At 36.7% G+C, this 72,089-nt stretch overlaps 2 protein-coding genes across 2 annotated transcripts; one reads left to right on the top strand and one right to left on the bottom strand.

Moving 5' to 3' along the window:
* Positions 1–20,201: 20,201 nt before the first annotated feature.
* On the top strand, positions 20,202–21,371 carry LOC110713286. The gene has a single exon (XM_021891745.1). It carries the CDS (start codon positions 20,202–20,204, stop codon positions 21,369–21,371), a length of 1,170 nt encoding a protein of 389 aa, XP_021747437.1.
* A 12,127-nt stretch (positions 21,372–33,498) lies between these two features.
* Positions 33,499–35,070, bottom strand: LOC110713285. Its single transcript, XM_021891744.1, has 3 exons — positions 34,899–35,070; positions 34,066–34,682; positions 33,499–33,840 (listed from the first exon to the last, which is right to left on the bottom strand). Exons 1-3 carry the CDS (start codon positions 35,068–35,070, stop codon positions 33,499–33,501), a joined length of 1,131 nt encoding a protein of 376 aa, XP_021747436.1.
* Positions 35,071–72,089: the final 37,019 nt, after the last annotated feature.

Genomic DNA, 72,089 nt, shown 5'->3' with positions numbered 1-72,089 from the left:
CTTGATGAATCGCCGATAATAATTTGCTAACCCAAGGAATGAGCGTAGCTCCGATACATTCTTGTGCTCCTCCCATTTGATGATGGAGCGCACCTTGTCATCTCCATCATAATCTTTCTAGCCCGGATGTGGTGCCCCAAGAAGGACACCTCCTCTTGAGCAAACGAACACTTCTCCTTTTTGACATACAACTCGTTCTCTCGTAACACCTGAAACACCTATCTCAAATGCTCCAAATGACTTGTTAGGTCGTCGCTATACACGACGATATCATCGAGATAGACGACGAAAAACTTGTCAAGAAATGGTTGGAAAATCTTGTTCATTAAAGTACAAAAAGCAGCCGGGGCGTTGGTGAGGCCGAAAAGCATCACCAAGATATCAAACGACCCATAGCGAGTGACGCACGTCGTTTTAGGCTCGTCGCCTTCGGCGATGCGCACTTGCAAATACCCCGACCTGAGATCGAGTTTAGAGAAGTAGCTGGCTTTGCCCAAACGATCGAAGAGATCGACGACTAACAGGATAGGATACTTGTTCTTCACTGTGATCTTGTTCAACGCCCGATAGTTGATGCACATTCGCAAGCTCCCATCATTCTTGCGTTGAAATAGCATAGGTGCTCCATAGGGCGCCTTAGATGGCCTGATGAATCTTCACTCCAACAGCTCACCAAGTTGCTTCGTTAGCTCTTCTATCTGGTGGGGCCATCCGGTATGGTGCCATGGCTGGAGGCCTTGCCCCAGGCTCCATCTCAATATGGTGGTCGACTTCCCTCCTAGGAGGAAGTCTCTTAGGTAGCTCCAGAGGCATGACATCCTTGAGCTCGTCAAGTACTCCGGACACTTCAGCTGGAACCTCACCCACATGAGGCTCCTCTTCTACTAGTGTCGCCAAGAACGTCTATTGCCCCTTCTTGACCCCTTTATTCAGCTGCATGGCAGAGATCGTCTTGGCTTCCACTTTTTCTCGAGTAATCGGGATGGTCCAAGCCCCTTGGTCTTTTGCAATAGTCATCGTTCCATCCCTTTCGAATGCAAACGGTCTTACCGTGTCAAAGAATTGAAGTCCCAACATTAGGGGATAATATTCCATGTCTATCACGGTAAGATCGATGGTACCCTCTCATTCACCAAAACGAAGAGGTACCTTGCTTGCTACACCGCAGATTGGGACTGGCTTCGAATTCACCGTCTTCAAGGACCCAACCTTCTTAACAAACCTAATCCCCATCCTTGTATCTTCTTGAACAGCAATAAAATTGTTTGTTGCACCCGTATCAATAAGTGCCTTGGAGACCTGTCCATTCACCTTGGCCTCTACAAACATAAGAAATGGTTTCGTTCAGGGCAGCACACTTAACTTGGCTAGACTCTCACTTAGTGTGACCTTTGTAGCCTTCATGTAGCACAAACGCATACTCCCTATATGCGCCTCGTCCCCTGATGATTCCCCGGACGAACTAGCGATCAAAGCATTGAGCTTCTGTCGCTGTGGGCACTCCCTAGCCCAGTGCGGCCCTCCGCACAAGAAGCGGCCCTTTTTTGCTTTGCCATCCGTAGACTTATCTTTCTCCCTTCCTTTGTCTTTCTTTTCGGATGGCTTGCCCCCACTTTGGCTGCGGTCGGTGGGTTTGGCTCCCCCACCTTTCCCCTTGCCACCGCTACTTGATTTGCTGCCCTTGTCCCTCTTGGAATCTTGTTTGTACTCGAACAAAGACTCGACCACAGCAATAGCATCCGCAAGAGTTTAAACGTTATGACGTTTCAACTCTTGTTCTACCCACCTCTGTAGCCCGTCCATGAAGTAAAGAAGTTGGGTTTTCTCCGGCATCTCCGTTACTTCCTGCAAGAGCGAAGTATACTGCTGGACATACTCTTTGATGGATCCCATATACTACAGCCCTCACAGCTTCTTCATGGCAATCTCCTTTGCATTCTCCGGATATAATTGCTTCTTCAAGTTTGCCTTGAACTCGTCCTTGGTACTGAGTGAGACTAGTCCCTTCTCGATGTCAGATTCCCGCCTCCTCCACCATAAAATGGCGTCCTTAGCCAAATACATTGTAGTCGTGCTTATCTTCGTTGCATCATCCCTTAGATGCAACACATCGAAGTACCTTTCAATGCTCCACAAGAAGTTATCTAACTCCCTAACATCCCGGAAGTTATCTAACTCCCTAACATCCCACTTTCCTTGGTACTTTGGTGGTTCAGGCACCTTGATTTTAGGTCCCTATCGAACCGTGGCGCCCCCGACCAATGCCGACTTGCACAACACCACGTCGACTTGTAGGGACTCGATTTTCTCCTTCATAGAGCCTAGATCATTCATGAAGGTGTCCTTGAGTTGAGCCATCTCTGAACAAATAGCATCTACCATTTGCTTGACTAGGAGTTGTGTCCTGTCCTTCATCTCTGCCGTATCAGAGTCTAACTCTTGGACCCTTGTTTCAAGTCCCTCGACATCTCCCTTGATGTCGTCCACCCTTCCTAAGAGTTCACCAACGCTGTCAGCCAGCTGCCGAAGGCTGTCGTGGTGATCAGCGAAGGAGCACTTCAAGGAAGCCACCTTTTCCTCAAGCAATGAAGTACGACTTACCTTCTTGCATGTTTGTGGTTCCTCCACGGTTGAGCCAAATGTTTCCTTTGGTTGTGCCATCGTCCACTCCGCACCTAACCTTGTATCGTCCCCTGCTTAACCTCGCAATAGACCGCCCCTACGATCGACGTTGCTCTGATACCACTTGTCACGTGCTGACTCTTTCCTTAAGTCCTTTGCACGCGTCCTAGTAGAATTACCCCGCAACTCTAGTCAAGGATCCCCGAAGTACCCTATCTATGCTAAGTACGATGCTACAAGTTAAGTGAGAAAGCTTGGAAAATGGCTAAGTGAGCAAGCAAGTAATTGAACGAAGAGAGATTGCTTTGAAAGTGCTTTGTATTGCTTGAGAGAAGATTACAAGTGTCTGAATGAATTACAAAATGATGGGTGTAGACACCCATTTCTGTCTCCCAAAATCAAACCCGGTGATGAGCACCTTTCACGTCAAATCGTAATCGAATGAAGTGAAAGTGTGGAAAGACTAGTGTTGCAGATAGTTTTAATTTCTTTTCTTTTCTCTCTATTTTTTGAAAACCTATTTTAAGAAAACAGCCAATCCAGTTTGGTTTGTCCATGATATGGGTCCAATAGTAGTGTAGTTTGATAGGGCTTTAAAAGAGCTTTCCAACGATATATTATAAGCCCAATTTCAATGAATATTGAGAAAGTTATGGCCAAATTACTAAACTGGGCCCGGTTTGAGCCTTATATGCGGCCAAATGATTTAGGGGAAAGCCTAATATGGATTTATCATTCCTAATGCAATTAGGAATGGTTTTAGTCTTCTAGATTCTTCTAGAAGGTTTTTTTCATTCCTAATTCAATTAGCATTGATAAATTGACTTTTGTTGACTTTTTAGAGTTTTAATCAGACTAAAAGAATGTTTTTAAGGAAAATATAATTTTATCCTCCTGTACGATTAATTTCTATCAGATTTCAGAAAAGGCGTCATAAATTTATTCAGTGCCAAACGCCATGATTTTATCCTCCTGGCGCTAACCTCGTTTTTGCGTGTCAGAACTCTGTTTCGATTTTCTATCTTTTTGGCTGATTTTCTCTATAAATAGCCTTCTAAAAAATCTGTTTTGATTCATCAATTTTTCACCAACTCTCATCAAGAAATTCTTGATATAAACTTCTCTCTCTTTTCTAAACTAGCCTTTTCTCAAATAAAAAATTTCGCATTTACAAGACCTAGATACACCTAGCATTATTCGAAGTTGCCTTCGCCCTAGATTTGAAAGGTTTGATATTTCTGAGGGTTTGGTACCTAATCTCTATTTCAATTATTTAATTTAATTGTTGTTTTATATTTTCCTTGAAGTTAATAATGCGTGTATTTTGTTATTAGAAAGAGGTACGAGGCATCCAAGTAAGTGCTTTAATTGATTTATTGATATTATGATATAGAAATCATGTTTAGATTGTTATTTTGATTCTTAGTATCATGTTAGGATGTTTTATTGATTCCTAGTATCATGTTTAGGGTAACAACTATAATTTCTAATATCAAATATGACAATTGTGAATCCTGCGATGCTTCTTATTTTCTTTCCTAATATTCATGTTAGTATCATGTTAGGGCTAAAGCTTTGATTTTTATTTCTTAGTGACATGCTAGGGTTTGTTATTAATCTTGTTAGTATCATGCCTAGGATCTTGCTATTGTTATGCTTTAACATGATTATTATTTTTATAATTATTATTATTATTATTATTTATGTTGTTTGATGATATATATTATTATTATTGTTGTTATTATAATTTTATAATTATAATTAATTTATGATGATTATTATGTTGCTTGATTTTTATTGTTATTGCTAGATCACGCCTTTTATGCATGTTTAAAGGGAATTTGTTCTTGTAATCACGCTTAATAAGATAATTAATAATCTTTTTTAGGGTTAATTTGATTATAATTCAAGCGATCGCCCATAATAGTTTGGTTTGTGCATTAATATTCAACCAACATAGATAAATAGGTTTAGGGTTAATCCTATTGATTGTATGTTAGTCAGAAAGCGCACATGAATACGATCAGAATTATTCTTAGGGTAGGTTCAATCTCTTTTAGGTTAGATTTGTACCTTCATCCCCGAACTACCAGTCATGGTTCAAGACCTATTGGAGTTGACGATCTCTTGGATCGTTAAGGGGTGTAACCTTCACCCTGTGAACGGTTTACAAGTTCCTAAATCTTGTTGGCGACTCTTTTGCTCTATTTTCTTTCCCTTTGGACGCCACCGTACTTTAGTGTATGATCACAGTGGGGTTCAAGCTAGGGATAATGCTTGAAATATTCCCTACAGTTTTTGGCGACTCCACTGGGGAGGATTTCTATTATAATTCCTGAAATTTATTTCGGCAATGATTTAGAATGAGTGGATGAGACTCGAAAAGTTCTAAGTATTTCATGTGCGTAATTTTTATTAACATTATTGTCATATGCATAAAAAAGATCTCATTGGAAATACCATCCGTAATGAGTTAAAACATAGGATTTTTACACGTAGGAAATTTGAGGAATATCTTTCACAACTAGGATCGAAATAACGCTGCGCGAAACTGGAAAAATTTATTGAGCACAGAAAGCTGCTGAGGCATGTAGGAACTAGCCTCAGCGAACAAAGATTAGTGCCAGTATTTTTACTTTAGTGCCAGACGACAGCCTCTGTCGCTTGGCGCTAAAGCCAAAAAGTGGCGCTGGCCTCTGTTTGCTGGCGCCAAGTTCTTCCAATACCGAGTCAGAAATACATGTTCTAATTTTGACTAGTTTTTAGCACTGTTTGCTCGATCCTACTTCCTGATTGAGTTTTTCTTACTTTTCTGAAACCCATATATGTTCTACATATGGACATAACCCTCTGGGAATTCATGCTCCATCTACCTGATTGAACGCTCTGAGAAACAAAAGGTATATCAGAGAATGTTGAATTCACCAAACCATGGAAGCGAGTTTTTCTAAACTCGCGGTGTCCCATCCACTCGCGCCAACCCTTCACGATTAGGCTCCCACGCGGTGAATCCGGACAATTAACCATGGACCGTCTATTGACTAACCCATATCTTGAACTTTAGAGAACTAGAGCCATGGTTAGGTTGCAAACTCATTGCATCATGTTGTGCCTACTTGACTAATTGTGCATTTTTGGTTGTGCATCCTCTATGTGTTTCTTCCTAGCCGTTTGTTTGACTTGTGTTAAGACAAAATAAATTACTTAATGGCTAAAAAAGACTTTGCTTAATTAAATTAATAAATTAATTAATTTTGGTTATTAGAGTCTAATAATCTAATCAGAGTTGACTTAGTACGACTTTAGACATACCCTGTGGAGTAATAATACCGAAAGCAATTCCAGATCAACGTTCCAGCTCTGGCGCCGAGATTTGGACTGCAGCGCCACTCTGTGGAATGTAGCGCCTGGCGACAGCTCTGTCGTCTGGGGCTACACTATACTGTGCGGCGCCAGTCCTGTCGTTTTGGCGACATTTCGGTATATTTCTCGACTCATCACTTTGTGTATAATTGAAGAGTTTGCTAATCAATTCGATTATTTTTATTAATAATAATGCTTTGTTAAGTCATTAATCGAGTCTAAGAACTAAGTCCCATGGTCTTACACAAGAGTCAAAGCATGTCATCTACACTCACTAGTCTTAGCACACACTTTTTATATGTCACCATGACCATGCCTTAGGTTCATGCATGAGTCGGTTATTTCAATCATTTAAGTTGGGGGTACATTCCATTCCTAATTCTTCATATCCTTCTATCTACATCATCTTTTTTCAATTCCTCCATCCATTCCATGTTGAATAGAGTTTGAGTCAAATACCGTCGATATCCCTAACTTCCCTTTCCACAGTACTTGGTCAAGGAGAGATGCGATTAATCAAGGACAACACCTTTGTTCAAGTCTTACTTTTTGATAAACCGATTCGTCAAAAGAGGAAAGCTAAGAAGATAATGGTAACTCAAGAAGAAGTCAACGAACTCAGGAACCAATTGACTGATGTGACTGAGGCGTTGAAGGCTTTAACCCTCAAAATTAATGACCCTATGAAGCAACAACAAATGGAGCTCATGCAAGAGAGCTTGAGCAAGCTATCTAGTGACTACAAATTCCAAGGCATTAGTTCACAAGGGGCCTCTCTGGACAAAGAACTTCTTCCGCATAAGTTCAATGCCAATGACATCCCAAAATTCAAGGCAACAGATAACCCTTACTTTCATCTAAGAGCTTTTGAAACCATAATGAACATTAAAGGGATGGATAAGAAAGTCTTTCATTCTTTGTTTTCTTTATCTCTTAAGACCGTTTGTCAACAATGGTTCTTTTCCCTTGACAAAGAGAAGACCTCTTCTTGGGAGTCGATAACAAATGCTTTCATATATAGGTATAAGTGCAACATTCAAGACGAAACAGACCACAGACAACTTGAGATGTTAAAACAAAAAGAAAACGAAGGGTTCACTTCTTTCTTCAACAAATGGAGGGAAACTTCTGCTAATATGGTCAAGGTTCCTACCGAAAAAGAATCTGTGAGGATGTTTATCAAGAATTTCCAAGGGAAGTATTCAAAGCACTTAAAATACCAACACAACTTGAATACTTTCAAGGCTGTGTATAATATAGGCATTGACATTGAAGATGACCTTCTGAAAGACAATAGTGCGAGAGGAAAGAAGAACGACCATCCTTCTTCTTCCTCTCCCATTAATGAAGTACATGCTATGAGCGCCTCTAAATCACGAATCCATAGGTCAAAAAGAGTGTTCACTCCACTTGGTATGAGTTATGAAACAGCTTTCGAGAAGCTACACCAAAAAGGACTAGTCATGCCCATAGGGCCTATCAAAGATCCAGTTTCAGAAGCTAGGCCACCTAAGTGGGATCCTAATAAGCACTGTAAATATCATCAAGGAAAGGGTCACAACACTAAAGGGTCACAACACTGAGGAGTGTTAGAAACTCAAAGAAGCTATTCAAGATCTGATTGATGACAATAAAACTTCCGAAATTCAAGCCATCGCAGAAGATCAAACATCCTTCTATCCTTCACTCCTTATCACACCTGTAAGTGAGCCCATGATCGAGACAACTTATATAACCTCTCTTGATGAAGTGGCCATGATTGAAGAGGATGAAAGTATTTTTCTTAGATAATACCAGGGAAAACTCGTCAAGTCTAAAAGAGGACGTTCGAAAACTGCAAGATGTCATTGCCATGCTCTTGAATGTGGTAGAAGGACTAGCAAATCGGGTGATGGTTATCGAACAAAATTCTCACCAAGGATTTAATGAAGAACTCAATGCTCCTAAGCCACGGGAAAAATGGACCATTGAAGAATACACACCGATGGGAATGACTTACAATGAAGCTTTTGACTGTCTTCACGGTCAAGGTCTCATTCACCCCATTGGTCCCAACCAAGACCCTCCACCTGAAAAACAATATCCTAATTGGGACCCAAAATCTTATTGCTGATACCATAGAGGTAGTGGTCACACCACCGAAGCATGTCTCGCCCTCAAGGATCGTGTTCAAGAACTCATTGATTCAAATCTTCTTCATGTTCCTCTGCGTGACAAGAAGGACAAAATTAGTAATGATAACAACAGTGGCTATAAAGGAAAGAAGAACGACTATCCTTCTTCTTCTGAAAACACCTACTCTAGTAACAAGGTTGGTACTTTCGACCTTAATGAAATCTTAGCCATGGATAATCGAGGATTTAGAAAGCAACTAAGAAAGGATTTCACCCCTATTGGAATTAGCTACGATGATGCTTTCGATCGACTCCATGCAAAGGGACTCATTACTCCTATTGGACCCATTCAAGATTCCCCACTTGAGAAGAGATTGCCTAGTTGGAACCTAAATGTATGTTGCAGGTACCATCAAGGTAAGGGTCATACTACTGAGAGCTGTTGGAAGCTAAAGGAAGCAATCCAATATTTGATCGACAATAATGGGCTTCCTATACCTCCAGTCGGCAAGAACACTAAGTGATGATAAGCCAAGGGATACGACGCAAGCTTCAACGACAAGATTTCATGATCTTTTTTCTATTTTTTATTTACCCTTTCCCTAATAAGTCTAGCATAGGCACCTTTTCTTTCCTTAGATTTATTTTGTAGGATCAGTATTTCTTTTCCTTTAATAAAATGAGCATTTATTTTCTTGCATATGATCATCGCATTGCATTGCATTTAAAAAAAATCCAGGTCAAACTAAGCACAAGGTATACCAATGATTTGAGGCACCCCTTGTAGCCACATCATATCACCTTTCACCTTTCAAATTTGCAATCCTTTCTTCATAAACCACTTTAAGCCTCGTCTAACGATAGACCTTTTAGTTTTCAACCTACATCTACCTAACCTTGGGATGGGATGGTGTGTAACATATGCAACTTCAAAAGCTTGAGTGATTTTAAAAAAATAATAATAAAGCAATATTAATAATAATAAAAGTGTACAAAAGAGAAAGTGTTCCAATGTCTTTGATATGAAAATATCTTCGATAAGAACACGCCTTAGATTGCATCTCTTATCGAGTGCTCGGTACCGTGCCTGAGAAACATGAATGCCAAGTGAGTGATAGACCGCATGATCGGGATTGCCCACACTTATTCAAGCAAAAAAAAATGCAAAAGCAAAAAGAAAAGAGAGCAAAAATAAATAAAGCTAAAAAAAAGTGAGGAATTTCAAGCATGAAAATACAAATTTGCAAAAGCAAAGTTGCACACCTTGGGGGCTTATCTAGGGTCTTGAGCTTTTATTCCTTTCTTCTTCAACCTTTAGCTTAACCACGTTACAACCCTTAAAAGACCTTTTTGAGGTATACACACACTTGTGTGAGGTTCGGCTAGAGCTATGTTCGGCCTGATTCCTAACGGATATGTAGGCAACCTCACATCGAGGTGCGGCCGTAATAAAAATGCATTCATATTCACATTCACACACTGATCATATCAAGGGATCTCCAATGCTCATCCCTATTCATGTAGAGCTAGACTTGGGGCTTGATCCCTACAACATTAGCGTACAAAGCTTAAGAGTCACCACCACTTGACTCTTCTTGAAATAATATCTTCCCACACACTTAGCCCTTGCAGCCTAACTTTAGAATCACTTTCACACACCGCACAGATACATGACCAAATATACTTTCCCTTAGGAACCCTTTTTCATGAAATCTTAACATAACACTGAAGCATGCCTTGTCACGTCAAAATCGCTCATCACTCATCATTGCATCACAAAGTACGAAGTGCTTAGCCTCCGTGCCTAAGTTACCAAAATACTTTCATCATGGAGTCAACAATTGAGATATCCTAGGATGAATTAATCCTTGCACAACATTTGACTAAGCTCATTCAACATGCACCTTCAAAAACTTTGCTTCTTTCTTTTTCGCGTCTTTCTTTTTCGGGAGAAAGTCGGTACCCTCCATAAAAATGACGGAAATTTTTTTCTTTTTTGCATTTTCGAGTCGCACGATCACAATACAATGCACACACGAGTCATGAGTCACACGTGTCATTTCACTTCGAGTCGAGTCAACCTCGAGTCAATCACAGCGAGTCAAGTTTATTCCTTGAGTCATGTCAAGTCAATGAGTCAAGCGACATTAAACCTTAGGTCAACCCTAAAATAATTAAAGAGATTAGCAAAGTCCTATAGTCAAAGATAAATACAAGTGCATCCCAGCGGCAGTAAGAGCAGAATAGGGAAGACCCGACTCCAGCGCTAGACGACAACATCTAGCGTCTGGCAACAGATTTCAGCGCCTGGCGCTAGATTTCAGCATCTGGCGACATAGCCAAATCACGGCACCAGAGGCATTGCAGCGGCGACAGAACGCTCAGCCACTCAGAGCAATTATTTCAACCTCTTTAAACAATTTCGGGTTCCTTGGTACGCTAGTTAGCTCCTATAAGCAATTTGACATGATTAAGTAGTAGGCTTGATTACAATCGCCATAAGTGATCGACCTGACGAAAGATCGTCTCACTTAGCTTAAAGCGCTTAAACATTGGCTCATTGCAAGACACTGACGTACTGGTTCATAAACAGCAAAGACACCGACATATTGGTTTATAAATAGCAGAGACATCGACATAATGGTTCACAAGCAGCAAAAGCGCCGACGTACTGGCATAGAGGAAGCAAAGTTCAAGCGAGCTTTAAAGATCGACAAGCGTTGGTCTTCAAAAGTTTTCTTCGGAATATTATCAAACATTCAAGTATCAAAGCTCTTTTATTCAGAGACGCGTGGACATTTCTTTCAAGCTCTTTTGTTCAGAGACGCATGGACATATCATCAAAGCTCTTTTGTTCAGACACGCGTGGACAATCCCTTCAAGCTCTTTTGTACAGAGACGCGTGGACATATCATTTCAAGCTCTTTTGTTCAGAGACGCGTGGACATTTCTTTCAAAGCACTTTTTTTCATAGATGCGTGGTCATATCATTCAGAAGCTCTTGGTTCAGAGACGAGTGAACAATCCTAAAAAAAGAAGCTCTTTGTTCAAAGACGCGTAGACATATTAAAAAGATGCTCTTTGTTCAGAGACGCGTGGACATATTAAAAAGAAGCTCTTTGTTCAGAGACGTGTGGACATATTAAAAAGAAGCTCTTTGTTTAGAGGCGCGTGGACATATCTAAAAAAGCTATTTTTTTCAAAGACGAGTGAACATCAAAACAGCAAGATGGCATTCCATAGATTGTGGAAGGTTGTCACAACAGCAATACAGCAACAAATCAGTCACCTTCAGAGACGTGTGCTCGATGGTGCAAGATACGCGATTCTTAACTCTTTTATCTGTTTAACTTACGCTAGTTTTGCAGGTATTAGCGTTACAAGAATGATTTAGGATCGCCGAACGTTCTGAATCATTCTCCGTCCCTATCGATACTTTGACTTTTGTTTTCGAAACTTGTGTTTCTCCAAAATCAGTCAAAGTGGGGGCTTCTGTAGACACCCATTTGTGTCTCCCCAAAACCAAACCCAGTGATGATCACCTTTCACGTGAAATCGTAATCGAATGAAGTGAAAGTGTGGAAAGTCTAGTGTTGCGGATAGTTTTAATTTCTTTTCTTTTCTCTTTGTTTTTTGAAAACTTATTTTAAGAAAACAGCAAATCCAGTTTGGTTGGTCAATGATATGGGTCCAATAGTAGTGTATTTTGATAGGGTTTGAAAAGAGCTTTCCAACGATATATTATTAGCCCAATTCCGATGAATATTGAGGAAGTTATGGCCAAATTACTAAACTGGGCCCGGTTTGAGCCATATAAGCGGCCCAATGATCTAGGGGAGAGCCTAATATGGATTTATCATTCCTAATGTAATTAGGAATTGTTTTAGTCTTCTAGATTCTTCTAGAAGGTTCTTTTCAATCCTAATTCAATTAGCATTGATAAATTGACTTTTGTTGACTTTTTAGAGTTTTAATCAGACTAAAAGAATGTTTTTGAGGAAAATACAATTTTATCCTCCTGTACGGTTAATTTCTATCTGATTTCAGAAAACGCGTCAGAAGTTTAATCAGCGTCAAACGCCTGTCATTAGCGCCTGGCGCTAGCTTTAGCGTCTGGCGCTAATGTTAGCGTCTAGCGCTAACCTCATTTTTGCGCGTCAGAACTCTGTTTTGATTTTCTATCTTTTTGGATAATTTTCTCTATAAATAGCCTTCTAAAAACTCTGTTTTCATTTATCAATTTTTCACCAACTCTCATCAAGAAATTCTTGATATAAACATCTCTCTCTTTTCTAAACTAGTCTTTTCTCAAATATAAAATTCCGCATTCACAAGACCTAGTTACACCTAGCATTATTCGAAGTTGCCTTCGCCTTAGACGTGAAAGGTTTGATATTTCTGAGGGTTTGTTCCCTAATCTCTATTTTAATTATTTAATTTAATTGTTGTTTTATATTTTCCTTGAAGTTAATAACGCGTGTATTTTGTTATTAGAAAGAGGTACGAGGCATCCAAGTAAGTGATTTAATTGATTTATTGATATTATGATATAGAAATCATGTTTAGATTGTTATTTTGATTCCTAGTATCATGTTAGGATGTTTTATTGATTCCTAGTATCATGTTTAGGGTAACAACTATAATTTCTAATATCAAATATGACAATTGTGATCCCTGCGATGCTTCCTATTTTCTTTCCTAATGTTCATGTTAGTATCATGTTAGGGCTAAAGCTTTGATTTATTATTGCTTAATGACATGCTAGGGTTTGTTATTAATCTTGTTAGTATCATGCCTAGGATCTTGCTATTGTTATGCTTTAACATGATTATTATTTTTATAATTATTATTATTATTTATGTTGCTTGATGATATATATTATTATTATTATTATTATTATTATTATTCTTATTATTATTATTGTTATTATAATTTTATGATCATAATTAATTTATAATGATTATTATTTTGCTTGATTTTTATTGTTATTGCTTGATCACACCTTTTATGCATGTTTAAAGGGAATTTGTACTTGTAATCACGCTTAATAAGATAAGTAATAATCTTGCTTAGGGTGAATTTGATTATAATTCAAGCGATCACCAATAATAGTTTTGTTTGTGCATTAATATTCAACTAACATAAATAAACAGGTTTAGGGTTAATCCTATTGCTTGTATGTTAGTCAGAAAGCACACATGAATACGATCAGAATAAAGTAGAGGCCTATTGTTAGGGCAGGTTCAATCTCTTTTAGGTTGGATTTGTACCTTCATCCCCGAACTACCAGTCATGGTTCAAGACCTATTGGAGTTGACGATCTCTTGGATCGTTAAGGGGTGTAACCTTCACTTTGTGAACGGTTTACAAGTTCCTAAATCTTGTTGGCGACTCTTTTGCTCTATCTTCTTTCCCTTCGGACGCCACCGTACTTTAGTATATGATCACAGTGGGGTTCAAGCTAGGTATAATGCTTGAAATATTCCCTATAGTTTTTTGTTATAACCAAGCGTCGACCCGAACGTTCCTACAAACAAAACCAAATACGAGGGTAATCGAAAATAAAATAAAATAAAATAAAATAGTGAACTAAAATAAATAAGAAAAAGAGAGAAGCTAGAAATTATTAACTAAAAAAACGAAAATAAACTAAAAGCTATTAAAAACTACAAAAATACTCAAAATAAAGATAAAAGACGAAAATAAGCAAATAATAGAAATAAAGGATAAAATGAAATAAATTATAGGAAAATAAGCCGGAAAATGACTCAATAAACACCCTAGAATTGACATAAAAGTCACTTATCATACTCCCTCAAGCTAACCTTTTGCTCGTCCTCGAGCAAATTAACATGAAACACGAGAGAAGGAATGTGAATTATTCAAGCAAAGCTAAGACACTATTTAAAGGAGAATCAGAATGTACACTAACTCACTTTCGTAGGAATCACGGTCATTTTTAGCAACTAAAGACAAGCCCTTTAAACCTCTAGATCGCTCTAGAGGACGAGTGTGCTCTCGCGTCGTGAGGGTTTCCTAAGAGCTTAACCCACAACTCTTGACAAAAATCAAGGCAAGCCAATAAAATGAAAAGAAAAAGAAACATAAAAAGAGAAAGAAAACACAAAGTTCTTTGGACAAGCGATAAGAACAAGCACCAATGAATGTAAACCTTTCTAAATAGACAAATATACGCACGTTCCAAGATGTCAATGGTTGATTGAAACATAACATATGCTAAGCATAGAGAAATAATGAGGACTCAATCAACCCTAGCCCCAACCAATCGGGCCGCGTTCTCTCCACTAGGTTCAAATCAACCCTTAAGCTAGCTTCTCATGATTCCTCAAAGGAACCGGAAAAAGGTAAAGAAATGAAAAACTTTGAGAAGGTAATCCCGATATCTCAACTATGCATACTCTCTCCATAGGTTTGAAATCTATCTCCCTCCACCGTTCTTTGACCTAACCCCACTAAAGTCTAAGGGTCTTTTCATGGGTTGTAACGTAAGGCTAAGGGTAAAGGCGGGGTAAAAATTTGAAAATTTTGGTTATATTTCCTAAGTGAAGCAAAAGTGTGGCCTACTCTCAAAAACAAACTCAAGAAGTCACCAATCATAAAACAAAAATACCAATAATGCCCTTTCCCCCAAGCTTACTCAACGCCAACACACAATATATACAAAAATGAAGGAATGCCCCCCCCCCCAAGCTTGAACTATGCATTGTCCCCAATGCTTAAACAAGGGAAGAAAAACGAAACCAACTAAAATATTTTTGTGTTGTTTGTTTCTTTTCCAATTTTTTTTGGTTTTTGGTTTTTTATTTTATTTTATTTTTTATAGCTATTATTTGGTGTCCTTGCCTTTTTTGACTATGGACGGCTTTTTCTTGAAATTTCATTTGATTTTCTTAAATTGCATCTTTCTTTTTAAACTTTTCTTGCATATTCTTTTCAAGCTCTACTTTCAATACCGTACTTAAACCAATTCTCAAAATGTCTTGTTCATATTCAACACCCTCAAAACTCAAAACTCACATGTCAATGCTTCACTACCTAAAAGGGTTGGTAAACGTAGGCCATTGGGTTTGTAATGTGGTTAAGATAAGAAAGGGAAAATTAGGCTCAAATTGGTTAGCAAGTAGGTGGATGCAAAATAATAAACCAAATTTGTAACAAAACATAAAAAAAATAATGAAAAATGAGAAAGGTGCCCTTTTCCTCCCCTAGCGTAGCTCGGTCACGATCTTGGGAGCTAGAGGTCAAAACAAGGAGACATGCATAGCCAAGGATCCTAAATTGCCGCTCAACAACGTGATGAAGGCTAGAACAAATGGAGCTCACAAGGGATTATAACTAAACAAATACCAACTAAGGGTTTCAAATCCACTAGAGAAAGCTACTCCATCTTACCACATTCCCGTGAACTAAGGCTTCATGGACCCCTAAAAGTTCTTAAACCGGCTACCTTAGCATATAGTATCCTAGAGTCAACCAAACTCTCAAACCGTGCACACATTTACCACTAAGGAAGAAAAACATTCAAGGATTCAAGTCCCAAAACAATATAGACAAAACAAGAATTAACAAAACACATTGTGCCGAAATTACCTTGAAAGTAAACAAAATCTTTTTGGACTTTTCAAAATATAAGAAAAGACATGGAAATGCATATACTCGAGTGCACGACATATATGAATCAACATCCCACCAAACATGATAGAATACCCTCCCCCAAGCTTGAATGAGACAATATGCTTAAAAATAAACCAAAGAGTCCATGGGAGGGGAAAAGAAAGTGATCAACCCAACAAACCAACACATGTCCAACAAGTCACCAACCCTTAGAGAAAGATCTAGGAAAGATATTATCGGATATTGGTGGGTATAAATACCCGCAAATGACCCAATTTAACCTTTCAAAGCCAATTTTCTCTTGAATTGCATCTTGGTTTCCATGTGCTAGCAAAAATAGGCATCAAACTTCCTTGCTTCTTGATCCAAACCAAAGTATAAGAGTATATCAAGTCATGTACCTAGCAAGGGACACACAAACATTTCCATGAGAGAAAATATAATCTAAAAAGAAAAGAAAATGAAATCAATAAAAACCACAGGTTACTTCCCGAGAAAGGCTTGTTTAACGTCCAAGCGAGACCACTCTAGTAAATAATATTGCAACGAACACAAGAGCTTATCAAATGCACTAATACACATATCATAGGATAACAAGTAGGCAAATGAAGGAAGGAGGACGTGCAAAAAGATTATTGCACGTAAGTGAGGAGGAAGATGCCAAAAGAAAGAATAAAAATCAAAAGAAAAATCAAGAAAGTAAGAAGAATAAAAAGAAGAAAAAGGCAAAACCTCCTCTAAATCATTTTGGGTGGCACAATCACCCATTTCCTCAATAATGGGAGGATGAAAAGGAAGAGTCTCATCAAAGAAGAGAGGGTCCTCAATAGGCTTTAAGACAAAATATGGGTGGAACATAGGATAGTAGGGATGTGGTCGAATTTCTTTGAAAAAGAGACACGAGGAAGGGAAGGAGAAACAATGGACTCACAAAGCCTCACATCCCCAATATATGAGGGCATGAAAATCGATCATAGAATCCTCACATGAACACTCATGACTCACATCTCCCTAAAACAAAACCTCTCTTAGAGAAATAACCTCATCCTCCTCTCTATCACAACTGTAATCCCCCATATTTTTAAATATATTATAAATGAAATTATATATTATTTATAATATTTATTTTTATTTTTCCGGAATTTAATTTCAAAAGTTTCAATTTTTAATTTAGGTCGAAAATTATTTTGGTACAAATTTTTATACATACCTTCATTCTATAATTCATGTCCAAATAAACAAAGCCAAACTCATTTTACATACTTGATTGGCCCATTAATTTTATGAGGCCCAATCTTACAACTTACCCTACACCACTCTCTCTCCTATAAATACCCCATACATCCCCAAATTTTTCACCACACAAAAAGGTTAGTCTTATTTTCTCTCCTCTTTATTTTATTTTCTTATTTTATTCTTATTTTTCTTTTTCCTCTTATTTTCTTTTCTTTTCTTTTCTTTTCTTTTCTTTTCTTTTTCCTTTTTCTTTCTTTTCTTTTTCTTTCTTTTTCTTTCTTTCCTTCCTCCTTCACGTGAGAAAGACTTCACTGCCGCCCCAAGTGTTGTTGCCGCCTTCCGCCGCTGCCACACTGCCGCCCACCGCCGGCGACCTACCAGCCCAGTCGTGGCCCACCGTGGCTGCCCCTTTTCCTCCTCCTTTGTTCTATTCTTAGTTTTTCTTAGAATTGATTTAATTGTTTTGGGGTTTTGATTTTGTAGTATAAAGATTATATTTTTAGTATTAAAATCATGTTTTTGATAGTTTAAACCTATAATTTGAGTTTTTAATTGTGTTATATATTTTAAGATTTTATAATTTATAAACCTAGGGTTTTAATTTAATCAAATTGGGATTTTAGGGTTCTAATGAGCAATTAATTTAGGGCTTTTGTTCCTATTGTATTTATAATGATTAATTAACCATAAAAAACATGTTTTTAATGGAGTTTTAAGGACATTTAATCTAAATTATATTGCTGGAAATTTGGTTAAGTATTAATTTATTGTTGTTGCTTGTTTTCTAGGAAGTGATTATTTCTTAGGAGACTTTTAAGTGATTAAAAGTGGAACAAAGGATTGTTTACATAAGGTACGTACATATCTACTTCGTTGTAAGTAGTATCATGTTTAGGTACCAAAGAAAAGAACTTAGTTTCATGATTAGGGAACACTTGGATGGAAATTGTTTGGTTACACATTGATTTAATTCATGTGCTTATGTTTATGAGACATGTTTTGGTGAATTGATTCTGTTTGTATGAAATTATGAATGCAAACATGTTGAATTATATTGGATTAATTGTTTGTATGGAATGTCGATACAAGCATATTTTATTGGATTGGTTTATTAACCATGTTTGGATTATTAAAGGGTTGGAATTGAATGGATTAAGTGGAATGAATTTATTAATTATTCCATAAGGTTATTATTTATTTACTTATTACTCAATCATGACTTATAAGTATGTTGAGTAAAGGTGGATTAAGCCGAATGGCTAGGTGAGTTGACTATATTCAACAATTTTGGTTAATTTATAAGTTTAATGGAATTAAAGGTCAATTTGTGATGTGATCACCATTGTCCTAAATAAGATTAAAAATGAATTGATGTATGATTGTTATGCATGGTCTACTTGATTGAGTCGGCTATTAATTAAAATTGTAATCACGTAAAGTGAAACATGGATGAGCAATAAAACTCTGGAAAGCGTGCACTTCTAGAGTATTGATAATTATGGGTTGGGATACACGGTGGTAGCCCGTGGCTTTCCGAGGCTTGTTTGATCAACATGTCCTCTTCTCTTTTGGTATTTACATTTTTATTTTATAATGAAAGTTAGATGGGATCCTAGACTAACTTTGTGAGGATGGAGTCGCGCCCATTCTTGCATCGCGCTAAACTTTTATTTTAAATGGTCATTTGGGACCAAAATGATTTGGTGGATTGGACAACCTCGTCTATTGCTTACTCCAAACTAAATAAATTAAATTAAATATAAAGAGTCAAGTGTTTGGAATTGATTAGCAAAGTATGATGAGTCGATTGAATTGTTTAAGTGTGGAGTCTTGATTAATGAATTCAAGTTGTATGTTTATTTACTTTAATTAGTTGAGCATGTCAGGTTTTGTGTGTTGTAGCTTGTATGTACTCAGCTTTGCTGATTGCGTGCTTTTGTGTGTTTTCTTTGGTCATGGCCTTCGCCTTTCAATGACCCTGTGATGTTCCAATTATTACACTTGTATTATTGAGGAGCAGTATTGCACAAGTTAGCTTGATGATGTGGAGTTCGGGGATTTGACATACGCATTGTCAAGGGATTGGTGTGATTGAGAGTATTCGTTCTTTGTGTTGAACTTATTTATGTTTTACTATTTTAATTATGTTTTGAGATTTTGAGTATTGGTTTAGTTTTAATAAGGGCCTTTATGGTTCCAATTTGTAAGCTTTGACTTATTGGATTTCTAAATTATATTATTTTAATATTTAAGTTGGATTTCCGCTGCAATACTTTGATAAAGCCTTAACGTTTTAACACGTGGCGGTAATATGCCAATGGTTCTCCTCTATTTTTATTTAAAGTAAGTGGTTTGAAAAAGGGAGAATTATTGGGGTGTTACAAAGTGGTATCAGAGCTTAGGTTAGATTTAATTACCACTAAAGCCAATTTTAAAGTTTTTAGGCGCCTAACGTTTTAAATCTAATGAGTTTCGTTTTATCTACTTATTTAAAGTTTAATCTAATTTTTTTTTAATTATTTGATTCGGCATTTATAAAAAAAAAATAAATAAATAAATAAATAAAAATAAAAAATTGTTTATTTTAACTAATTTTTGAATTATTTATTCATTTACTTTGAAATAAAATTAATTTATTTATTTATTTTATTTTCTTAACTTCCTTGCTTGTTTCATTTTATCGGTGAGATTTGGGTAGCTTTAGAAAGGGCGTATAGGATAGATTATTTCTTTGTATATGCATTGTAATTAATTCTTTTGTCTTTTTATTATTGTATGAAGTGATTATGCAAGTTATTTAATTGTGTTTGTTTTATTGGTGCTACTTGAGTGATCACTTAGTATCATGTTTAAGGTTTAAAGCACGTAATATGGAACTATATGTGATGATTTGTGCTATAGGATATGTGTAAATTAACTTTACGTGAAGCATGTAATTATGTGATTATTATAATGTGTTTATTTAATTATATTATTTACTTAATGCTTGGATTTAGGAAGGGATTTAATCAAGGGAGTTATTTTGTTTAATTTTTGTGTGCGTAGGAATGATTAAAATTAAATAATCATTTCCTTTAAACGTGATTTATTAGGGGCGATTGTGTGGCCGTGTCCACCTTTCTACCTTAATATATATGTTTGATGATTATGAATGTGATTTATTGAGCAAGTGAGTTCTCTCGTGTTGATGTCGGCCTGAGAGTGTGTTACATTTCTAGGCAGAGAAGGAGGATGGCTAACAACGATGCTTTAGCTGATGCTATTGGGCTTCTAGCTGAGAACTTGAACCAAAACCGCAATGATAATCCCAATCCTGCGGGTGAGATGTTTAAGAAGATTGCCCAAGTCAAACCACCATACTTTGAGGGAGGTGGAGACCCAACTTTTCTAGAGAACTGGATTAGGGAGTTTAATAAGATTTTTGCTGCTTTGAATTGTCCTGTGAATATGAGAGTGGATCAAGCTGCCATGTATTTGAAGGAAGAGGCAGATATTTGGTGGAGGGATAATGGAAACGTGCTTCGTGCTGAGGCTAATTTTGGTTGGGAGACTTTCAAAACCAAACTAAGGGAGAAGTTCTATCCACCATTCTTAAGGAAACAAAAGGCTCAAGAGTTTATCAATCTGCAAATGAACAATATGTCGATTATTGAGTACTATAACAAGTTTATGAACTTATCGAGGTTTGCTCCTGAAGTAGTGCCTACTGAGGAGTTGAAACCTCAAAGATTTGAGCAAGGTTTGACTAAGCAGTTACAAAAGGACTTGGCTGGAAAGACTTTTAAGACTCTTGATAAGGTGTATGGGAGGGCAGCGCACCTGTACAGCTTGAATGTCAGGAGTGCACCTGAGAGTGGAAGTGTTGGAGAAAAGCGTAAGGATTTTGGGAATTCGAGTGACCAAGGTAACTCCAAGAAGCCGAGGAACGAGAATTTTCAGAATAGGAATGTTCAAAACAATGGAGGATCTTCTAGACCTAATGGCCAAGCTGAAAGGCATTACAACTGCAAGAGATGTGGCGAGGATCATCCTGGAAAAGATTGTGATGGGAACTTGGTTGTGTGTAGGTTCTGTAAAAAGAAAGGCCATAGGGAGTTTAAGTGTTTCTCCAAACTAAAGCTACAAGGGAATGGGAACAAGTTTACTCCAACAAGCAATCAAAAAGAGAATTCGAATGGTTATAATGGGAATGGAAAGAACGGAAATGTTGGCAACAACAACTCCGGGAATCAAGGAAAGGGTGTCACTACAGGTCGTTTGTCTGTGATGAACAAGAAGGAAGCTGAAAGGTCTTCTGATGTTGTCACTGGTAACTTTTCTATTCATTCTATTTCTATTAAAGCTTTATTTGATTCTGGAGCCACCTATTCTTTTATTTATAGTTCTTTTGTGAAACAATAAAGACTAGTTAAACCGAATCCGATTGACTTGCCTATTAGTTTGCCTCCTGGTGAAGTTTTGAGGTGCACCAAGATGCATAAGGGATAACCATTGAGGATTAGAGAGACTGATTTTCCATTTGATCTTATAGAATTTGAGTTGGGTGACCTTGATGTCATTTTGGGAATAGATTGGTTGACCAACACACCTGCAATCTTTATAGACTTGATGAACTGAGTATTTCATGAGTAAGTTTGTAGTTGTTTTTATTGATGATATTTTGGTATACTCGAATTTTGAGGAAAATGAGCCCTTGAGAGGCCGAGGATTATATGATAAAGAGATATCATGAGTTATTTAATGAGGTGAGTTACGAGGGCGTAACTCTTGTTCTTTAAGGGGGGTAGAATGCGTATCATTTCGCGCTTTTTGCCCAATTTTATGTTATTTTATGGTGTTTTCATGCTTTTCATAGCTATTTTTTTGTTTACGTATCTAGTGAAATGCGTAAATTGGGATGGTGATGAGTCATTAGTGTCGATATTATGACACAATTGGAATTCCAGCAACATAATTTTGAAAATTTTGAAAGGATTTTATGCAAATGTTTTGCAATTTAATGGATTTTGTGCTAAGTTTTAGGACAAAACTTCTTTTAAGAGGGGTAGATTGTAATCCCCCATATTTTTAAATATATTATAAATGAAATTATATATTATTTATAATATTTATTTGTATTTTTCCGGAATTTAATTTCAAAAGTTTCAATTTTTAATTTGGGTCGAAAATTATTTTGGTACAAATTTTTATATATACCTTCATTCTATAATTCATGTCCAAATAAACAAAGCCAAACTCATTTTACATACTTGATTGGCCCATTAATTTTATGAGGCCCAATCTTACAACTTACCTTACACCACTCTCTCTCCTACAAATAACCCATAAATCCCTAAATTATTCCCCACACAAAAAGGTTAGTCTTATTTTCTCTCCTCTTTATTTTATTTTCTTATTTTCCTCTTATTTTTCTTTTTCCTCTTATTTTTCTTTTTCCTTCTTTTCTTTTCTTTTCTTTTCTTTTCTTTTTCCTTTTTCTTTCTTTTCTTTTTCTTTCTTTCCTTCCTCCTTCACGTGAGAAAGACTTCACTGCCGCCCCCAAGTGTTGCTGCCGCCTGCCGCCGCTGCCACACTGCGGCCCGCCGCCGGCGACCCACCAGCCCAGCCGTGGCCCACCGTGGTTGCCCCTTTTCCTCCTCCTTTGTTCTATTCTTAGTTTTTCTTAGAATTGATTTAATTGTTTTGGGGTTTTGATTTTGTAGTATAAAGATTATATTTTTAGTATTAAAATCATGTTTTTGATAGCTTAAACCTATAATTTCAGATTTTAATTGTGTTATATATTTTCATATTTTATAATTTATAAGGTTTTAATTTAATCAAATTGGGATTTTAGGGTTCTAATGAGCAATTAATTTGGGGCTTTTGTTCTTATTGTATTTATAATGATTAATTAACCATAAAAACATGTTTTAATGGAGTTTTAAGGACATTTAATCTAAATTATATTGCTGGAAATTTGGTTAAGTATTAATTTATTGTTGTTGCTTGTTTTCTAGGAAGTGATTATTTCTTATGAGACTTTTAAGTGATTAAAAGTGGCACAAAGGATTGTTTACACGAGGTACGTACATGTCTACTTTGTTGTAAGTAGTATCATGTTTAGGTACCAAAGAAAAGAACTTAGTTTCATGATTAGGGAACACTTGGATGGAAATTGTTTGGTTACACATTGATTTAATTCATGAGCTTATGTTTATGAGAAAAGTTTTGGTGAATTGATTATGTTTGTATGGAATTATGGATGCAAACATGTTGAATTATATTGGATTAATTGTTTGTATGGAATGTCGATACAAGCATATTTTATTGGATTGGTTTATTAACCATGTTTGGATTATTAAAGGGTTGGAATTGAATGGTTTAAGTGGAATGAATTTATTAATTATTCCACAAGGTTATTATTTATTTATTTATTACTCAATCATGACTTTAAGTATGTTGAGTAAAGGTGGATTAAGCCGAATGGCTAGGTGAGTTGGCTATGTTCAACAATTTTGGATAATTTAGAAGTGTAATGGAATTAAAGGTCAATTTGTGATGTGATCACCATTGTCCTAAATAAGATTAAAAATGAATTGATGTATGATTGTTATGTATGGTTTATTTGATTGAGTCGGCTATTAATTAAAATTGTAATCACGTAAAGTGAAACATGGATGAGCAATAAAACTCTGGAAAGCGTGCACTTCTAGAGTATTGACAATTATGGGTTGGGGTACACGTTGGTAGCCCGTGGCTTTCCAAGGCTTGTTTGATCAACATGTCCTCTTATCTTTTGGTATTTATATTTTTATTTTATAATGAAAGTTAGATGGGATCCTAGACTAACTTTGTGAGAATGGAGTCGCACCCATTCTTGCATCGCGCTAAACTTTTATTTTAAATGGTCATTTGGGAGCAAAATGATTTGGTGGATTGGACAACCTCGTCTATTGCTTACTCCAAACTAAATAAATTAAATTAAATATAAAGAGTCAAGTGTTTGGAATTGATTAGCAAAGTATGATGAGTCGATTGAATTGTTTAAGTGTGGAGTCTTGATTAATGAATTCAAGTTGTATGTTTATTTACTTTAATTAGTTGAGCATGTCAGGTTTTGTGTGTTGTAGCTTGTATGTACTCAGCTTTGCTGATTGCGTGCTTTTGTGTGTTTTCTTTGGTCATGGCCTTCGCCTTTCAATGACCCTGTGATGTTCCAATTATTACACTTGTATTATTGGGGAGCAGTATTGCACAAGTTAGCTTGATGATGTGGAGTTCGGGGATTTGACATACGCATTGTCAAGGGATTGGTGTGATTGAGAGTATTCGTTCTTTGTGTTGAACTTATTTATGTTTTACTATTTTAATTATGTTTTGAGATTTTGAGTATTGGTTTAGTTTTAATAAGGGCCTTTATGGTTCCAATTTGTAAGCTTTGACTTATTGGATTTCTAAATTATATTATTTTAATATTTAAGTTGGATTTCCGCTGCAATACTTTGATAAAGCCTTAACGTTTTAACACGTGGCGGTAATATGCCAATGGTTCTCCTCTATTTTTATTTAAAGTAAGTGGTTTGAAAAAGGGAGAATTATTGGGGTGTTACAACAACGATGAACAACAACTCCCTCGAGATCCTCAAAGCCTAGAGTCTCTAAACCATGCATGAAAGGATATAGGTTTCTCTCAAACTCATCCCTTTCCCATGAGGCATTGCCAATGAATTTTCTCAAAAAGTTATAATGCTTTGTTATTCCTTCAATGAATATACTAGAAATAGCCTCAAAAGAGTCCAAAGACTCATGGATAAAAGGGTCACAAGCATACAAAGTAGACTCATAAACATGGGGAAGGGGGTTTGAATCCTCAAAATCGACATTTTCTTCATTCTCCACTCCTCCACCACCACTCAAGGGACTCTCAACCTCTCTTGGTAGCTCAAACTCACCATCATCATCCTCATGAACTCCCTCATTCAAACATGAAGAAGGCTCACTCACATCCTCATAAGGGAAGCTCTCAAAGGGGGTGAATAAGGGGAAGGATGGCATTCAAGCTCTGGGAATGAAAAGGATCAAAATCCTCAAAAATCCTCTCATCACAAGAAAATCTTCCCTCACCTTCACACCCTTGGCCCACATCATCCTCAAAAACACTCTCACACTCTAAGTGAGGTGCCTCACATCCATCTAAATCAATCTTAGCACTCATTACTTGAGCAAGCCTCACTTCTCTCAATTTTTTCATCCTCTTTAAGCTCTTGGAGTTGTTGGGTGAGATATTGCATTTGAGAAAGAATTTAGGCATCGATATTATCGAGTTAAGGTTCATGATCAAAATCAAATTGCAAATCATTAAAATTAGCACAAACATCATCACAATGAGAATAAGAGGGAAAGGGGTCAACATTCATATTTGGATCATCACAAGGCACATTAGAAGCATCAAGAAAATTCATGCAAAAATTAAAAGAATCTTGACATTGAGAATCAAAACAAGATAAATTACATTCTCTATCATAAGAATCTCTAGCGAGCCAAGTGAAGAAATTCCAAGCATCATGCATAGACAAATGATGGAATCTACCATTATTCATGCCCTCAACCATTCCCCTAGTATACTCATTCATGCCCCAATAAGCTATACCACAAGCATCACTAAGAGAGCACCCACGGTAACTAAGGAAACCATCTAGTCTTTCAAAGTAAGCGTAGAAGGGTTCACCATCAAATTGAGGAAAAGATAAGCATACCATTTTTATACAAAGAACAAAGAAAAGCAAACAAAAATCAAATAATATACAAGAACATAGCTAATCTAATCAACACAAACTAATGAATGCCTTAGTCCCCGACAACGGTGCAAAAATTTGATTGAAGGGTGAAAGTAGGTCGTTGCGACTACTAACCCTAACCAAATTAGAAATTTATAATACCTAAACTTACACCAAACTAGTTAATGGCAAGTAAAGGGTCGAACCACGAAGACTAAGTGTATCAGTTTATGCAAATTAGACTAGTAGGAAAGGTTGTGAAATAGAGAGAGATTAAACTAACGACTACTTATAACAAACAACTAAAACTAGGGAAAGTGGAATCCAATTACATCAATGCATTTAACAACATCATACAATTAGATGAAAATGACCTCAATTAGGAACAATTAACACAATTAACACAATTAACTCACTCTGGCACAATTAAGCATGTTAATCATTCTACTAAACTAATTCACTCTCGTGCAACTAGCCTAGCAAAGGTATGGAATAATTTAGGGCTCTCAAACAACTCACTTTCGCACAATTGATTGAAAGCACAATTAAGAGCATAGAATCAATTAGCTAAAAAGATTTTAATCCATAAAAGCATCATCCATACACAATAATCAAGAAACAATTTCATACTAATCACAATCAATCATTCAATTTATTAACATAACCTTCATTCATTTCCCTAGAACAAAATCTAAGCTAACATGATGAACAAAAACAAGGAAAACAAGGTAAAACAAGATTAAAAGCAAGAACCAAACAACTAAGGGTTTGTTTGGCATCGCTGTGGTTTTCTGTTTTTTGGTTTTTTGTTTTCCAAAATCATATGATATATGTAATATAATGAATAAAAAATTAGTCAAATTTATTAAATATATGATAATTTTGAAAACTGACAACAGAAAAGTGGAAACACCTTTTTCTTGTTTCTTGTTTTTGATTTTTTGTTTTCAAAAAATCTGAAAACCGAAAATAAAAAACAATGTCAAACAAGCCCTAAACTAATTAATCTACTCAAATCAACAAACAAATTAGCAAAAACAATAATAAATGAAAGCAATTAAGGTGAGAGAAAGTTAGGAAGACTCATTAAATAGATGAGAAGAAAAATCCACAAATTGCTTCTTCAAAATCCCAAAACTCCATGAAAAATCCAAGCTTTCTCTCTCTAAAACTAATCCTAACTAGAGAGAGGAAATCCTAATATAACCCTAAGAGAGACAAAAATAAAAGAGGCCAATTAAAAGTTAAAGAGAGTATTAACCAAAAAATGGGTAATAAAAACAAGCTTTAATAAAATAAAAGAAAAAGAGAAATAAAAGAAAAGAAAAGAAAAGAAAATAAAGAAAAGAAAAATAAATAAAAATAAAATTATTAGAAAATAAAAAGGAAAAATAAAACCAAAATCCCATCAGACCCACGTAATCCACCCATTTCGTGGCTTCTCTTATTTCATCATCATCGAACAACCATCATCACCACCATCGCAAGCATCCATCATCAAATCAGACGGCTTCAAAAGCTTCATTTTCAATCATCATCAAATCGGAGCCATTAATTCGACTCAATGCAGCCGTCCAATTTCATTAATTCCGTACAGTTTCACACGCGAAACTTGGAGCGGCCGCGGCTAGGCATCTCCCAGCCATCTACCAAAAATTAGCAAGGGGTGAAACGACCTAAGGTCGCGCCCGCGTTAGTCTGGGTTTCTCCTCGCTGCCGTTTTTGCGATTTGTGAGACTCGATTGACGCGGCTTCTCTGAATGGTGGAGGCTACTGGTGATAGGTGCGGCGGGTGTGAGTTTTGGCTGGGAAGCGTTACTGCTGTTATTGTTGTTAAAACGGCTAGCAGTTGCTGCGTGAGTGGCGTTTGCGTGGGTTTTGGCTGGAGGCGTAGGTGGTGTAGAAGAGAGCAGGGGAGGTTGCGAAGTGGTGTGAGGTGTGGTTGTGCTCGCAGGTGGTTGGAAGATGGAGTAGGGGAAGTAGCGTGTTGTTGTTAGTGCCGATTGTGGTAGAGGATAGGTGAGAGAGTGGTGTATGATAAGCTGCTAGCAAGAGGGCATCAGCTTGGCATTTGGCAAGGGAGTGAGGGAGTTTGACTTTGCTCGTTAGAACATTTGACCTTGGACTTTCGAACATGACTTTGATTATAACCAACCCTCGACCCGAATGTTCCTACAAACAAAACTAAACACGAGGGTAATCGGAAATAAAATAAAATAAAACAAATAAAAATAAAATGTTAAACTAAAATTAATAAGAAAAAGAGAGAAGCTAGAAATTATTAACTAAAAAAACGAAAATAACTAAAAACTATTAAAAATTAAAAAATACTAAAAATAAAGATAAAAGACAAGAATAAGCAAATAATAGAAATAAAGGATAAAATAAGCTAAATTATTGGAAAATAAGCCGGAAAATGACTTAATAAACACCCAGTGACATAAAAGTCACTTATCAATGACTCGTGTGTGCATTGTAATGTAATCGTGCGACTCGAAAAATGCAAAAAAAAACAAAAATTTCCGTCATTTTTTGTGGAGGGTACTGACTTTCTCCCGAAAAAGAAAGACGTGAAAAAAGAAAGAAGCGAAATTTTTGAAGGTGCATGTTGAATGGGCTTAATCCATTAACGTTCTCTCTTACAGTACAAGGATTGTAACATCTTAGACTATCCTAGTTGACTTGATAATGAAAGTATTTAGGTGACTTAAGCGCGGAGGCTAAGTACTTCATACTTTGTGATGCAATGAAGATTGTTATTGATATGACAAGGCATGCTTCAGCGTTGTGTTAAGATTTCATGACAAAGGGTTCCTAAGGGAAGGACTATTTGGTCAATCTGTGCAGTGTCTAAAAGTGACACTAAGGTTAGGCCGCAAGGGCTAAGTGTGTGGAAAGATATATTAAAAAGAGTCAAATGGTGGTGACTCTTAGGTTGGGTAGGCTAATGATGTAGGGATCAAGCCCCCAAGTCTAGCTCTAAGTGAATAGGGATGAGCATTGGAGATCCTTTGATATGATCATGGTGTTAGTTTGTGAATGTGAATATGAATGCATGTTTATTACGGCTGCACCTCGATGTGAGATTGCCTACGTATCCGTTAGGAATCAGGCCAAACATAGCTCTAGCCGAACCTCGCACAAGTATGTGTATACCTCCAAAAGGTCTTTTTAAGGGTTGTAATGTGGTTAGGCTAAAGGTTTAAATAAGAAGGGGATAAAGGCTCAAGACCCTAGATAAGCCCCAAAGGTGTTGACAGGCTAAAGTCGTATCACCTAATGAAAAGTAATTCCTAAAACCACTAACTAAATAATAGATAGGGAAGTAGGGCCGAATCCACAGGGAAACAAGTCTTTTTATTCCTAATTAATTAAAGCAATCTAAATTGTAAAGTAACCAATATATTATAATCAAAGGAAATTAAACTACTGAGATTAAGAGTAAAGAGAAAACAATGAATAAAAGACCTAGGGCATAGGTTCACCAATAAATAATATTCCAGGGAAAAACATACTAATCAATCATCAATGCATCAATTAATCAGATCATAATAAAGGGCTTTCACTACGTATTACAATCACAGAATTAATCTATCGGTATTAAATCGCATCTCTCAAATCTTGATGTAACCATTTATAAATTTACCTGCCTATTGACACTAATCCTAAACATCAATTCTCATCTCTCGAATCTCGAATCAATATTGCATAAATCATACAATTAAACCAGCGCTAATCTAATTGCATAGTATTAAATCAATCAATAGGAAATTAACCAAAAACATTGACAATCAACAATAATAAATTAACCTTTTATATTAATCATGGATCCCCAAGAACCCTATAATTAAACTACTCATGCATAATTAAAACTAACCTAATTAAAGAAAGTATGATTAATAAACAATTAAATAAAACAATTAAATTAAGCATATAGAAAACAATAATAAAGAAACTAACACGAAAGCAACCAAAATAAACTATAATCAAAACAAAGAACCAAAAATTAAACTTACAAATAATGAAATTATCGTCACGAAAACCAATAAACTAAATAAGTTAAACTATGAAAAACAAATATCAAAAGTTGCGTAAATACTGGAAACTAAAAACTAAAGTTAACTCCTAAAAATAAACAATCAAATTCCACTTGAACTAAAACTAAAGAAAAGCCTAGGTAACAAATAAAGAACTAAAATAATAGAAAGCTTACCTAACCTCCCCCCTAATACTCTATCCTTTTTATAAGGAAAAATAGCCCAAAAGCTGCGTGAATCTGAAGGCCACTAAAGTCGGAAGCCGACTAAAGGAAAGCTGGAGTAAGGCCCAAGGAAATCGAGCCCATCAGCTTAAACGTGCCTCATCTAACCCAGCCAGTTGCTGCCCGATTGGGCCCATTTATTTATTACGTCCAAAAGGTTTCAATTTGGGCTTTTAGAGATTATTAGCCCCAGTTTCTTCACTTGCTTGGTCCGTAATAATAACTTGTATAATCTTGTAAAATCTTGGACCTCTTCATAAATGGAGTCCTTAATCACCGAACTAAATTTCTTTAACTCGGTCTTGGACTTTAAATATACGGTCATAAAATACGCTCTGACTCTAATATCTTCGTAGTGGTTTAATTAGCTCGGAGAAATTATCATAAATCTGCAAATTCCTATAAAATAATACCAAACCTACAAAAACATTAGAAAACATATATTAGTAATAAAAATAACTCCGTAAAGCTCAAATAAGCACAAATATGACCGTGGGACGGGGAATAAAAATATATATATATATACACTCATCAAACTCCCTCAACCTAAACCTTTGCTTGTCACTAAGCAAAGCAATGAATAAATAAATCAATACTTCATCCCAAAAACAATTTAAATTAATAAATATAATTCATGGTAAATTTGACAAACATGTATCAAAGTCAACCAATCAAATCCATCCAACTACCAATCTTTCCTAACAATTGTCAAATAGAGCAAACCACAAGAGTATATAGAATTCAAGACTAGTGCTCACACATTCAACTCTCATCTATGTGACAAGTAAAAGATGTACTCGATCGCTCTCCAACCAACCACTTTAATGTGAACAATGCCCTCTCAAACTCACAACACTCGTGTGTTTAAAGAGATAAGCACTCAACCTACTAGTCGACTCGAAATATATCAAATCATTCTTTGCATTGATAAAAAACTAATTTTACATTCACACAATTCTATGCACAAAGGTCGGAAGGTCTTTAAAGCTTGTAATGTAAGGTTAGGGTAAATGGTAGGTAAATTGGAGAAAATGTGAGAGTAAACTTATGCTTAAGGGAGCCATATCCTAAAAAAATTAAACCCAATGTAAAAAAATAAATAATGGCCAATCATCTCCAACTCAACTCAACTCCACAAAAATTCACCAAACAAACCAAACAATAATAACAATATTTTTCAACACTTACAATAAATCACTCATAAAAAATATAATATTATAGAACTGGAGTGAACTAATAAACTTTGAACTCATTCTTTTTTTTCTTTCAAACTTGATACTTTTTTTTCTTCTTTTGGAGCAACCTTCACATAGAACATTTGAACATTGAAATATATTTTTTATTATTTTTCTCTTTTTTTCTTCACATCTCACATTGGAAATTTTTTTTCAACTTTTGAATACTTTTTCAATTTTTTTTTTCCAATCACAAAATCAAAAGAACAATCACTCTTCTTTTATTCTCACATTGTGCAAATAATATTCACACCACAACTTCCTCACCTCACCAACTAATAGCTCCCCCAAGCCAAGCTTGGGACTGGTAATCAATGGGGCTCATATAGGCTTGTAATGTGGCTAAATAATTAATCAATAAAAGGGCACAAGCAACAACATGGGTAGCAAGAAGGGAACAAATGTATCTAGTATCGTCAAAAGGCTACCTAAAAGAACAAATGTCTTTGCCTCCTCAATGTGCATAATATTGAACCATACAAACATTACTAAAAGTTAAAAATAAATACTCAACTTCATTGACATACCAGGAACTAATACACAATTCCTCACCAAATCAACTAGTCAAGCACTATATCACAAGTAGTTGGGAAAAATTTACGCATGTTAAGGTTTCAAGGTAATCAAATATCAAATCATGATCAACTTATCCTCAATATTTATCATCAATAACCAAGAATCAAAATAATTTCAAAATATTTTCATCAAGGGCATAGGGAAGCATGATTCATAATTCTTTGAAACATATTTTTGTATTTTTTTTATTTTTCAATTTTTTTGTATTATTTTCATTTTTTTAAGCAAAATAAAAAAAAAATCTAACCTAAGAATGCAAGCAAATCTATACTATAAAAGAAATAAAACTAAACTAAGAAAGCAAAGAAACTAAACTAAACACACCACACCAAAGAAAAAAAATGAAAAGGGAAAGAAAGAGTACCTATATATACAAGATATTCCCCCCAAGCTAAATCAAACAATGTCCTCATTGGCTTAAAGGGAAACAAGTAATCCAAGTGACTACCCCTCATCATCAAACTCGTATCCACCACCATCCCAAACATTGCAATGCATCACCTTGGTACAATTTTGGACAAAAAAGAAACAAAGTGTTAGAAAGAGTAGAGGCAAAAATGAGTCATGTTCACTATTTTGCTCATAAATTTTTATATACAAATGATAATGCAGTGATTTAATTGAATTGGAAAGTAGACTTGAAGAGTTTTCCAATTATAAGTCACATGCAAAATTTCGTTAAGAAACGCAAAAGTTATAGCGTTTTGAAGTTGGCTAGTTTTGCTGCCGCAATCTCGCGCCCAATCGGGCGAGCGTGGCCCGATCGGGCCAGACACCAAGGTACGATCAGGTGGCTTTTCACCACTTGATGCATGAGATTTCTCCCTACACTCGATTTTCTTCATATTTTCCCTTGATTGAGAAAATATCACTCGATCGGGTGGAACTTTCACTACGGGCTCAAACTCTACAACTTGTTTCTCAATCTCCACTTGTTCATCTTCAAACCTGAGCCCTACACAATTTAACCTCTTTCTATAGCATCCACTTCATCTTTCCAAGTACTAGTTTTTTCCTGCAGAAGATGCAACACAAGATGCCGCCTCCAAGGGATCTCTAACGGGAGCTTGGGGCTTATTAGAAAAATTATTTACATTAACCACACCAATACTACAACACTTTTCCTCTAACATGGAACTTTTAGGGATATTATTTAAATTAAAAGTGATATTATCATCCCCTACACATAATGTAAGTTTACCACTTTTGACATCTATTATTGCCCCTGCAGTATGAAGGAATGGTCTACCCAAAATAATCGGAATTTGCAAATCTTCCTCCATATCAAGAACAATAAAATCAGCAGGTATATAAAATTTACCTACTCTAACAGGAACATCCTCTAAAACACCTAAAGGGTATTTCACCGAACAATCGGCCAATTGCAGAGTAATATTGGTAGCTTTTAATTTACCCATATTTAATTTAGAGCTCACAGATAATGGCATAACACTTACACTAGCACCCAAATCACATAATGCTTTTTCAATCATCAGATTACCAGTATGACATGGAATAGAAAAACTACCCGGATCTTTTAGTTTAGGTGGAGATTTATTCTGTAATATAGCACTACATTCTGTAGTAAAAGCAACAGTCTCTACCTCACTAATAGATCTTTTTCTAGTCAAAATTTCTTTCATAAATTTAGAATATGCAGGAACTTGAGTAATTAATTCTGTGAAAGGAATTGTTACCTACAAATTCTTCACAAACTCTAAAAACTTACCAAATTGCTTATCCAACTTACTCTTTAAATGTCTATTAGGGAATGGAAGTTTGATAGCAAGACCCTGCACATCTCCACTCTTATCCTGGGGTCTACCCTGCAAAGAATTATCAGAAAAGTTAGTTTTACCCTGTAGCCTTGCAGGACTAGTAACAACATTGTTTGGTTTAACAGAATCAAGATTAGCAATTTTTGTTGTAGCAAGTTCATCATCTTTGGGAATAGGAGGCACATCATAGTGTGAACCACTCCTCAGAGTAATTGCATTTGCGTATTCTGTTGTTTGTACTGGTTGTGATGGTAGGGCTTCCTGCTAGCGAGTTTGCAGAGTAGAGGAAAGTTGTGCAATATGAGTATCTTTTATTTTATTATGTGCTATTAACGAGTCGATTTGCGCATCTCTACTCTGCATCTGCTTCTGCATATTAGCTAACATCGTTTTGATTTCTGATAGGCCAGAATCAAATGGAGAAGTAACAATCTGTTGTGGTCTCTGATGTGGAGATTGGTAGTACCTCTATTGTGGTTGTTGTACCTGTGGTGTAGGGTTAAGCACATTCGTACTATTGTACGACATATTTTGGTTATTTTTCAACCCTGTATTGTAGGTGTTAGAGTATGGACTAATTTGCTTATAGGTTTGAAAAGCATTAATCTTCTCAATTGAACTTCTACAGCCATGTGCCCAATGACCTACAAGACCACAATTTTCACAAAATATTGTAGAGTTAGTACCAATAGCAGAAACATTAGCAACGGAAGATGAATTAGAAATTTTAATACTGTTTAGTTTCTGGCTAATAGAAGTCAATTGTGTCTGCAAAAAAGATATAGAATTGACTTGGTGTTTTCCCTTGTTTGCAAACCCTCTGAGATTCCCATATTGGGAATTATGAATAGCCATCTCTTCGACAACATTCCTCGCTATATTCTCATCCAAATTAATAAATATTCCGTTACCTGCAGAGTCCAAAATCATTCTTGAATTATATCCAAGCCCATTGTAGAAGGCTTGGATTATCTGCCACTGTGCTAGTTTATGATGGTGACATTCTCTCTGCAAATCCTTAAATCTTTCCCAAGCTTCATATAAACTCTCATCATCTTCTTGGGTAAAACTTTGGATTGCACTCCTTAACAAAGCTGTCCTCTCTACACGGTAATATTTATTATAGAAATTCAAAGCAAGAGTTTCCCAGTCAGTAATGCTAAGTGCAGTTCTATTCAATCCATTATACCACAATTAAGCTTTACCACATAAAGAAAAGGGAAAAAGAAACTCCCTGATTTGGTCTTGTGTGACCCCAACTTGCCTAATAGTATTGCAATACTGATAGAAATCTGAAGTGTGAAGATTAGGGTCATCACCCTTAGCTCCACTGAATTGCTTTCTTTCGATCATCGTGATAAACTGGGGCTTGATCTCGAATTGCACTCCATCAAGATTAGGTGTGGGAGCAAGATGTGGAAAATCTGTCAGGGATGGCTGCGAATAATCGCTAAGCTTGCGAACAGGAGGAGGTGCTGGTGGTGCAGTCATCTCTAATTCTTGATCTGTACTAAACAAATAAATATGAGAAACTGTCCCAAAGAACTTACGTTCTATGAGACGAAAAAAATAATAATAAATAATAATAATAATCTAGACTAAAAAATTAATCAGAAATAAAAATAAAACCCTTTCCCCGGCAACGACACCAAAATTTGACAAGCTAAAGTCGTATCACCTAATCAAAAGTAATTCCTAAAACCACTAACTAAATAATAGATAGGGAAGTAGAGTCGAAAGGGAAACAAGTCTTTTTATTCCTAATTAATTAAAGCAATCTAAATTATAAAGTTACCAATATATTATAATCAAAGGAAATTAAACTACGGAAATTAAGAGTAAAAAGAGAAAACAATGAATAAAAGACCTAGGGCATAGGTTCACCAATAAATAATATTCCAGGGTAAAACATAATAATCAATCATCAATGCATCAATTAATCAGATCATAATAAAGGGCTTTCGCTACGTATTACAATCACATAATTAATCTATCTGTATTAAATCGCATCTCTCGAATCTTGACTTAACCATTTATAAATTAACCTGCCTATTAACACTAAGCCTAAACATAAATTCTCATCTCGAATCAATATTGCATAACTCATACAATTAAACCAGCGCTAATCTAATTGCATAGTATTAGATCAATCAATAGAAAATTAACCAAAAACATTGACAATCAACAATAATAAATTAACCTTTTATATTAATCATGGATCCCCAAGAACCCTATAATTAAACTACTCATGCGTAATTAAAACTAACCTAATTAAAGAAAGTATGATTAATAAACAATTAAATAAAACAATTAAATTAAGCATATAGAAAACAATAATAAAGAAACTAACACGAAAGCAACCAAAATAAACTATAATTAAAACAAAGAAGCAAAAATTAAACTTACAAATAATGAAATTATCATCACGAAAACCAATAAACTAAATAAGCTAAACTATGAAAAACAAATATCAAAAGTTGAGTAAATACTTGAAACTAAAAACTAAAGTCAACTCCTAAAAATAAACTATCAAATTCCACTTGAACTAAAACTAAAGAAAAGCCTACGTAAAAAATAAAGAACTAAAAATAATAGAAAGCTTACCTAACCCCCCCACCCCACCCCCCCCCCCCCCCACCCCCTCTAATACTCTATCCTTTTTATAAGGAAAAATAACCAAAAAGCTACGTGAATCTGAAGGCCACTAAAGTCGGAAGCCGACTTAAGGAAAGCTGGAGTAAGGCCCAAGGAAATCGAGCCCATCTGCTTAAACGTGCCTCATCTAACCCAGCCAATTGCTGCCTGATTGGGCCCATCCATTTATTACGCCCAACAGGTTTCAACTTGGGCTTTTAGAGTTTATTAGCCCCAGTTTCTTCACTTGCTTGGTTCGTAATAATAACTTGTATAATCTTGTAAAATCTTAGACCTTTTCATATATCGAGCCCTTAATCACCTTACTAAATTTCTTTAACTCGGTCTTGGGATTTAAATATACGGTCATAAAATACCCCCCACCCCACCCCCCCCCCACCCCCCTCTAATACTCTATCCTTTTTATAAGGAAAAATAACCAAAAAGCTACGTGAATCTGAAGGCCACTAAAGTCGGAAGCCGACTTAAGGAAAGCTGGAGTAAGGCCCAAGGAAATCGAGCCCATCTGCTTAAACGTGCCTCATCTAACCCAGCCAATTGCTGCCTGATTGGGCCCATCCATTTATTACGCCCAACAGGTTTCAACTTGGGCTTTTAGAGTTTATTAGCCCCAGTTTCTTCACTTGCTTGGTTCGTAATAATAACTTGTATAATCTTGTAAAATCTTAGACCTTTTCATATATCGAGCCCTTAATCACCTTACTAAATTTCTTTAACTCGGTCTTGGGATTTAAATATACGGTCATAAAATACGCTCCGACTCTAATATCTTCGTAGTGGTTTAATTACTCGGAAATTATCATAAATCTGCAAATTCCTATAAAATAATACCAAACCTACAAAAATACTAGAAAACATATATTAGTAATAAAAATAGCTCCGTAAAGCTCAAATAAGCACAAATATGACCGTGGGACGGGGAATAAAAATATATATAAAATAGATTTATCAGGTGTGCAACCATGCTTTTGAATCTTTATGTTTTTATGCTTGAGGCTTTTAACTCTTTTTTAGCTCTTTTATTATTATTTTTTATTTATTTTTTGTTTTCGCTCACTTTTCTTGCTTTTTGCATTTTTTTTATAAGTGTGGGTAATCTCAATCATGCGGTCTATCACTCACTTGGCATTCATGTTTCTCAGGCATGGTACCGAACACTCGATAAGAGACGCAATTTGAGATGTGTTCATATGAAAGACATGTTCACAACAATGACATTGGAACACTTTCCCTTTTGCACACTTTTTTTTTTTTTTTTTTTGCTATTTTAATTTTTGATACACTCAAGCTTTTGTTCTTTGAAAATTGCAAAATTTACACACCATCCCATCCCAAGGTTAGTTAGATGTGAGTCGAAGAAAGAAAGGTCTATCATTTGACGAGGCTCAAAGTGGTTTATCAAGAAAAGATTGTATATTTGAAGGGTGAAAGGTAATATGATGTGGCTACAAGGGGTGCCTCAAATCATTGGTATACCTTGTGCTTAGTTTGGCATTTTTATTTTTTTAAGCGATGTAATGAAACGATCCTATGCAAGAAAATAAATTCTCATTTTATTAAAAAGGAAAAATAAAAAATCTACAAAGTAAATCTAAGGGAAAAAAAGTGCCTATGCTAGACTTATTGGGGAAAGGAAAAAATGAAGAAGAAATAGAAAAAAGAGGTCATGAAATCTTGTCGTTGAAGCTCGCCTCTTGTCTTGTGTCGTTTTCTTTGTCATCACCCAGTCTTCTTGCTAGCTAGAGGCAATGAGATCTTGTTTGATTCTATGAGATCTTGAATGAGATTTTGAAACCTGTAGTTCATCCGTGGTATGACCGTTTCCTTGATGGTACTTGGAATAAGAGTTGGGATTCCATCTCGAAGATCGATTTTCTGGCGTTGGATCTTCCGTAGGGTCGATAGGTTTGATTAATCCTCGACCATAGAGACGATTGAAAGCAACGTCATAGGTCATTCCAATGGGTGTAAGCTCTCTTTTGGGTTTCTTTTTAGATCCTTGATTATCCATGGCTAAGACATCATTGTGATCAAAGGTACTAACATTGTTACTAGAATGGGCATTTTCGGAAGACGAAGGATTGTCGTTCTTCTTTCCTTTCCAGCCACTGTGGTTACTATTGTTAGTAGCTTTCTGCTTTGCGAGGTCCTCTTCGATTTCAATGCTGATGTCATAGACGGCCTAGAAAGTATTCAAATTATGTTGATATTTTAAATGCTTTGAATACTTCTCTTCAAGATTCTTGATAAACATCCTTACAGATTCTTTTTCAGTGGGCTCCTCAATCATCTTAGCGTAAGTTTCCCTCCACTTATTAAAGAAAGAAGTAAAGCCTTCATTCTCTTTTTGTCTTAGCATCTCAAGTTGTCTATAGTCGGTTTCAACTTGAATATTTCACTTATATCAGTCATTGAAAGCGTTTTTTATTCCATCCCAAGTAGAGATTTTCTCTTTATCAAGAGAAAAGAACCAATGTGGACAAACGGTTTCTAAAGACATTGAGAATAAAGAGTGAAAAATATTCTTATTAATCCCCTTAATGTTCATTATTTTCTCAAATGCCCTTAAGTGGAAGTAGGGATTATCTGTTGCCTTGAACATAGGGATGTCAGTGGCATTGAACTTATGTGGAAGAAGCTCCTTGTCCACTGAGACCCCTTGTGAGATAATGCCCTGGAATCTATAGTCATTGGATATTTTGCTCAAGCTTCCTTGTATGAGCTCCATTTGTTGTTGTTTAAAACGGTCATTGATTTGGAGGTTTAAAGACTTCAACACCTCAGTCACGTCAACCATTTGCTTCTTAAGCTCATTGACTTCTTCTTGACTTGCCATTATCTTCTTAGCTTTTCTTTTTCGACCGACTGGTTTATCAAAAAGTTGAACTTGAACGAAGGTGTTATCCTTGATTAATCGCCCTTCTCTCTTTGACCAAGTACTATGGAAAGGGAAATTAGGGGTAAGTTTTTATTATTTAGTTTGACTCAAGCTCTATTCAACATGGAAGAGAATGTGGAAGAGAATGGGAATAGATTGGACCCCCCACTCGAATGACGAAAAACGACTCATGCATGAACCTAAGACATTGTCATGGTGACATATACAAAGTGTGTGCTAAGACTAGTGAGTGTAGTGACATTTTAAGACTCATGTCATGACCATGTGGCTAGACTATCTGACTAGACTCAAGCAAAGGCTAAGTTAAGACTTCATGTATATGCATTAAATTGGACAAGCTGTGGTATGTAAGTCATAACATTTGATATGTGACTCTGATTGGGATGAAACCAACGCCAAATTACAGATAAAACTCGGGGCTACAGATCCATAGGTTTTACGACTCATAGTTCTTCCTAGAACTTTGGCTATGACTAAAAAAAGTTGACGCTTGTGCAGTATACGGTAATAAAAATCCGGGTTGACTTATAAAAAGTATGACTCGATTTAAGGTATATTTTTTTAGCTCAAATTAATTAATCAATTAATTAAGAAAAGCCCCTTAGTCATTGGTCAGTTTATTAAGACTTATTTACAAACACAACTCAATCCAAAGGATTAGTTTAGTCACATAATAAGTATGCACAAATAAGAGATGCACAAGTAGTCAAGTAGTCACAACAAGATGCAATGAGTTTGCAACCTAACCATGGCTCTAGTTATCTAAAGTTCTGGACATGGGTTATTCAAAGAGGGTCCATGGTTATGAGTCCAGATTCACCGCGTGGAAACCTTACCTTTGGAAGGGTTGGCGCGTGTGGATGGGACCCCGTGAGTTAAACTTGCTTCCATGGTTTGGTGAATTCAACATTCTCGGATGTACCCTTTGTTGCTCAGAACATTCAATCGGGTAGATGGAGCATGAATTCCCAAAGGGTTAAGTCCATATGTAGAACACATATGGGTTTTAGAAAAGAGAGAAAAACTCAATCAGGAAGTAAAATCGAGCTAACAGTGCTAGAACTAGTCGAAACAAGAAGACAGATTTCTAGCTCGGTATTGGAAGAACACGGTGGTAGACAACAGAGTCTGTCGCCAGAAAATGGCTCTGTCGCCACACGACAAAATCGTAGCCAGGCAACAAGGCCATTTTTAGGCGACGATCGCTGTTTTCTAGACACTAGGTCCTACATGCCTCAGCAACTTTCTGTGTTCTTAGAGTTTTCCTTTTTTCGCAGTATTATTTCGATTCTAGTTGTGAAAGATTCCTAAAATTTTCTACGTGTAAAAATCCTATGTTTTTTACTCACTAAAGATGGTTTTTCCAATGAGAACCTTTTTTTTGCATATGACAATAATGTTAATCAAAATTACGCCCATGAAATACTTAGAACTTTTTGAGTCTCATCCACTCATTCTAAATAATTGCCAAAATAAATTTAAGAATTAAAATAGAAATCCTCCCCAGTGGAGTCACAAAAAAAAATAGGGAATATTTCAAGCATTACCCCAAACTTGAACCTCACTGTGATCATACACTTAAGTATGGTGGCGTCCAAAGGAAAGGAAGCTAGAGCAAAAGAGTCGCCAACAAGTTTTAGGAACTTGTAAACCGTTCACAGGGTGAAGGTTACATCCCTTAACGATCCAAGAGATCGTTAACTCTAATAGAGCTGGAACCAAGACTGGAAGTTTGGGGATGAAGGTACAAATTCAATCTAAAAGGGAAAGAACCTGCCCTAATAATAGGCCTCTACTTTATTCTTCTCGTATTCATGTGCGCTTTCTGACTAACATGCAATCAATGTGTTAACCCTAAACATGTTTAATCTATGTTGGTTGAATATTAATGCAAACAAAACTATTATTGGAAATCACTTGAATTATAATCAAATTAACCCTAAACAATATTATTAATTATCTTATTAAGCGTGATTACAAGTACTAATTCCCTTTAAATATACATCAAATGTGTGATCGAGCAATAACAATAATAAATATCAAGCAACATAATCATAATAACAATAATCATAATTAAAACAATCATGTTAAAGCATAATAATAGCAAGATCCTAGACATGATAATAACAAGATTAATAACAAATTCTAGCATGTCACTAAACAATAAAGATCAACGCTTTAACCCTAACATGATACTAACAAGATATTAATAAAGACAAATACGAAGCATCACAGAAATCATAATTGATATAAGAATCTTATTCTTACCCTAAAATCATACTAAGAAAAGCATCCTAACATGATACTAGGAAAAGCATCCTAACATGATATTAAGAATCAAAATAACAACTTAAACATGATTTCTATATCATAATATCAATAAAGCAATTTAAGTACTTACTTGGATGCCTCGTATCTCTTTCTAATAACAAAAGACACACGTTAGTAACTTCAAGGAAAATATAAAACAAACAATTAAGGGTTCGTTTGGCATCGCTGTGGTATTCTGTTTTTTGGTTTTTTAGTTTTTAAAAGTATATGATATATGTCACATAATGAATAAAAAATTATTCAAACTTATTAAAATGATGATAATTTTGAAAACTGACAACAGAAAAGTGGAAACACCTTTTTCTTGTTTCCTGTTTTGGTTTTTAGTTTAAAAAAAAACAGAAAACTAAAAACCAAAAATGATGCCAAACAAGCCCTAAATTAAATAATTAAAATAGAGATTTGGGACCAAACCCTCAGAAATATCAAACCTTTTATGTATAGGGCGAATGCAACTTTGAACTTGGTTAGGTGTGTCTAGTTTTAATGTATGAGGAATTTTTTTTGTAAAAGGCTAGGCTAGAAAGAGGGAGAGAGAGAATAAGCTTTAGCTTAGAGAGAGAAGAGAATTAGAGAATTTTGGTTGAGAGTTGATGATCGAAAAACAGAGGTCCAGGGAACCTATTTATAAGAAAATAGTCCGGAATTGATAGAACGAATCAGAGTTTGAAAAAGAATAAAACACGCCTATGTCGCCAACGATAGGACCTGTCGCCAGACGACAAACCTGTCGCCAGACGACAAACCTGTCGTCTGGCGCTGCAAGATAGTTTTTGCGGATTTGTTTTTATCATATCTTTGATCCAAAAGTCCAAATAGGTCATATAATATGTCGTTGGAAAACTCTTAAAGTCTACATTCCAACCCAGTTAGGATCATATTAAAATATTTTGTAGATAAAAAGATATGGCCAAAATAGTGGAAGGGTGTCAGTTTTGGATAGAGTTTTGTATCTCATTCATATCTTATTCGTTATAGCTCGGAATTAATGTTATAATATATCATTGGAAAGATAACTTCAAGATATTTCCAAACATATAAGATATGGATAAATATTATGAGACACGAAAATAATATCTGAATATATTCCATTTCATACAAAACAAGGATTCTCAAAAGGAGTAGTTTTTATTCAATTTCAAACTCTTTGAAACATAATTATCAATCCTAACTCCATTAGGATTTAAGAGAACCTTATAAAGTATTCTAGAAGACTATAATCAATCCTAATATCTTTAGCAATGATAATTAATAATAGGCCCTCCTCTAGATCATTGCGCCGTATGTAAGAACCAAACCGGACCCAGTTTAGTATTTTGGCTATAACTTCCTCATTTATTTATCGGAATTGGGCTTATAATATATCGTTGGAAATTTCTTTTCGAGCCCTATTCAACTACACTATTATTGGACCCTTATCATGGACCAAACTAAAATAAAATGCACGTTTTTCATAAATAGGGTAAGAAAAGAAATATTTTCAAAAACATAAAGAAGAGCTATTTTAATAAAAACAACCTCATCACTAGACTTTTCAATCATTCATCTCTTTTAATAATCAAATGACATGAAATGTATTCATCACTTGGTTTGGTTTTGGGGAGACACATTTGGGTGTCTACATGGGTCCAAGCATGAAAGCCCACTAAACCATCTCAAGGAGTTCAAAATATATTGCAATACTATCAAGGTGAACGGAGTTTCCCAAGAATTCATCCGCCTTAAGCTCTTTCCCTTTTTGCTCCTAGGGCGTGCTTTGGAATGGCTAGACTAGGAGATTAAACCGAATTCTCTAAGGACATGGGACGAGGTTACCAAGGAATTTCTATCCCGTTTCCATTCGCAAAAGAAAATGGTGGAGGCTAGAGCCTTGATTTAAGGTTTCAAACAAAAGCCAAGTGAGAGCCTCTATGAAGCGTGGGAGAGATACAAAGAGTATCAAAGGGAGTTTCCTCACCACGGAATTCTAACCTATCAAATTATTATTTTCTATGGAGGCCTAAGTCCCCAAGGCAAGTCATGCCTTGATGGGGGAGCCGAAGGTCCCATCATGAATAGGACAGAGGAAGAAGTGGTAGACATCATTGAGGATGTAGTGAGGTACTATAGAGATTGGCAAGGTGGTGAGAGGGATTCAACTAGCAAGAGTAACTCTTCGGTGTACTCGTTTGATCATCTAAATGCAATCAATAATCTCTCCTCACAAATGACAAACTTGGGAAAAGAAGTGATTGCAATCAAGGATAAATTGGAGAGTTCCTCTTCTCAAGCTTCAAATCTTGCCTCCCAATTTGAGGGGAGAGGTACATCTTCTAATTCTCATCCCCCTCTTTCTTCTAGTAACATGCCTAGTGGTTGTTTGTTTTGTGATGTGTGTGGTTCATATGAACATGATGCTAGTAATTGTCCTCGTGATTTTTAGGATAGTAATGATTATTTTGATAATAATGAGAGTGAACATGTGTCAAATAACAATAATGTGCAAAGTTTTGATAATCAAAGGGGTCAATGCAATGGAATAAGAATTACCAAATCCAAGGTACTTTGGACAACTATAACAAAGGTGGTGGTTATAGGAACCAAGGGAACCAAGGTTCTCGAGGTAACTATAACAATCAAGGTTATATTAGCCAAAATCAAAACCAAAATTATGATAATCAAAACCAAGTTTATGGAAATCATAATCAAGGTAGTGTTAACCATAATCAAGGTTATGGTCAAAATCAAAATAGGGGTAATTGGAACAATTAAGGTGAGGCAGTTTTCAAAACAATGCTCAAAGAGGCCCTACACCCGGATTTGTTCCAAAGACTCAGGGTGATAATTCCTATTCACAATCCTCTTCCTCTAGGACTAATTTGGAGGAAATCATTGAGAATCAAACAAAGTTGTTGAACACTTACATGACCGTAAGTGACAAGAAATTCAATGAAATGATGACTCATAATAAGATGCTTGAAAACCAAATTTATCAACTTGCCAATGCTTTAAAAGACCATGCTAGTCCTTCTTCTTTAACTTCCCAAGGCCTAGATCCCAAGATACCCGTGAATGCTATTATTACAAGGAGTGTTAAGGTTCTTGAGGAGAGTTTGCCTAAGAAGAGTGAAACTAAGGAAGTCCCCAAGGAGGTTTTGGTAGAAGATGAGAGAGATAGTGCATCTTTGAGTGAGGTTGTGATTGAGACACCTAGAGAGGTGAGAATAGAAAAAGAAATTGTGAAACCCAAGCTTTCTTATCCACAAAAATTCATGAGACATAAGTTGGATTAACAATTTTGAAGATTTATTGACATGCTCAAACAACTTTACCTTTCTCTACCATTTACCGAAGTTGTCACCCAAATGCCCAACTATGCAAAATTCCTCAAAGACATTTTGAGTGGTAGGAGGAATTTTGATGTTGTAGAGACGGTCAACTTGACCGAGAATTGTATTGCAATCATAATGAAAAAGATACCACCCAAGTTGAAAGATATCGGAAACTTCTCTATCCCTTGTGCCATTAACAAGATGCAAACTTCTCTATCCCTTGTGCCATTAACAAGATACCATCCAAGTGTTAGCCTAATGACATATTCGGTCTATCAAAGACTTGAGTTAGGGGAACTTTATTACCTTGCAATTAACCGATATGTCAATCAAATTTCCAAAGGGTATGGTGGAGGATGTTCCTTTGAGAGTAGGGAAGTTTGTGATTTCGGTTGATTTTGTAGTTATTGAAATGGATGAAGATGCTACCATTCCTATTATTCTTGGTAGAACTTTTCTTGCTACCTCAGGTGCCATGATTGATGTCAAGAGTGCAAAAATTTCACTTAAGGTAGCAGATGAGGTCATTGAATTTGGCTTGAATGAAAGCATGAAGTATCCATGTTCTTCTTTAGAAAATTGCATGATGATTGATTCTCTTGATCATGTTGTGTCTTCTATGCATGAGCACTTTCTCACTTCTAATGATACTCTTGAGAATGTCTTGTTGAATAAGCATAAGATAGGTTCTCCTATCAAGGAAATGGCAATGTATGAGGATTTGCTAAATGGAAGTATTATGGAAGTGGATGAGCATATGTGCATGAATATCTCAACGAAAGAGGCTTTGAAAGCTACCACTTCAAGGGAAGGTAAAGGTGTACCAATGGTTGAGATCAAACCTCTCCCATAACACCTTAGCATCAAGGAATCAATATGGAGCGGTCCCTATTTGGTCAAGAGTATTTTTCCAAGTGGTGTTGTAGAGGTCTCAATGATGGATTCTTCTTCTCCGTTTAAGGTCAATGACCATCGTCTCAAGAAGTATTTCGATGGTGCTTTTGTTGGATTTGTTCACTCATTGCTTCCCTGACAACCACCTTAATTGGTGGAGGACGTCGAGCTATGACGTTAAACAAGCGCTACCTGGGAGGCATCATGGTTTTCTAACCTTTTTCTTTTGATTTTAACATTTTCTATATTTCTTTCTTTAAGAACTTTTCTTATTTCTCTTTATTTTTGTTTGTTCTCATGATTATAGATACCATGTGTAGGCTCGTTCGAAGTGCGCCTACGTTAAGCATGAAGGAATATGCTTGGCACTCATAGGAAGTGGGAATTGATATTAAGATTAGGGACAACGATTAGGGACAAAGCAAAGTAGGGATCCGCCAACAAGTTTTTAAGGAACTTGTAAACTGTTCACGGATCATAAAAAGGCAACCACGATAAGGGACAACGATAGATAACAACGATTGACCCGTGAAGGTTACACCCCATTCATAATCCATGAGATTACTAACTCCATATGGTTCGGAACCACGAAAGGAGGATCGAGGATGATGGTACGAAGTGAGTCATGGAGTCACATTCTCCCGTATTGGCCTCTACTTGGTTCTTATAGTGAAAAGTGATTCTTGCGATCAAAAAGGCATACAAACAAAATATTCAATTTGCTCCAAACTATTATTAAGATAAGTTGGTTGAATATTAATGCAACACATAATTATAAAATATCGTGATCACTTCAATTAACAACAAGATTAAAAAGTAACCTAAACCGGTTGTCCAAATTATCTTATTAGGCGTGATTTTCAATTACATATTCCCTTTAAACATGCAATATGGTGATCATAATAACAATAGAATAAACATTAATATTGAAAGCAATTTAACAATAATAGCGTTAGTCAAATCAAATATAAAATAACCCTAATCATGATACTAGCAATATTAAAAATAAAATAAGAATAATTAAATTAATTAATTACTCACATTCTGCGCGTTCCTTTAAATTGCTACATCATGAATAAACTGTTAGTAGCTTCAACAAAAAAATATAAAGTAAATGAAAATTAAATTAAATAAAAAGTAGAGTTGATTTGGTCCAAACCCTCAGTTATTTGTACCTTTCACGCCTTGGTTTAAGGACAGAACCTCGGGTTAAGTATAGACACCTTGGAGTGCTTAGGGGAATTGTTATGGAAAAATAAAGAGGCTAGAAATTAGGTTAAAGAGGGAGAAGAGAATGATTTTTGGTTTAAGGTGAGAGAGAATGATTATTGGTGCCCCGAACTGCAGAAAGGGGGGTCCTATTTATAGGGAAAATGAGCCGAGGGAGCACACGGAACCCTAAAATGATAAAAACCCTAAAAAAGTATCCCGCGACACGGCAAAGTGTACCGTGACACGGGAAATCCCACCGTCGGACGGGAAACTTTCCCGTGACACGGTACAAATTTGCGTGACACGGGAAATATTTAGGTTACGGGAAGTGAAAACGCGTTTAGGGATTACGCGGAGAAAATACGGAGCGATCCCGTGGCACGGGATGTGAACTGTGACACGGGAAGAAATTCCGTGACACGGCATTTTCCACCGTGGCACAGTGCAGTATGCCGTGTCACGGTGTAAAAAGTACGCGGAAATTACACGGAATATTCCCGTGTTACGAAATGGGCACCGTGACACGGGAAATTGCACCGTGACACGGTGCAAAATCCCGTGACATGGGGGAAAATTGTGCAGAATTACAAAGATGGGCACCATGTCACGGGAATAAGCCCCGTGACACGTCAGCTTTTGCCGCGTCGCGACATTTTTGCTGCTGCGCGGTAATTTCAGTTTTTTACTGGTTTTTAAAAATAATCATAACTTTTGTTCCGTAAATTGGAATAAGACATATAATATATAATTGGAAATATTATCAAGTATTCTTTCCAACCCAATTTGAATCAAGTAAAAATAATATGTAGATTTTTAGATATGGCCGTTTTAGTGGAAAGGTAACGGTTTTAGGCCAAGTTTAGTGTTTTGCTCATATCTTTTTCGTTATAGATCGGAATTGGGCTTATGATATATTGTTGGAAAGCTTATTTAAAGTCCTATCCAACAAAATAATAATTGGATCAAAATTGTATATCCATAAAATCAGTTTCTCTCAGTTTTGTGATGTGGACACAAAAAGTGGAAAATAGGTTATGGTTTAGGGAAATGAGCTAGAAATCGGATTGGTTCATGAAATATATTGGATAGAACATGGATTTAAGCACTCCAAAGATTAAATAATCAACTCGACCAATAATGACGGTGAAAGGTGTTCATCAACGGGTTTGGTTTTGGGGAGACATTTTTAGGTGTCTACAGAAGCCCCCACTTTGACTGAGTTAGTAGAAACGTCAGTTTCGAAAATGATAGTCAAAGTAGTCGATAGGGACGAAAAATGATTTAAGACGTTCTGCGATCCGAAATCATTCTGTATACGCCGATACCTGCAGAAAAATGTTAGTTTTACAGATAAAAGAGTAAAGGGATAGAATGCTTATCTAACACCAGTGTATCGGTGGTAAATGAGCTTGGTAGCTTCCTATGCTTGAAGGAATCCACCGGATGACGTTTGTTGAAATGCTTTCCATGCTTGTGGAAAGCCGACAGATGAGTTTGGTAGCTTTCTAAGCCTGAAGAAACCTACCGGATGACATTTTCCATGCTTGAGGAAAGTCGACATATGATTTTGGCGATTTTCTATGCTTGAAGAAATCCATCGGATAATAATTTCCATGCTTGAGGAAAGTCGACAGTCCGCTTGTTCCCGGACGTGGGCTGTAGATGGTCCGCTTGTCCCCGGACGTGGGCTGTAGATGGTCCGCTTGTCCCCGGACGTGGGCTGTAGATGGTCCGCTTGTCCCCGGACGTGGGCTGTAGATGGTCCGCTTGTCCCCGGACGTGGGCTGTAAATAGTTCGCTTATCCCCGGACGTGGGCTGTCAATGGTTCGCTTGTCCCTGGACGTGGGCTGTATATGATCTGCTTGTCCTCGGACGTGGGCTGTAGATAAGACCTGCAAAATAAAATTTGCCAAGGGACTCGTATATACTGTGATTGACTTGACCAACTGACTTGACCAAGTTTGACTTGACATGACATGTGTATGACTTGTGATTGTGTGTGTCTTGAGTGAGTGTGTGCACTGACACAAGCAATTAAAAATGCAAAAGCAAAAATTTTCCGTCATTTTTGTCATGAGTGGAGGGTACTGACTTTCTCCCGAGAAAGAAAGACGTGAAAAATGAAGTTTTGTTTTTGAACTTCCCTAAAATAAAAGTCATGATAAGAAAAGGGAAGAAGTTTTGAACTTTCTTGTTGAGCATGACGAAATGAATCACATGGATTTTCTTCTTGTCATATTAAACTGCCCGTCTTGAGTATAATGTATGCATGATGTATGTTCTTAGGCTAGGAGGCTAAGGACAATTACTTCATGTGACACGATAGATGAATGAACTTAGGTCATGGAGCTAAGCATCACATATGGTGTAAAGAAACGATCTTGAACGTTACTTAGGTTTAGAAGCTAAGCACGTTTATAGATGAAGTGATCGATGAGTATCGCATAATGAATGTCACATAGGTCAAGGAGCTAAGCACAATATGCGATGTATGAAACAATGAAAATTGCTTAGGTCTATAAGCTAGGCAAGTATACAATGTCTCTTTTGATGTTGTCTTGAAAGATGACGAAACATGCGCATCGTTGAAGTAAGATTTCATGATAGAAGGTTCCTAGAAGGAAAGGTGATATGGATATGTATGTGTGAGTGAAGTACTAAGGATGGTTGCAAGGGTTATGGTGATGGAAATAGATGTGAGAAGAGTCAAAGATGATGACTCTTTAGGCTGGGTAAGCTAATGTGATTTGGGTTCATGCCCCAAGTCTAGCTCTAAATGGGTAGGGATATAGAGATAAGCATTAGATATTCTTTTACTCGATCATGCATAGATATGAATATGAATGTGGCCACACCACAACGTGAGGTTGCCTACGTATTCGGTAGGAATCAAGCCAAACGTAGCTCTAACCAAACTTTGCACAAGTGTATGTACACCTCAAAGAGGTATTTCAAGGGTTGTAATGTGGTTAAGTTGATGGTTTAAGGAAGAAAGAGGTAAAAGGCTCAAGACTCGAGAGAATCCCCAAGATGTGTAATTTTGAATTTGAAAATTTTGAATTTTGCAAGTTTATTTTCAACATTTTTTTTTTGTTTTGATTTTTTTTTCATTCTTTTGAATCAATGTAGGCAATCTCAGATCATGCGGTCCATCACTCACTTAGCATTCATGTTTCTCAGGCACGGTACCGAGCACTCGATGAGAGACGCAATTTGAGACGTGTTCATATCAAAGACATTGGAACACTTGCCCTTAGACATTGTTTTATTGTTGCTTTGCTGGTTTTTTTTTACTTGCTTTTTGAATGTTATACAATTACACACCTTCCCATCCTAGGGTTAAGTGAATATGGGTTGAAGAAATGAAGGCCAAACGTTAGACGAGGCTCAAAATGGTTGATGAAAAAATGGAATGTGATTGAACGGTTAACAGGGAATGACAAGGTTGCAAAGGTGCCTCAAGTCATTGGTGTACCTTGGGTTTAGTTCGGCAATTGAATTATTATTATTTTTTTTTAGTTTTTTGAGAATGAATGAATGAATGAATGAAAATTCTATGATCGAGATGTAAAGGAAAATTGCTCATTTTATTAATGGAAAAGGTGAACGAAACACATGAAACATATAAAAATTCAAAGTAGGAAACCTATGCTAGACATGAATGGGGGAATGGAGATGAATGATAAAGAAAGAAATCATGAAATCTTGCACGAATGATCTGTGCGCCTTGTATTCATTACTTCTTGCCGCCTGGAGGGACAGGAAGTTTGTTTGCATCCATCAAGTCTTGAATGACGTCCTTCAAATTCCAACATTGCTCCGTAGTGTGGCCCCTTCCTTGATGGTACTTGCAATGGGCATTGGGATTCCACTTGGCGCTCCTTTCTTAAGGTTTTGGCTCTGGAAATGGCCCAATAGGTGTGATCAAGCCTTGATCGTAAAGGCGATCAAAGGCCGTATCATAAGTCATTCCTAAGGGAGTGTAAGTTCTTTTCTTCCTGGGCAATGGAGCATCAAGAGCTAACACTTCATTGATATCAACTTGGATTATATTGTTGGTAGTATTTTTGTGCTTAGAAGACGAAGAAGAAGGATGGCCGTTCTTCTTGTTTTTCCAAGTGTTATTATTGTTACTACCAGCAGTCTTTATTAGCTCATCCTCAATATTGATGCCGATGTCGTATACAGCTTTGAAAGTGTTCAGTGGAAGAAATTTGAGATGTTCCCTATATTTATGAGTCAGATTTTGAATAAAGAGGCGAACCATCTCTCTTTCTTTGGGAGGATCTACCAAGAGTGAAGCTGTTTCCCTCCACCTGTTCAGGTAAGCGGTGAAGCCTTCATTCTCTTTCTGTTTGAGAATAGAGAGTTCACGTTCAAAAGTTTTGGTTTGAATGTTACACTTTTAACGATTGTTGGCAAGCATGTTCCAAGGAGAGAGGAAACACCGTAGGGAAGAGTGTTACGTCCAATCCCTTAAGAGCCATGGTTGCAGAGAACGCCTTCAAATGGAATATTGGATTGTCAGTAGGCTTGAACTGTGGAATATAGCAGTGGAGAACTTTTCAGGGAGTCCATCCTTCACATCCAAAGGAGAGGGAGGCCGTTCCACATAAGTGGAAACAGTGACCTTGTTTTGTTCCATGGTAGTAACCCTAGTGGTAAGGGTTTGCATCATGGAAGACAGTGCCTCGATGGATTTGTTGATGTTCTCAATATCTTCTTTAGTGGCCATTGTAAGGTGATGAGTTATGGAGATGGCAAAGTTCTCTTTGAACGTCTATTAGATATGAGAGATTGTTGCGGTAATGACTCGAACCGTATTAATATATCCCTGTTCCTTGACCAAGTACTATGAAATAAAATAATTCACTTAATTATTTGACTCATTGCTCAAGATAGGAAAGGAAGAAAAAAATAGACATTTGAAAACAAGTGAGAAAACTCCACTCATTTTTTTATTATGACGAAAAAAGGGTGCATGAACCTAATATACGATCATAAACGACCTAGTGCACGACTCGAGTCGGAACATAAAGAAAGTGTGTGGACTATACTTGACTCGTGAGTGACTAAGTGATGTTATAAGACTCATGGTATGATTGTATGGCTAGACATGTGAACAATAACCAAAATGACTGACGCGATGACCAATTAACACGGAAGTCTTGACTGACGCGGTTTTTTTTTTTTTTTTAGAAAATCCACCGTGTCACGGTGGAAATTCCCGTGACACCGTGAACTTTCCCGTGCCACGGTAAACATTCCCGTGCCACGGTGGATGCTGACGTGGCACGAGAATTTTTTTTATTTTTATTTTTATTTTTTAAACTCCACCGTGTCACGGTGGAAATTTGCCGTAACACGGTAGAGTTTCCCATGGCGCGACAGATTTTTTATTTTTTTTATTTTTTTTTTGCTGCAGGTCCACCGAGCCACGGTGGACTGTGCCGTGACACAGTGGACAGTCCCGTGTCGCGGCAACCCTTCCCCTTTTTTTTTTTTGCTAATTACTAAGTGAGTACGGTCCATTGGAAATCATTAGTCATAAAATAATCCACCATAGACAAAGAAAGATCGTTCAGGTTAGGATCAAAACGACCAAACATAAAACATGTAGGCACAATGATGCAAAGAATAGTTCGCAACCTAAGGTCAAGTTCTATGTTCAACTATGGTCAAGTTTATTTGGTGTCAATAGGGTACCATGGTTAAGAGTTTGGACGCGTTAGCAAGACAGCCTCCCTTGAGGGTGTATGCTAACAGGCGGCTCCGCGAGTTCGTGATGAAATAGAACTCGATTCCATGGTTTGGGTGGATTTAATAACTCGGATGAACCCTTATTGCCATGAGCGTTTTTGGGTTAATAGAGCTTAAATCCCCCGGGGCTAAGACGTATGTAGAACACATACGTTTTTTTTCAGAAAAATCAAAGGAAGTTGATTGTGAGAAGAGAAAATAAGCCACCGGACTGATTTTAGGACTGCTGTGACACGGAAAAGATTCATGTGCCACGGTACGGAACACCGTCAGATGGTGCACTATACCGTGACACGACAGATTTTGCCGTGGCACGGTAGTTAGAAAATCTGACTGGTGCCCTGTTTTCCTTCGTACGCTATCAAGTTATTCAATTTTTCCTATGGGATAGACCTAAATGCGACGTTAAAACGTCTATGCATATGAAAAAATGCCAAATTAATCACAGGAATATTTTTCAAGAATCTTTTAAGTCTCATCCACTCATCTTAATTAAATATCGATCACTCAAATCGATAAATAACCAAGAATCCTCCCCAGTGGAGTCGCCAAATTGTAGGCGTCGTTCGAAGTGAGCCTACATTAAGCATGGAGGAATATGCTTGGCACTCATAGGAAGTGGGAATTGACATTACGATTAGGGACAACTATTAGGGACAAAGCAAAGTAGGGAGCCGCCAACAAGTTTTTAAGGAACTTGTAAACCGTTCACGGATCATAAAAAGGCAACCACGATAAGGGACAACGATAGATAACAACGATTGACCCGTGAAGGTTACACCCCATTCATAATCCATGAGATTACTAACTCCATGTGGTTCGGAACCACAAACGGAGGATCGGGGATGATGGTACGAAGTGTGTCATGGAGTCACATTCGCCCGTATTGGCCTCTACTCAGTTCTTATAGTGAAAAGTGATTCCTGCGATCTCAAAGGCATACAAACAAAATATTCAATTTGCTCCAAACTATTATTAAGATAAGTTGGTTGAATATTAATGCAACACATAATTATAAAATATCATGATCACTTCAATTAACAACAAGATTAAAAAGGACCCTAAACCAGTTCTCCAAATTATCTTATTAGGCGTGATTTTCAATTACATATTCCCTTTAAACATGCAATATGGTGATCATAATAACAATAGAATAAACCTTAATATTGGAAGCAATTTAACAATAACAGCGTTAGTCAAATCAAATATAAAATAACCCTAATCATGACACTAGCAATATTAAAAATAAAATAAGAGTAATTAAAGTAATTAATTACTTAAATTCTGCGCGTTCCTTTAAATTGCTACATCATGAATAAACTGTTAGTAACTTCAATAAAAAAATATAAAGTAAATGAAAATTAAATTAAATAAAAAGTAGAGTTGATTTGGTCCAAACCCTCAGTTATTTGTACCTTTCACGCCTTAGTTTAAGGACGGAACCTCGGGTTAAGAATAGACTCATTGGAGTGCTTAGGGGAATTGTTATGGAAGAATAAGGAGGCTAGAAATTAGGTTAAAGAGGGAGAAGAGAATGATTTTTGGTGTAAGGTGAGAAAGAATGATTATTGGTGCCCCGAACTGCAGAAAGGGGGGTCCTAATTATAAGGAAAATGAGCTGAGGGAGCACACGGAACCCTAAAATGATAAAAACCCTAAAAAAGTATCCCGCGACACGGCAAAGTGTACCGTGACACGGGAAATCCCACCGTCGGACGGGAAAATTTCCCGTGATACGGTACAAATTTGCGTGACACGGGAAATATTTAGGTTACGGGAAGTGAAAATGCGTTTAGGGATTACGCGGAGAAAATACGGAGCGATCCCGTGGCACGGGATGTGAACTGTGACACGGGAAGAAATTCCGTGACACGGCATTTTCCACCGTGGCACAGTGCAGTATGCCGTGTCACGGTGTAAAAAGTACGCGGAAATTACACGGAATATTCCCGTGTTACGGAATGGGCACCGTGACACGGGAAATTGCACCGTGACACGGTGCAAAATCCCGTGACATGGGGGAAAATTGTGCAGAATTAAAAAGATGGGAACCGTGTCACGGGAATAAGCCCCGTGACACGTCAGCTTTTGCCGCATCGCGACATTTTAGCTGCTACGCGGTTATTTCAGTTTTTTTTACCCATTTTTTAAAATAATCATAACTTTTGATCCGTAACTCGGAATAAGGCATATAATATATAATTGGAAAGATTATCAAGTTTACTTTCTAACCAAATTAGAATCACGTCAAAATGATATTTATATTTTACGATATGGCTGTTTTAGTGGAAGGGTGTCGATTTTAGGCCGAGTTTAGTGTTTTGCTCATATCTTTTTCGTTATAGATCGGAATTGGGCTTATGATATATGATTGGAAAGCTTATTTAAATTCCTATCCAAAAAAATAATAATTGTATCAAAATTGTATATCCATAAAATCAGTTTCTCTTAGTTTTGCGATGTTGACACGAAAAGTGGAAAATAGGTTATGGTTTAGGGAAATGAGCTAGAAATTGGATTGGTTCATGAAATATATTGGATAGAACATGGATTTAAGCACTCCAAATATTAAATACTCAAATCAACCAATAATGGAGGTGAAAGGTGTTCATCAACGGGTTTGGTTTTGGGGAGACATTTTTAGGTGTCTACACCATGAGATTTAGTCGAAGAAAATTTCCAACAATTTTGGTGTTACTTCAAGATTTCATGAGGTTTGGTTAAGCTTAAAGGAGGGAGTTTATTGGGGTTATATGTTATTGTGTCTGCATTTTCATCGATTTTTATTCATGTTCAAATATATTTTGGATAATTTTTTATGAAATTTTTGAGTACTTGATCATGACACTCGATTGCGACGGTGAGAATGCAAACACGAAAGCATAATTAAGGGTGTTTTCTCTAACCTTTTGCTAAATTCTTTCCGGATTTGAAACAAATTTGATCACCCTATGGTGTGCACACATACCTCACCCACGCGCACGCACTATAGGGGTCAAAGATTTTGGCATAATTTTTAGCATTTGGTAATGAATTTTAGAGCCCTCTAGAGCTGCATGTGGTGCGCACGCACTAGGCCTTGCTCGAATGCACCACAGGGGCTACCCGCGGGCGCGGGTGGCTGCATCTCAAAACCTCCGAATCCGAGCAGGAACTCACCGCGGGCGCGGAGAACTTGCGCGCACGCACCAGCCGCAAGCCCCTTATAACCCCAAAAGCGCACCTTCCCCCCTTATTCCTCCTCTCTTTCCCTCTTTCATTCACTCTTAAAACCCTATATCCTCTCTAGCAAAATCAAACCTATTTCACCTCTTTTGTTTTCATTTCAACATCAATATAATTACAATTAACACATCAAATTTTCGAATTTAAACCAAAAAAATTCCAGATTTTGAACCCAATTTCGAAAATTTTGGGGCTTTTTCGAATTCTTGATGTTTTATGTTGAGGTTTGGAACTTGTATTTGGGTGTTCTATTTGTTCTTAAGTCTTCATTTTGGGCAATTTTCAAGTAATTCAAGGCTTCATTGAGGTATAATTTCTTATTTTCTAGTCATCTTCTTCCTCATTGTTTAAGATTGAAACCCTTGTTTTTGCTTTCATGATAGAACTCCATTGTTAGTTCTTTTAACTTGTAATTTGTCATGAATAATGTCATTGAGTGTTGAATTGAATCTTTTTCATGATGAATTTGTATAATTTGATTGAATACTTCAATCACCATTGTTGGTCATTTTCTCTCTCATGGGTATTCTTTATGATGATTTTATTTCTTTGATAATTCAATGCTTGAGATAATTTTGTTCAATTTGATTCATGATTTGGTCTCTTGTGTTCAATTTTGCCTTTAATCCATGCCTACTTGCTTCAACTTCATGATTCTATATTAATGGCATTGTTCATATGTAGCCATCTCTTGCTTCTATTTTGAGATAATTTCATTTGTGCTTGATTCTTGAGCAATTACTTATGCTTATTCTTGAAATATGACAAATGTTAAGTTTTACTCATGAGTTGTTTTCCTTCTTGTAGATGGATCCAATCCGTCAAAAGAAGCAGGCAAGATCAAGTTCAAGCAAGCCTAGGCATGTTGTTCCACCTCCGCCCGAGGTTGAAGAAACATACTACATACATTGAATTTTCTAAAGAATCACATTGGGATTGTTTCAAGTGTCTATCCAAAAGGAAGCAAAGACCAACAAGATTCTACTATCAAGCAACAACCAAGTTTCTTGGAATAGATGGGGACGTTCGCCTTCTTGTAGAGGGCCTTGATTTTTTAGAGTTTTTGGATTTGAGTTCCCCTACTTATGCTAGGGTGACCTATGAATTTCTTTCTTCTCTTAAAGTTGTTTGAGAACCGGGTGCAAATTCCTCAAGGATTTTGACTTTCCAACTTTTCAACAATGATCACACATTGACGAATTCTCAACTATGTTGGTATTTCAAGTTTCCATGGGTCGCTGATGCGGATCATTGTATCTGTCTGGCACATAGTAGAATGGCAAATGACCATGGATATTATGAGCAACGTAGGTGGAGAAGTATCTCAGAGGAAGAAAAGTATGAACCTCAAAATTCCAAGTCCACTTCCATAATTCATCCGGCTGTGCGGTATTTCAACCGTATCCTCACTTACACTCTTTTCTCCAAGGACTCTTTGGGAGCTATCTCCCAAGAAGAGCTTTGTTGGTTGTGGATAGCCGACCAAAACGACTTTGAGATTGAGCTAGAGGATTTCGCAGAGCATTTGATCAATTAAGTTTTAGATATCTGTGATGGAGTTAGCCTATCGGGGAGCATCCAATTGGGAGGGATGATTTCTATCCTAGCTCTTTGCATCAATGAAGACTATAAGACTTCGTTAAATGAGCTTCCCCTAATTATCGATCCTCGAGAAAAATCTCCTACTCATTTCTTCAACATCTTCGCCCTTGTGAACTAAAAGTTCCTCGATCGCCCTAGAAAGGATGATGTTTTCATTTAGAAAGTTTCCCAGATTAAGGAATGGTTCCTAATCCCATGTAAAGAGGCAACTACCCGACCTAAGGAAAGAGATTACTTGTCTTGGAGGCCCCCGGTGCGAGATATTGATCCTTCTATTCGACGAAGGACGAACCTTACAAGAGGCCGCTTAACCAATGCCTTCTCATTGAATGCTCATACTCTTCCCTCGGTTGAACCGGGAGGTACGTCTATTCCTTCCCCCTCTCCCACTCCTTCTACTTTCGATTTTTCAACCATTCTTGATAAGCTTGATTCTATTGATAATGTATTATACTCTATGCCTTCGATGCAAAACCCTTATCTTGGTTATGACTATCATACATATCAATTGTACGATTTACATGTTCGGAGGGGGGAGATCGAGCCCTATGTTAATTACCCGTATCTCCCAGTCCAATAAGGACCTGTCCCTCAATGGGAGCCTTTTGATCCTACCGTGGTCCTAGGACTTGCTACCCTTATTGGGAGGGCCCTCATATTAACCCTAGTTCTATCATAGGCACTACCCCATGCACTTACGACTATAGGCGGCCCGGTGGTTGTGATTATGCATATGATCTGGCTAATCCTTCGCCCTTTCCGGACCTCGAGACTTTTTGTAGGTGGGGTAGGTCAGGTGAGCCGGTCTTAGATGATTGGTCTCATTATTTTGAGGTTGATAGAGTTAGGAAGGAAAGTAGGTTAAGAAGTAAGGCTCCCATGGAGGTGAGCGAGATGGCTAGCTCCAGTCATATGATAAAGACCGGTGAGGGGAGTTCTCATTCTACCCCTTACCATAGTGCGGAGTGATACTACCATGGCTACCCCCCCTTCTTATGTGCTTTATACGATATTCTCTGTTGCGTATACGTTTTTAGGTTTAGAGTTAGGGAGTAGTCCATTTTAAGCTTAGGGGTGTTTTATGTCGTTTGTTGATGTGCTTCATAGTTCTCCCCTTGCTTTTTTAGTGCATTCCTTGTCTCATATGCTTTTGGTATTGATCTCTGTGTATTTTGGTTTAATGATGATGATGATGCTATACTTCTGCTGATTTCTCTGCCCGGTTATTGGTTTTGTTGTTTGTCTCGCTGATCACTATCTGCTGTATTTCTCTGTGACTCTGTTATGATTATCTATGATGATGATTATTTGATATCTTGTCTCCTGATACTATTTCAGTATGATAATTCTGTTTCCTATACTCATTTGACTCTATTCTTGTTGCTATTATTACTTGCCTTTTCTTTATTTTCATGCGTTTTATTTTATTTTTTCTTCTTTTCTTTTGTGTTGAAGTCACTAATAATTTTCTTTGTATATAGTTCTAAATTTCTCACCTTGATCTATTTCTTATGATTTGGATTTTGACGATTCGTTTATGTAGCATGGCTTTGGCGCCTAGTGAGATCTTTGTATTTCTCTTCTTTTTCTTTTTTTTTTTGTTGCTTAGTCTAGGATTAGTTCTAGGAGAAGTTGAATGGTTTGAGGTTGTTTGCTTTCTAACACCCTAGTGTGTTTGGGAAAGTTGGCGTTATGGCCGAATGTTCACTTGTTTGATGATTGGGATTTATGTGTGTTAGCATTACTTACTTGTTGCTTTCTACTTCTCCTTTACTTTTATATTTTTCACTTCATTTCCCTCTTTTCTTTTTCTTTTTCTTTTGGTTTTCTTCTTCCTACTTGTTTTCCTTTTCTCTTTCTCTTATTCTTTTCTTTTTAATCCCTTGCTCTCTTTATTTTGATTTTTAGTCCTTTTCTTCATATCAAACAAAAAAAAAATTTAATAATAAAAAAATAAAAAAATATTTGCATTTTTGAGGCTATACTTTTCTTTTTTCTTGTTTAGATCTTATCTTTGGACATTCTACAATTTAAAATTTTGCCTTTGAATGTATACTTTCCTATGTTTTATTGGTGTGCATGCTATGAGAGTATTCACGGTTGACTCTAGGATAGGGTATGCTAAGGTAGCGGTTTAGACCTTTTGGAGCCTTGAAGCCTGATTCTTTTGGATTGTAGTAAGACGGGTTGCTTCCTTTAGTGGATTTAACACCTTTAGTAAGTGTTTGCTACAACCGTGTAAGGATTTTTCTTTTTCAAGCCTTCATCATTATTTGAGTGTGCGGCAAGGATCCTTGACCTTTGCATACCTAATCTTGATTCTTGACTCATAATTCTCAAACACGAGACCAAACCAACTAGGAAGGACAAAGACAACTTTCCGGGGTGGTAATTTTTCATTTTTAGGATTTTGTTCTTTCTTTTTAGGTCATTGGGTTTACATTTGCCTTCTTGCTAACCATTTGAGCCTTTCCCCTTCTTTTCAAGCCACATATTAAGAACTTTGAGCCTTTTTGTTTCTTTTTTTTCCATTTTTGGTTTTGTGAAGCAAATGGTCATGTTTTTTGAGTGTGTGGTCTAAAGGGTTGGATAGTGGTTTTGTTTGTAAGCAAGCTCGTCTTTTGTATATATTGTGAATAATGGCAAGTGAATAAATGAAAAAAAGCCGTCCAAAGTTTAAAAAGGCAAGGACATAATAAATGAAAATTTGAAAAAGCCGTCCAAAGTTAAAAGAGGCGAGGACAATTGCTTTGGAAATAAATGAATATTACAAAATAAAAAAAAAAGTGAAAATGAGAAAATTCAACAATATTATGATGTGATTCTTTTCCCTTCCCAAGCATTGAGGACAATGCTTCCTTTTAGCTTGGGGGAGAAGCGTTTATGCTTTTTGTATATATTCTTGTGGATATAGCTTTGAATAAGCTTGGGGGTGTTAGTTTGTTTTTGTTTGGTGGCTACTTGATTGTGATTCTAAGAAAGGGACCGTTCTTTGCTTCACTATTAGGGATACCACCAAATTCTAAATTTTAGGCCTACCCCTAACCTTTTGCCCTTACGTTACAACCTTTGGGAAAGTCCTTTCGACCTAGTGGTTGAGTCATATACCGCGAGAAGCCACTATGAGTTAAAGCCTATGGAAAAGGGATGCAAGGTCAAGATGTCGAGAACCCTCAAATTTTATTCTTTTTCGGTTCCTTCGAGGAACCATAGAGACACTTACTAAGGGAAGATTTGAAGCCATTGGGAGAACGCGGTTAGATTGGTTGGGATGAAAGTGGATTGCGCCTCATTAATTCTCTATGCTTAGCATACCTTATGTTTCAATCAACCGTGGATATCTGTAAGCATGCATACCTCTAACATATAGAAAAGTGTTCATTCACTTGCATTTGAACGTTAGTGAAGGTCCTTATCAAGAGTTATTTGTTTAAATTTTTGATTTACTTTTTTTTTTAAATGATTTTGCCTCGTTTTATTTCAAAGAGTTATGGGTTAAGCTCTTAGGAAACCTTTACGAGACCTCACTCGTCCTCATAGGCGACTTTGGGGTTTATAGGGCTTGTTGTAGCTAAAAACAATTGTGATTCCTACGTTAGTGAGTCTTAGTGTATATTCTTTTTTTCTCTTTTTCCTTTTCTTTACTAAATAAACCCTTCTTATCCCTTTTTAGCTTTTGTTTTGCTCGGGACGAGCAAAAGTCTAGCTTGGGGGAATTTGAGGAGTGTCATTTATGGCACTCATAGGGTAGTCTTTTAGGATGTTTTCACCCTATTTTCAGAGGTTTCTTTTATCATTTTGGTCTTTTCTCCTTTAGTTTCTCTATTTCTTTCTTTCTTCGTGTTTTACTTTCCTTTATGTGGTTTTCTTCATGATTCCCTTTTATATGGCTATTTTTCTCTTCCATTTTCTCTCTTTGTTTACTTTTGTAGGTGCTTAAGGAGTTGGCTTTGCAGAGGGATCAAGAAGAGCAAAAAGGACTAAGTAAGAAGAAGCAAGATCCTTGGATAGGGCACACAACCTTTGCCAAAGGCCGCGAGCGGGGTTTGAAGGCAGCGGGCGCGGAAAAGTGTAAGAAAATGGAGATTTTTGGCAAGAACTCTCCGCGCCCTGGCTGCGGTATAGCCGCGGGTGCGGAGGTTGTGGAGAGACCACTCCTATTGGAGAGACCGCGGGCCCCTGACTTCACTTGGGAGCAGAGCATTTGCCGCGCCCTTAGCCGCGGGTGCGGGGGTCTTCTCCGCGGGCGCGGGTGTTGCACAAATTGCCTACAGAGTTAGTTATGGGTTCCGTACCCATTTTTCCGCGCCCGCGGGATATTCTTGGAGAGGGCGCGGCCGATAATATTTTCTTCTTTGTCTATAAATACTCTTGTAATTCCATTTTGAAGGGAACTTTTAGATAGATTTTCATTTTCTTAGTTTTTAGAGAGAGAAACTAGAGAGAAGTTAGAGAGAAAGTAGAGATAGAAATTCTTGGATTTTGATTTCCCAAAAAATAAAAAGAAATAAAAAATGGGACAAGTTTTACAACTTCCCCTAAAATAAAAATGAATAAAATAATTAAATATTAAATTAAATGATAAAAAAGACAAATTTGATTAGGTATAAAACTCTCAAAACGAGAGTTTAAAGGATAAACGGTTAAGGAAATCAAAATAAAAATTCGGGAAAAACAGGCCAAGGATAAAAATTGAAAACGCGTGACCACCGTGACACGTGGGCCACTGCCGTGTAATAGTATATGTTGTCGCGTCACTGTAATTTGTCCCGTGACACGGTGTAATTTACTGTGTCGTGGCGCGCGAATATTGCAGCGGTATGTTTAAGCGTGGGAAAGGATATTTTTTTTGCGTTTCTAGGCTGTTTTGGCTATAAATTACGATCTATTTATTCGTGATATGCATAATTATGAAACATAAAATAGCTAGATTTCATATTTCAATAATAATGTCTAAGAATTTTGATAGTACATTGCGTGACTGGTCATATTCTTTGACTAATGCAAACAAAATAGAGCTAAAAAATTGTTTCATGTCGAAGGTTTATTAGCATTAAGTCATGTAGCAATTGAACATGATTTTCTAAGACCAGCCTTAGACTATTGGAGTCGCGAAACCCATTGTTTCAAGTTCGATTATGATGAAGTATTTCCTCTGCTGGAGGAATTTGGTGCTACTTTTGGCTTCCCTGCTACAGTTCTTGTTGCGATGCCTACTTTGCGTGAATATTATTACCAGGATTTCGAGCATCATCTAAATTTGACATATCCAAATTTAAACAAAATTGTGTATGGTAATGAGGCATATCTAGAAAAGCTTGCAAATTTATATTTCAATTGTCCTATCTCTGAGTCATACCATGTATACCGTAGGAGGGCTTAAATGTTTGCATGTTTAGCAAGCTTTAATTTGCAAATGGTAGATTAGGACATGCTAGCTTAGCGTCTGTGCTTTAACATGTTAAATCTAAGAGATCCCCTATGCCTAATTCCCTTGGAGAAACTTTGCGTGGTCTCAATAAAGCAAAATCTGATCAGAAAGCCGTTAGGAAAGGCTGTCTAATATTGTTGTAGGTAAAAACGGCTTCAGTTTGATTACTGTGACACGTGGCTGGCACTATTCCACGACGCTTCTTGCCGTGACACGTTGCTTTATGCCGTGTCACAACGCCCCATCATTTTTTTTGTGACACTGACCATCTGCCTTTTTTAGATATGGTTGATGGAGCGTTTGGAACTCTTTGAAGCCCCCGAAGATATTAAAAAATACAGTCCCAATGATCTAGTTCGTAGAAAGAAAAATTACTCTGCAAACATGTCGTATGATGATTGGAAATTGTTCGTTGCAAAGAGAGAATTTTCCATTCGATGGTTGGTTCCTTGATGGAGGCTTACTAGGATGGTTTGGACGAATGATACCCCATATTGTTGTATTCCTAGTATGTCAAAGTTGTCTTTTTATTTCCCTTACCAATAGATGCGCCAATATGGACTTGAACAAGTAGTTCCACGCTATAATGATAGTCCTCGAGATTGTAGATATCTACTTTTGGTCTCCTACCCCTACAAGAAGTGAAATGATGATAAATAAAATCATCTTCGTGTTAGATCAAAGTGAGGAATGCTTATGGATGACTGGCTAAACCGCAAAGACACAGAAAGATTAGCCTAACCCAAAACATATACAAAACAAGGTCCAATTAACTAAACCCAATCATAATTAGGCTTAAGCCCGTGCTTAAGACCCAATAATGACGGATTTAGAGGTGCCTAGGTTAAATTTGATGATGTCGCAGAAAAATTAAATCCGCGCGCATCTCAATGAGTCGCACTGGTCTTGAGCGCGCAACTAATTCAGTTGCGCACAACACCCAGCGCAACTTTTAGAGATGCGCTCGTGGGAGATTCCGAATTTCATTAAAATGTAAACTCCAATAATGTCGCACGCAAGACATTCAGTTGTGCTGCCTATAGCATCGTAACTAAATCACTTGCGCTGGGATGCCGTGCGCAACTCGTCCAAATACGCGCGACACCTGCTACGACAGATTGCTTAAAACCCTAATTGCACCCATTCCCTATAAAAAGGGGCTTAATACGTTAAACACATAGAAATTAAGATAAAATCCTGGAAGAAACTCTTGTGAACTTGTGCTACCCAACCCTCTTGTCCTAAACACTCACCCTTCTTAATCTTTGTTACTACGGTGGAGGTTCCCGAACAAGGAGTCAGAAGTGCTCTAAACGGAGATCTATCAAAGAGAAGTGGTGGATTCCCGATCACTTAGAAAAATCACACCTACTTTTCATGTTTAAAAAAACTTTAATCAATAAAATAGTGTTGTTTGACCACATTAAAAGGATATTTAATTGATCAATTCCACATAGTATCGTGTGTTAAAGAAGATTAGAATTGAATAATTAATTGATTGATTGACCACTTAAGCCAAGGCGAATCTTGTTTACTTTTTCTCCTTTCACGAATTTGAATTAAATAAAGAATAACGACGTTGCAATGTAATTCCTATGTGATTAATGCTTGTAAATAAAATCCACTAACTTAGTATAGGGAATATTTTCAAGCGTTAACCCCTAGCTTGAACCCCACTGTGATAATACACTTAAGTACGGTGGCGTCCAAAAGGGAAGAAGATAGATCAAAAGATTCGCCAACAAGTTTTAGGAACTTGTAAACCGTTCACAGGGTGAAGGTTTCACCCCTTAACGATCCAAGAGATCGTTAACTCCATAAGGTCTAGAACCAAATAAGGGTTCGGGGATGAAGGTACAAATCCAACCTAAAAGAGATTGAACCTGCCCTAATAATAGGCCTCTACTTTATTCTGACCGTATTCATGTGCGCTTTCTAATTAACATACAATCAATAGGATTAAACCCTAACCCTGTTTATCTATGTTGGTTGAATATTAATGCACAAACAAATCTATTATTGGCGATCTCTTGAATTAATAATCAAATTAACCCTAACAAGATTATTAGTTATCTTATTAAGCGTGATTACAAATTCAAATTCCCTTTAAACATGCATAAAAGGCGTGATCAAGCAATAACAATAAAAATCAAGCAACATAATAATAATCAAAAAATTATTATGATCATCAAAAACAATAATCAGCATAATAACAATCATATTAATCATAATAATAATCATGTTGATCATAATAATAATAATTATAGCAATAATAAAATTATAATCATAACCAAAACAATTATAAAAATAATCATAAATCATGTTAAAGCATAATAAAAATAGCAAGATCCTAAGCATGATACTAACAAGATTAATAACAAACCCTAGCATGTCACTAAGCAATAAAAATCAAATCTTTAACCCTAACATAATACTAACAATCATAAATATTAGGAAGAATGTAGGAAGCATCATAACAATCATATTAAGCATATTTGATATTATAAAACAATTTAAACATGATTTCTACATCATAATATCAATTAAAACCATTAAATCACTTACTTTGACGCCTCGTACCTCTTTCTAATAACAAAATACACACGTTAGTAACTTCAAGGGAAGTGATAAACAAACAATTAAATTAAATAATTGAAATAGAGATTTGGGACCAAACCCTCAGAAATTAAACCTTTCACATCTAGGGCGAAGGCAACTTCGAATATGGCTAGGTGTTTCTAGATCTAATGAATGCGGAATTTTGTATTTGAAAAGCGAGTTTAGAAAAAGAGAAAAAGAGAGAGAGAGATGGTGAATGATTAGAGAGAATGAGAAAATTGATGAATGAAAACTTATTGTAGGTGAATGAAAACGGAGTTTTTAATACGTTATTTATAGAGAAAATCAGCCAAAAAGATAAAATTATTAAAACAGAGCATCTGGCGCACCTAAAACAGAGCTGGCGCCAACGCTGGCTTATTGGCGCCAATGCCTGGCGTTAGGCGCTAATCCTCTTTTTGACGCGTATTCTAAAATCAAATAAATTTTGCCGTACAGGAGGATAAAATCATATCTTTTCCTCAAAAATGTTCTTTGATTTTAATTAAAACTCTGAAAAGTCAACAAAAGTCAATTTGTCAATGCTAATTGAATTAGGAATGAAAAGAACCTTCTAGAAGAATCTAGAAGACTAAAACCATTCCTAATTGCATTAGGAATGATAAATCGTATTAGGCCCTCCTCTGGATCATTGGGCCGCACATAAGGCTCAAACTGGGCCCAGTTTAGTAAATTGGTCATAACTTCCTCAATATTTATCGGAATTGGCTTATAATATATCGTTGGCAAGCTCTTGTCAAGCCCCATCCAACTACACTATTATTGGACCCATATCATGGACCAACCAAACTGGATTGGATGTTTTCTTAAAATAAGTTTTCAAAAACAGAGAGAAGAGAAAATAAATTAAAAACTATCCGCAACACTAGACTTTCCACACTTTCGCTTCATTCGATTATGGTTCGACGCGAAAGGTACTCATTACTGGGTTTGGTTTTGGGGAGACACATTTGGGTGTCTACACTTAGTTTTAGGTATCGCGTTGCATATGTTGTTTGGTGATGAAATTGGAAAAAAGGAAGAGCTAGTAGAGGCCGCACTAGGGCTAGAAGAGTGATTCTCCTTTAAAGGTAACGTTATTTTAGTACCCTCGCTCCCGAACTCAATTCTGTTTTATGTAGACCAATTTGGGCATGGGTGAACTTACTATTTGTGCTAGTTATCCCATGAACTCCACATGGGAGAAAGGCATGAACGAGGTTTATGGGTTTTCCCAAAACTCATTAGCGACTCCTACTTGTTTCTTACAAAAAAGCGTAATGATAGAATCAATTCTAATTCAAGGTCCCCTAAACAGTCAGGAATTCAATTCCTAACACACCCTAACAAGTGTAAAGTCCTAGGTTTTGAAATGGCCGTGGGCATTTAAGGAAGGATCTCCTACGATGCGAACACCCTCCTTAAAGTGCCGACTCCGCTGGGGACTTAAAGGTTACAAGATTAGTTCTTAGTTATGGTCTAAGGTTCCTAACACTAGGTTTCCTATGGGTTGTAATGTGAATTAACTTGGATAATCTCTAGTTAGAGAGCGAGACTAGAACGCATAATATCTTCCTTTTGCACAAAAGTAAATACCAAACAAGCAACATTGTATCATGCATAATCATAGCACAGTTTAACCTTTGGGGATTGGCTCATTGACTAGGGGTTGCCAACACTAGGCTTCTATCCCGAAATCAACAACAATCATCCCACCCATATCGCCAACAAAATGTTAGGAGAGAGATGCCATGAGTTGACACGTTGAGTGATTGATTTGTGCGTCGTTTCTTAAGATATGGTACCTTTGGACACCCAAGCCTTTGAACTTAGAATGGCATTAAATGTATCTTGGCTTTTGGTATGCTTATGTGATTACGTGACTATATGCGACATGTTAGGATATTTTTCTTTCTTTTTCTTTAGTTTGGTTTAGGTTCCTAATTACGAAGTGGTCTCTTCGTAATTTTGAGTCATATTCGAAGGGTAACATAAAAAAATTCGAAAAAGATGATGGCAAATAAAAAAAATGCTCGAATTATATAAAAAAAAAATTACAAGAAGGTGACGCTCGCAACTCAATGATTTGCACGACCCCAGCCAGCGCAAGTGATTTAAATGCGCGCGCCAGCCGCGTGAAGCCTAGTCGCTTGCGCGCGCCTACTATACGAGCCACTTTGATTTTTGCGAAAACAAATTGGCTCGTTCAAACAATATCTTCATTGAAGAATTGTTTAAGGGTGATGTTATTCATTCAAAAATATCTTGCGTTCATTATTCTTCTTTTTGTCTCCTTAACAAGCGTATCGATTTACTTATCCTTTCGTACTTCTTTTAGGGCCGGTTTTCAAGCTTGGGAATGAAAACTCCCGGGTGCTCGCATTCTACGTTTACCATCAAACAATCCACCCCTTTCAAACCACCTTCCCTCGACAACTAGTTCTAGTTCAACAACAATGTCAACTATTGAGCAACTTCAAGAAGAGATTGCTCGCTTGAGAGAAGAAAGGCTCAAGAGGCTGAGGAAAGAAGAATTAAGAAGATTGTAAAGGATAAAAAGAAAAATGCCGAGACTCTATCCTTGCAACAAAAGATGGAACAATTATTCGTCAAAGGAAAGTCGTTGGAGAAGCTTATTCTTCGTTATACAATGGGGAATGAACAAGTACTTAGACGAAGCTAAGTTTGCTTCTCCAGCATGACTTGATTTACCGGAAAAATTCGTAGCTACGGACTTGCCAATATTTAAGGTGACCAATAATCCACAAAACCACTTAGTGTGTTTTTCTGGCACCATGGCATTGAAAGGAGTTGATCCTAAGCTTTATGCTTTGACTTTCCCTTTATCTCTAGACCCAACCGTGAGAGAGTGGTACTATGGGCTAGATCCAAAATTCAAAACAACATGAGAAAAAGTAGTTTCGGGTTTCATTACCCAATATGAGAGTAACGTAGAGTTCAAATCAACTCTACGTGAACTCGAAATGCTTAAGCAAGGTGACGAAGATGGTTTCCTTGCTTTCTATGGTAGATGGCGAGAAAAGGTGGCTCACCTTGCCCAAAGGCTACCTAAACTCAACTTAGTATAAAAAATCATTGACAATTGTCATGAAAAGTACAACAAGCATCTACGTTACCTTGGTTTATACACTTTTCAAAAGGTCTATTCTGTGGCTACTAGGATTGAAGATGATCTTGCTAGAGAAAAAGCAAACAAACCTTATCATCATCAACCTAGGAATAACTACAAAAGGGGAATGATAATACTTCATCCTCTATTGATGTATTTGCAACCTCCACGCAATATAATAATAGTAATGATCCTTGGAGAAAATGGACAAAAGAAAGAAAATTTACACCATTTCATGTGAGCTATAAAGAATTATAAGAAAAAACTGAGCGAAAAAGGTTTACTTGCACCAACAGGGCCAACACCACCCACTCCACCAGAAAGAAGGTACGCTTAATAGGATGGTAATGATTATTGTGCTTATCATATGGTGTTGGGAATGATACCAAACGTTGTTATGTCCTAAAACACAAAGTACAAGATCTAGTAGACGGTGGGAGAATTCCCACACCTAAACCTAATAACAATGTATCCCCACTGGGGGCATTTCACATTGATGAGGACCATATGGGAAGTGATACGTTCAATCCTTTGTACTATATCACACCTATAGGAAAACCTCTAACCACAACACTCATAGGGGCAACTAATGAAGTGTGTGGTTTATGGGACGACGACTTCCAAGACTTATATGTCTCTAAGTACGTTGTCGTCCCACCTTCATCTTGTCTTCAAAATGACACAAATGGAGCGCTTGATTGGGATCATTTCTTGGGGAAGTCACAATACTTATCAAATCTCTCCTTATATGAACAATGGAATCAAGTACAACTCATGGAACATCTTTAAATGGAGGCACGTTCAAAGCCTCTAGTAGAAAGTTGGTTCATGAATCCTATAACTAACCCAAATGAGATAGATCATCTAATTCGTTCTGGGCGAGTTTACCAAGCACCACCAAATGGATCTTCGACCACATAAAATAAAACTAAAGGTAAAGTACAAAACCCAATACCAACTCCACTTGAGGTGGATGGTCTATTGGTCAAACAACTTCACCAATCCAAACCAAAGGTTAGCATTTGGGAACTATTAAGTACTTCTAAAGAACATAGGAATTCTCTTATGAATGCTCTAACGGCTTTGTCTGTAAGTATAGACACAATCCCCTAGGATCTCGTTAGCTTGATTACTAGCGAGAAATCCAAAAAATCAATTATTTTCACTAATGATGAGTTGCCTTCAAAAGACACTACCCACAACAATGCATTATATTTAACTATGGGGTGCAAAAGGTACAATATTCCTCTTACTTTAGTAGACAATGGGTCAGCTTTAAATGTGTGCCCATTGCAAATAGCAAAATATATAGACCTTAATCCAGAAAAAGATTTTCAATCAACAACACAAAGCATTAGGGCCTATGGCAACTCGAGGAAATCGGTGTGTGAAACTGTTAAGCTACCAATTACCACAGGCCCAATTCAAAATATGGTTAAATTCCATGTCATGGACATTAAACCCACATTTAATCTTCTACTTGGACTTCCTTGGATACACAAGCTTGGTGCAATACCATCCTCTCTTCATCAAATGATTAGGTTGAACTATCATGGGCTTCCTATGACTATACATGCTTCTCCTCTCAAAATAGCTATAAATTACCAATCACTTCTATAAATAAACCATGAAATGGGAAAAATCCTTGAAGAACCATTGAAATGGGAAAAAGCCTTGAAGAACCATTCAAGCTTGATCCATACCCCACTCAGATAGTAAACAACATGTTGTTTAAGAGTAGTTACTTTCCTGGGATGCCTTTGGGAATAGGAATGAAGAAATCTCTTTTACTTCCTATCCCAATGAATAGTTTCTCTTTTGGATTGGAATACAAACCAACCAAAGAGGAACTAGAGTCTCATGATGCTAAAAACAAAGCACGTAGAGACAACAATAAAAAAAGGGATAATCACTTTGCTCCCATCTTACCAACAAACCCTTAATGGACAATTCATTAGGGAGGGAGAAGATTACCCTTGCTATGACTTTTATGTGAAAAGAAAAACAGAGATGGAAAGAATTTAGAGAGTTTAATTCTTTTTAAATTCTTTATAGCACTACTAAGAGAATGATGCGAGATGATCAAAAGCCTACACAAAACCACGCTTAAATAGACCCAAGGGTGGAAATTTTTTGCAATTTTTGCTCTAAGGAAAGTTCACCCGCAAGTGGCGCGCGCAACCAATTTACAAGATCGCGACAGCTGCGCGCAAGACATCCTGTTGCGCGTGTCTGGTTTGTCGCGACATGTTTTTTTTGATTTATTTCAGTATTTTGAACTACATAATAACGGAATGTTAACGAAATCTTATGAATAATCATACACTTAAATTTGTTAACTCTTCTGCCCTTTTTTATGATTTATTTTATTTTTATTTTTATTTTCTTATTTTCTTCTTATTTTCCCTTTTCTCTTTCTTTCTTTTTTCATTTTCCGTTTCATGTCCTCTTTTCTTTGTTCCTTTTTTTGTTATTTTTTCAAGGGGGTTAAGTCGGGAACTCTTTCCCTCCCTCGGGAAATTTTTTTCGCTTTACTAAAAAAAATAAAAAAAAAATCATGGAAAAAAAAGAAAAATATAATAATGACACATATAATATATATATATATATATATATATATATATATATATATATATATATATATATATATATATATATATATATATATATATATATAATGTGTGTTATATGTACAAAAAAAATATATAATAATAAAAAAAATATGTACATAATTTTCAAAAAAAAAAAAACAAAGAAAGTCAGGATACTCGGTGACTCCCGAACGACTACTTTACATCCTGAAAATCCAAACAATAATGATTAATACACAAACTATGTAATAACTTTGATAAAAGAAAAAGAATAAACTTACCGCGACCATCCGATTATCACGGCATGATAAAACCACGAGGGCTCTCCGTTAAGCAGCTCGGAAAGCACGTATAGTCTTCACCATGCTGTTCACGGTCTCTCGCGGTACCTGTTACAAATAGAAGGATAGTTAACGAACAAACGTATATGAAAAAAAATATAAAAACAAATACATTACGAAATAAACATACCGACTCAACCGTCTCAAGAATAAACGATATGTCCTCCTCCTTCTCCTCCTCCTCCTCCGTTGTTGGGAGAATCTTGTGAATTACTGATCCAAAAGCATCGGTATACGTGACCTCTGCCATAGGAGGCACCCAACCACCTAGCTCGACTCGCTGAAAAATGCAATAATAGAGTCAAGGTTCCGAAAATAAAAGAAAAACATAAAAAAATATGGTAAAATACTAACCGGAACAAAAGTTGGGAAAGGAGTCAGCCTGGATGCGATGAAAGCCTGGTAAGATGCATCTGACAGCACCAGCTGCTCCGCTAGATAACCAAGGATCACCTGAGCTTGATCCTCGGTAAACAGCAAGTCCGGAAGCAACATTCGTATCGAAGGATCCGCAGGAACCGCAGGCTCC

This window comes from Chenopodium quinoa, unplaced genomic scaffold (genome assembly GCF_001683475.1).
Source record: "Chenopodium quinoa cultivar QQ74 unplaced genomic scaffold, ASM168347v1, whole genome shotgun sequence".
In the NCBI taxonomy this organism is placed as follows: domain Eukaryota; kingdom Viridiplantae; phylum Streptophyta; class Magnoliopsida; order Caryophyllales; family Amaranthaceae; genus Chenopodium; species Chenopodium quinoa.
Note: the sequence above shows the minus strand (reverse complement) of the source record. Positions and strands in the feature narration are given on the sequence as shown.

Coding starts and splice junctions, on each gene's coding strand:
- LOC110713286 (XM_021891745.1), top strand. CDS start 20,202: ATGGCTAACAACGATGCTTTAGCTGATGCTATTGGGCTTCTAGCTGAG.
- LOC110713285 (XM_021891744.1), bottom strand. CDS start 35,070: ATGACTGCACCACCAGCACCTCCTCCTGTTCGCAAGCTTAGCGATTAT. Junction 34,683..34,898: donor GCAATTCAGTGGAGCTAAGG/GTGATGACCCTA, acceptor ATTACCGTGTAG/AGAGGACAGCTTTGTTAAGG. Junction 33,841..34,065: donor TGCTTAACCCTACACCACAG/GTACAACAACCA, acceptor ACTCGCTAGCAG/GAAGCCCTACCATCACAACC.